Here is a 60948-nt window from a genome sequence, read left to right as displayed (position 1 = left end):
GAGTTGCTACTTTAGTAGCCTCAAACATTATTCTGTATTATATTTGGTTTATCATGTGATATGAATCATCTTATTAGGAACAAAGGATGAGACATATTTAATCAAAGCAAAATTACATGTAGGTAATATAAAGAAAAAAAAATTACAAATACATGAAGGTGCAAGTGAGTTTGTGATGAGGTGTAAATGAAAGGTTTTGGGGGTGCAAAGTGTCACTTATACCTCTCATGTGTTGGTAATATTTTTTTTTTCTTTCTCTCACCTGCATATAATTCTCTCTTTAATCAATTCAATTATAACCAATGAAATAGCATATTAAATATAGTATATAAATGGCGTAACAAGTTTTTTTTTTTTTCCTGTAACTTTTTCAAAATACTCATAATTATTAGATTACATGAGAACCTTGATATCATGATCCAAACCTGTCTCTGTAGGTTAATGTCATAACCGGCCAGTAATCATAAGATTATCTAAGGCCTCAGAAAAAACCAAACATACATTATAATGGTAAAGGGGCCAAAACGGAAGCAGTCTTAAAATTTTTGTCCATTGAGCTGTGCTTACATGGCATACCAAAAACATTTCCATTTATTAATAACCCACACCATGAACCAAAATAAGCATCTTGTGCGTCCAAGATCATACAAACATATGGCCAACCAAATAGAAGATTTATATACATAGGTGATCCAACGGATCCACCAAGATAGCAAAAAAGTAAAACAAAAGGACAAAAGCGGAGTCTCATGGGTGAGGCATCCGGGCTTACTCCACAAAACTTGGACTTTTCTTACAAGCTTTACTGAGGCTGGGGTTGGACATTTCTTTGTTCACCCACATACACATAAATAAGATTAAGTGAGAGTCCAGTGAAAAATACCAAAGTAAAGAGGTTATACGAATAAAATTCTCTAATAAGTGATATCCTTGTCAATCACATCAAACGGCCTTAGACCCATTCATATTTCTATCAAATGTATCAAACGGCCTCAGGCCTAAGCATATCAAACGGCCTCAGGCCCAATTTATTCTTAACAAACGGCCTCGGGCCCATTTCATTCTTATCAAACGGCCTTGGGTCCAATTCATTCAATTTTCAATCTTCTTGGTTTTCCAGAATTGAGTTTTGTGTTCCAAAACATGAATTTCAACTCAAAAGCTTGCATGACTAATGAAAACATTATGAAACTTTTTATAAAAACATGGATACTTGATAATTATCAAACCATAATCCAAAATCTCTTTCAGATTTTCCAAAACAAAGCTCAAAACTCTTCAATCTTGCCATACATGTAATGAATTCCATCCTTTTCCTTTCAAAACATGATCATATGAGAAGATAAGTGTAAAATCATGAAGAACCCTCAAAGATAGCAAGTATAACTTCATGCATGAAGAGGTTTTGTTGAAACCAAGCTCAAGAATGATGAATTGTGCGTGCATGCATGTCCCAATTTAACTCATGTATACTAATTTCAAAGTGATTCGAGCATTGCCTTCTCTAATTCATGCAAATGATCCTACCAACTTCACGAACTCAACACCTACATGGATTATTTACAAGGATTATAGTTAAATTTCATACCTAGAGCTTGGATTGAACGTTTGATAGCTTAATTCCCTCAAATCTTTCTTCTTCTCTTTTTGAAGTAGTTGTCCTTCTTCTTCTCTCTCTAATTTTTCAGCCCAAGGATGATGAGAAATGAACTTATTAAGCTTATATCACCTATATATAAGCTAGATTAGATTAGGCTTAATTAAGTAGGATTAAGACTAATTAATCTAACTTAAGTCTAATTAATTCCAATCAATTCTAATTATTTTGATCTGAATCAAATTTTAATCGAACTTACCATATGGTTCTAAATATTCCTATTAACCTATTAAACTAGTCAATTTTGGTTTCTGAATCCATTCAGGCTTTCAATTTATAATTCAAAGTCGGTACTCTAACAGATATTCTATAAACAAACAAATAATGTCATGACCCAAATCTACCCCTAAAAGTTTGGATCATAACCGGCCAGTAATCAGTTGATTACCTTCGGCCTCATACAAACATACGGAATAATTATAATAATGGGGCCATAAGTGGAACCCATGGTCGAACTAGAGTTGAGTGTTCTGCCAGCTCAAGCGACTAAGGGTTCCGCATGAGCGAACCATGAGCCAGGCCAGGGGTTTTATTTCTGCACGTTCGAGCAGCTCACACTTCCGCATGAGCGGAGCATGACCGCTCGAGCGATTGGACCTGTCGCACGGGCTGCTAGCAAAAAAAGAAATTTTGCTCTCTTGTATTGAGCTCCTCAACCTTCTGAACGTATTCTCAACCTTAATTAAACCTTTTTGGGAGTGAAATGATGATTAGAACCCATTAAATCAAAGTTGTGAATCACTAAAAGAAAAATGTACGCAATGAACAGATTATTTATCGAATATGTGTGTGGCATGTTTGTATAAGTCATGTACCGGAGGAAACACCACAAGATGCAACGCACTATGAGTAATAGTAATTTCAAGATATGATCTTAACTGATTACTTGAGCCTTGAAAGGCAATTTGCACCGATATTACGTTTTGATCGAAATGAATGAAGTTCATAAATGTTATATGACAAGTATAATATGGACCTAAGGTTGTTTCGTTTATGCTATAATATGTTTGGGCTCGAGGCCGTTCTGTATCATATGTGGGTCTGAGGTCGTTCTGTATCATATGTGGGTCCGAGGTCGTTCTGTTAATGACATGATAATATGTGATTGAACCTAAGGTTGTTTTGAACAACTATTACTATGTGGGCTCGAGGCCGTTCTGTACTTATGTGGGCCTGAGGCCACTCTAATATTGATGGGCCTAAGGCCGTTATGTTCATATGTAATGGGCCTGAGGCCGTTCTATTTAGGTAATGGGCCCAAGGCCATTCTGTTTATACGATGGGCCCAAGGTTGTTCCATGTTATATTGGGCCTGAGGCCATTCCGTATTATGATTATGGATATTGTGAGAACCATATGATCATCTATTTACACTGCTTTACTGTATAATTACTCATTGTGCTTCGCTCACCCAATATTATATGTGCACATGTAGGTGATCCATAGCATGGAGCCCATTCTTAGAGTCAGCTTCAGGAGCTATTTTTGTGACCCTGTCGAGTCATGCCTCCGAGATAGAGTTTTGTTTTTGACTTACATCATACTTTGACTTTATTTTGTTTTTGCTATTATGGTCATGCGTTTGTAAACGATATGTATAAATTTCCTATGGTACTTGCATTTTTGTATAGGCATGTAATTACGTGAATGTGTTATGATGTACGTTTATATGATTTTGCTTATGTTAGCACCGCTCAATGGACTTCTTCATTGTTGTATACTTCCGCTTATGCCCCATTATTATAATTATTTCGTATGTTTGTATGAGGCTGAAGGTAATCAAGTGATTACTGGCCGGTTATGATCGAGAATCCATACATCCCTTAACAGTGTATGGATAGCTATCTCTCGAGCACAGGTTTAGGTTCGGCCTCAATGGGAAAAAAATAGAGCACCTAACAACGCATCTTCACAAACCAAGAACTACAAGATCACCCCTCTCATTTTGGGGTGACGGAGGGATCGTACCATTTGAGCCTCTTTTTTTTTCATGCTTTTCCCGGAGGCCTGGAAAAAGCTGCAATCAATAGGATTTTGCTAATCAATAAAATATCAATAGCTATCATTATCCGATCAACGTGATTTTTTATAAACATATGGTATTCAACGAGTTCTACTTATTTAACGGTTCAGATTATCGAAACGGAACCCGTGGTGGGCCCCTACGGGCCCAACAGTACCCTCTAGTCCAATGAAGGACTAGAGGGAAGCCTCATTCTATATATATATATATATATATATATTCTAAAGCATGCCTGCGCACCATCTCATTTCAAAGCAATCCGTACTGGTTCCTTCAATCATCACTGTCAGTATGCATAAGATATAGGGATAATACGATAATTTTGTTATTTTATACAATATTTTAATATATATTTTTTCGTAAAAAGTCAAAAAATTATCCCAAACATTCATCTTTTTTTCCTCTACTTTTTTATTCAAAAAGTCAAAACTTATATAGTTCATCTCAAACAACCCCTAAATATAATCACTAATCTATATAAAAACATGAAATTAGCTATTTGTTCATCATTTCAAACATATCCAATTTATTCATTTAATAAATATTTTTCAATTCTTAAATTAACAAATATTAAAAAAAAGTTAAAAAATACTAAGTTTTTAAAAATAATGAGTTAGAATTAAGATTATATATAATAAGAGTTTACAAACTTAATTATAAAGATAATAATGTTAATTAATTAAGATTAATAATTTATTATATTTATTAATATCATTATATTATTAGGTTATATATATTATAAATGCAATATATGTTGAAACAGTCGGTTTCAATTTAATTCGGTACAGAAGGTTTTTGAACTGATATCAAATCGAAAATAAAAAAATCAAATTTAAAAATTACACAAAACGATTCTTGTTAAAAAATAAATCAAATGTAATTGATTTGATCCAGTTCAATTAGTTTAATTATTTTTTTTTTTTTTTTCACATCCCTAAGTGGTAGTGTTGTGGTGCTGGTGTGGCTCTCGCGGGTTGGAAGGCGTCAAGCTAAGGAATTGTTTGGGGTGTCCTAAATAAGTGTATTTTTTTGTCTTTTTAGACTAAAAAATTGAAGAAAAAAATATAAATATTTGGATTAATTTTTTGACTTTTTATGAAAAAATGTGTAATAAAAAATTATAAAAATTGATTTGTAGGGAAAAATTAGAATTGGGAGTTATGCAGTCGTAATTGTTGACTTTTGATGAATAATATTAACTTTTTAATTTTTTAAGTAATTTTTTAACTTTTTAAATTTTTTACAATATGTCAAACTTGACCTATGGGTTGTGATGTTGGGAAGGGAGGATGACATCATAAAGAGAGCCAGCGAGGTGGGATGATATTGCACTTGGTGGGAAAGGACCGAGATGGAGGCAAAAGGTGGAGAGCACAGGAATGGAAAGAAAGACAGAAAGAGAGAGAAAAAAATTGGGGGAAAAAAAAAAAAAAAAAAATTCTTTGACCAATTCAATAAATCAAGGATAAAGTGGATAAAGTAACAAATTCAAAGGAAAAATAAATGACGTCATAATATTTTGTTGTGTTTTGAGAAATTCGTAAAAAGTTAATTTTATAAATTTTTTAATCTATGTTATCTTTTCATAAGTAAAAACAGCAGTGCTTCATACCGTCAGTAGGGTGACCCCAGCACCCCCACATACACGTGGGGGACAGTGAGAGGAAGACCCAAAAGAAAAAATTTCAGACAATCAAAAATCAGTGGGGGTGGTGGGGGTCACCCCACTGAAGGTCTAAGTCATTTTTCAAATACAAAGTGTGAAAGGTGATGTGATTCAAAATAAATATATAGTTAAAAATTAAGTATTTATTTTCTTTCCAAAAAAAATCCCTTTATCAATCTCTCCACCGAATCTCTAATGATGAGAGGGCAAGGGAAATGCAACTTAAATGTTAGGGACGTCAGGGTTGTTTTTCCATACTGATGGGACTAATTAGAATGGAAAATATTAATCACAAATGTTTTGCTAATATTTCTATTAAATATTTTATATGAATGTAAAATCTATCTCATGTGAATCTTGTATTTATATGAGATATTTAATAAAAATATTAATAAAATATTTGAAATTCCTTACATCACTCATTAGATTGTAAGCAATTATTGAAAGAGAACATGATATGTCCAAGAACGAAATTTAAATTCTATCATCGAACGCGGCAAAGGCAAATAATTTTTTTTATCATATATATAAATAGGGAAATTTAGCTATAAATCCCTTTTACTTTACTTTTTTTTCATAGTTAAAAGGACTAAGAAAAAAATTATACTTTCTAAACTCCCTTATAATTATAAAGTCTTGCATAAAGGACAAAATTTATTATTTAAATATTTTATATGACTATTATACCCTCAGCTTCTGCATATATAATCAGCTTCGTCATCAACTGTATCATAATCACCATAGTTGTGTCTTCGAAGCTTCAGCAAAAGGTCGGCGGCACCATAGTCGCGTCTTCCAAGCTTCAGCAAATCAAATTCATTGAAACAATAACACTAACAGGTCATCAGAATCAATTAGACAAAGAATATAGCAGTTTTGATTACCAGAAATAGTTCGACATTGAATGACCTAATCCTCATCTTCCAAGCAATTGTGAGGCAACAGTTCACAAGAAGTATCGTGTTTTCTTCTTCATTTGACGAGATAACTTCCTGGATCTCTTTTGGCTTCGCTACTTGATACAAATGAAATTCGTAAAAAACGTAAAAGACGCGATCCATAAGTTTTCGTTGTAATGTTACATAATATTTTCCTCCATTTTCTCAGCACACAAACGGAATCGATTTATAATATTTGTGTGTATGAATGTTGTAATATTATATATATATTTGTGTGTATGAGTGTTGTTGAACACATGTATTCTTTTCATTGAAATTTGTGATTGTTGATCGAGTTTTAGACGTTTTTCTTCTCAATTAGATATGTAGATTAATTTGTTTTGTTTTTTTTTGTTTGTTTTTTTTTTTTTTTTGATTTATTTTTGTTGTTTTTTATCTAATTTCATTTGATAGAACCAAAGTGAAATTTTACTCTTGTTTTATTGCTCTGTTTTTTGTTTCAGATAATGAGAGTAAAATTTTATTCTGGTTCTATTGCTCTGTTTTTTGTTTGAGAGAATTAGAGTAAAATTTTACTCTGGTGTTAGAATGACAGTAAAATTTTACTGTCAAGAGGTGGTCATTGCCAAACACTTCAGCCGCCACAAACACTGTCTTCGCTTTTTTACTTTTGTACAGAGTAACATTTTACTTTTAGCTTCAGAGTCTCACAGTTTACTTGTTTTTCAGAGTAAAATTTTACTTTTATACAGAGTAAAATTTTATTTTTGTGTAGAGTCTAACATTTTACTAGTTTTTCAGAGTAAAATTTTACTTTTAGCTTCAGAGTCTCACAGTTTACTCGTTTTTCAGAGTAAAATTTTACTTTTATACAAAGTAAAATTTACTTATGTGTAGAGTCTAACATTTTACTAGTTTTTCAGAGTAAAATTTTACTTTTATACAAAGTAAAATTTTACTTTTAGTTTCAGAGTGCAATATTTTACTCTTATTCAGAGTAAAATTTTACTTTTATACAGAGTAAAATTTTACTCTGAAATACACAGTGAAGATGGCTTAATAGGAGAGCTGATAGATATGATGGTAATATAATAAAAGAAACAAGTGTTAAAATATTATGGAGTTTTGAAAGTACTTATATAATTCTTGTCATTTTGAAAGACAAATTAAATAGTGAGGGGGCTATCACCAAATCCTCCATATAAATACACATGTATATATAATATGATATATAAATTATATATACGTATAAAAAAATATTCAAATACCGTAGAAATAGTCTCATTTCGGATAAAGAAATTTTTTTGGTTAAAAAATAAAAGAGAATGTAGGACGATAAAAGAATGAGATACATATCTTTTATATTGAAAGGTTATTTTATTATTTATAAAATAAGATATATATTTTAAAAGTGCTATGATAAACAGAATTTTTCACAAAAATAAGAGGTTATGACCCCTCTAATCTTTTTCTAATTCCATCCTTAGATGTGTCCATAATAATAATAATAATAATATTATTATTATTATTATTATTATTATTATTTTATTTTATTTTTTTTGTACATAGAAGCCGTAGCATGGAAGAAAGAGAGTCTAGCTTATAAAAAGACTTAGGGTTGTTTGGGGTGTCCTAAATAAATGTACTTTTTGTCTTTTTGAATTAAAAAGTTGAGAAAAAAATATGGATGTTTGGGTTAATTTTTTGACTTTTTATGAAAAAATATGTATTAAAAAATTGTATAAAGAAGTGTGTATAAGAAGATTAGAGATTTGTGGGCCACAGCCGTACAATCTGCACAGCCGAAATGGGAGTAAGAAATTATTGGCTACTTTTCGAGCATTGCACTGAACGGTTTTGTTTGGCTCGTGGGGGTCATCACGGGTCTCATTTTGATAATCTGAACGTCAATGTATAGAACTCGTCGAGTACTATATGTTTATAAAAAATCACGTTGATCGAATATCGATAGCTATCTGATCATATTTGTTTTTTTTAATCGTTAATTATAACACCATCCATTTTTTATACAAAACTGATTTGATCATGTAGTTATCGATATCCGAGCAATGTGATTTTTTATAGACATATAGTACTCGGCGAATTCTATACATTGAACGGCTCAGATTATCAAAACGGGACACGTGATGGGCCCCCATGGGCCGAACAGCAGTGTGTGAAAATTGCACCCAAACTGTGCAATTTTTGTTAACAAACGCAGTACAGCAACTGAACATACATGATATCAAAGTTGTCCTTTGTGTAGAAAATTAATTTTTTAATTTTTTTTAGTGAATAGTGATAACTTTTTAACTTTTGGAGCAACTTTTTAACTTTTTAGAGAGATGCCAAACTTGGCCTCCTTTACTGCAAAAACTATTTACCATAAACAAATTCTTTTTATCCAAAATAGTTAAATTTTTTGAATTAATTACACTATTGATCCCTAAAAATGCATTGTGTCAATTTAATCCTCATTCTTTCAATTTTCTTAATTTGATGCCCATAATTTCTAGTTGGAGTCTAAATGGTCTTAATTAAGCTAACATATACTGATCATTTTGTAGATTTCAACTTTTACCACTCATCTCTTCAACCAATAGTCATCCTCTCCTTTTTTAGGCCCCACGCCCCTTCTTTCCCATTCTCAATTTCATCCGCAACCTCCCACTTCTCTTTCCTATCACAATCAAGATGATTATTCAACATTCTTGTGAAATATGGACACGTAGTGTTCCATAATATTTTGATTGATAGAAAAAGGTAAGAACTCACGATTTATGTTGAGAATGAAAGTTTTGATTGGTAAAAAAAGATAAGAACCCACGATTTATATTAGAAATAGAAGAACAACATAAAAGATAAGTAATTAATAATTAGCTTAAAATATGGCCACATAATGTTTCAAAATTATTAAATAATTTTTCTACAATGATTACTCTTTTCTCATGTTCAACTCCCCACCAACGGGTTGTCACCGCCAACGGCTTGTAGCCCAACGGACTCTAAAAGAACAATTTTCATTTCGCCAAGAGACACTACAAAAGTGGAGTTCCCTAAACTTTAGAGCTAACATTGAAATAACTATAATTATAGTTATAAAATTTTGTAGCCATAGTACGATCCTGTTTCTAGAACCTTGAGACTTATTTGCTTCTTTTTTTTATTACCGAATGAGTTAAAAGAAAATTAATTTTTTTTTTTATCATATACACAAAACACACATGTACATATATATGATATATAAATTATATATACATAAAAAAAAAATTAAATACTATAGAAACAATTTCTAATAAAATGAATAAGTTTTTTTTATTTAAAATAAAAAGAGAATTCAAAATAAAAAAAGAATGACATTTTTTATACCGTGGGCCATTTTGTATATAAAATGATATATATATATATATATATATATATATTTAAAGTTCTATGACAAACAATAATGTTTACAGAAACAGAAAAGCCATAACCCCCCATAATTTTCTCCTAGTTCCATCCCTGTTCATATTCAACAATCAAAATCGGCTCAAAAAAAATTTCTTATTATTCGTTTTACATATACATGTAAATGTATATATCTATATAAAAAAAAACCAACTACTATTTTTCTCCAAACGTCCTCTAATTTATGCTTGTCATTTTTCTTTAATAATTTTAAAATTATTTAATATATATTATCATTATCAATAATTTTTTATTTTATTTGATATTGAAGGTAAAAATCTTATAATCCTCATCCAATTCGATGATGAATCCCTTTCAACGACTTCACCTAAGATCCCGATTTAACAAGAAATTATTACACACCTGTTAATCCTATCTATTTATTGGGGCCAAACCAAATAAAAATAAATTTACTAGGGGGGGCCAAACCAAGGAAACTGTTCATCGATTAACACCTAAAAAGAAGACCATCCCATGCCAGCTGAAATCCCAAAGAAAACGACCTATCAAGCGCGTTTGTCTACTTTTTTGTATCTTTATTATTGTCCTCATGCTCTGTCACTCAATCTATAATCTGAAACATAACAGTTGAAAAAAACGGTTGACTTTCATTGAGAAATGGCCCAACCACCCTAAGAATCATAAACCACAGGAGTAACCCTATCACACAATGAAAATAAATTTGTTCACACTTTCAAAGCGTGTGAATAATACACATTTTATTTTAATTGATACCAAAAAATATAGACCTTATTTTTCACCAATTAAAAAGTGTGTATTATTCACACACTATCGATTGTGTGAGAGACACAATCGAACTCTATACCGTGGGAGACGCATGTGATCTTTTTCCCCTAGCCCCGGGCAACAACTACTCTACATTTTCCATCGGCCTCTATTTGATTGATGTAGCTTTATGCTTTCATTGCCCTCCACCCCATAATTTTCGGACTTCAGGGCTTACAAGCAATGACAGTGCATCATCTCACAAATACGATACATGGATTTACCAACACCACAACCCATAGCAGGGCAAGGACAAGAAGAATCCGGTTGTGGTCAAATTCCTCAACTATCAACATCTTGGTGCATTGACCTGAGGAAAAACCAACCTTCAAATATGACATTAGATAATTTCAACCACTCTTGACCCTCTAGAGCCCTACCACAAACAGTGTCCGGGGAAAGCAGCACCTTTCACCAGATCACCTTTCCCAAAAACAAAAAACAAAAAGCAAAAAAAGTTGTTCCTCATCAAAAGGGTTGGTCCATCATCATCTAATTTCCTCCTAATTTCCTGTTTCATGTTTCATTCAATCAAACAAAGAAATTTGAAGGAAATAATGTCAACATTCAAGTCTTCTTTGTGGTATAGTGATGCAGCAATGCATTTCTCCAACAAACACCAACCTGTTCAGCATAGAGGCCATCATTTCCAGTCATCCCGACTGCATTCATAACATTCAGTACAGTAAATAGGTTCCTGCTCATTTTCCTGGGATCAAGAACCCCTTATTATTACCTTTAGCTTATGATTAAGTTACTATTTACCATTTCTATAATTGTTGTGGTGTTTATATTTATCTTGAACATCGTTCCACTTGTAACGGACTTCAGCAGCATGCTTACCACTGAGGCATACTAATTTAAAGCTCCAGAGATGTGCAAATCCAAATAACCAGGTTACTAAAACAAAGCTCCAGTTAAGGTTCAGAATCACTCAGCCATAACAAAGCCACCCAATTTGGATATTTTGTTTTGGACAACTTGACTGCATAAACCATGAACCTCTACAAGGGAAGGCACACAACAATGGATCAGAATAATACCAAACAGACCAATTACTTTGGCAGAAATTGTAACTTACCATAGTCAAGGCTGCTTCTTTCCAGAAAAATACCACCCAACAATTACCCCGCAATTCATTCATAGTCATCTTCAAGTCCAGAAAGGGTAAAAGATCTAGCAATAGAGTTACAGGATCTTCAAGGTTTTCAGTAATAATTTGAGATTTACCTAACCTTTCATGTATCTGCAGGAAACATCAGCTTACTTAGCTCCAACATAAATCACTCCCAATGTCGTTCGTTGTATAGTTTAAGAAATTCTAAAGCAACGGCACCAATAGCCAATCATTGGAAGCATCATTTGTAGTATTTCAGAGAACTTTTAGGCACTAAAGCACCTATTCATGAGAAACCACAAACCAACCAGGAATGCAATGAAGCAGTGAGTAATTAGCATAGAAAGGACCCAAACCTACTGACATTGTTTAGTATCTCTTTAATGGCTCCAGAACTTGTGAATGAATTTCCCCATGTCGTATGCCTGTTCTGTAGTCTGTCAGACCTGGCAAGTATTATCATATAAAGCTGCAAATACTACAGATAAACTTAAGGTGTTCCCGATCCAAAAAATTTACAACATCCAACTTCATCAAAATGACCATAGGATATATAAAGTACCAACATAATTTATTGCAGTAAAGAACTTGCTAACATTGGACCGAGACCCTTCAGCTAACTCCCAGAAATGGGCAAAAAAAAAGGAACCAGCAGTTTGACCTTTAGGAAGAATTGGCAACCCTGGTACCAGAAGAACCACTACAGACCACATTACATTGGCTACATATTCCTAGATGCTGAACCATATGTAGGAAGGTACGATTACGCAAAAATTAAGTCACCATTGGGTATCACTTACATAACTTATGCTCCATGTAAAACAGCAACCAGCACTACGTTCAATGCAAACCGAAACATCCACAAGGAGGATACAGATAATCTAAACTATTCCCACTTGTTGATCCCTCTCTTTGCTTAGACATCCTTAATCCTGCTCGTAACTGCAACAACTGATTACAAACAACATGCACCGAGTTCGAAGGCAAATAAAAAAGAAAAAGGTCCCTGCAAAGGATGCAGATGTCCACAACTATTTACACCTGCTGGTCCCATTCCAACTAAAACAACAAATCCAGTTTCAGGTTCATAGAGCAGCCACAAAGACCAGGTCAAAATCTTCTTCTTTTCCCTCGGGAGCTGTCATCAAACCCATCATCATGCCACACCTGCCCAGCATGCCTGTAGTTTCCTTCTTGCTCTTCAATGCTTCTTGTCCTCCTAGATGCATTTACAGATCTATTCTTAATCCGCCCATCAAACTCCCTTTCCCTCAAATTACTTCTTTCAATGAATTCTGAATCAGCTTCTGGACAGAACCTAAAAGGCCTCGGACCATCATCATCTACACGAAAGCGAAAATTCTCAGCATCTGCACCTTTGTAAGGGGGCCTAAAAGAACGAACAGGTCCCCGTCTCTCACCACAATTTCTCCTCTCATCACCATTTCCATCGCCATCAAGCTCATGAAATCTACCAGAATGCATGGGCCCCCCAAAATATTCATCAGTATCTGTCCTTTCTCGAGGATCTAGAATATCAAATCTCCTATTGTTCCTAGGTAAAACCCTATCAGATGGGCTCCTCCTATTGGGCATAACAGACCTCAGATGACCATGATCTCGTCCAGATTCCATATCCCTCAAATCATTAGCAGGTCGGGAGATAAAAGGAGGAGAACCATGCCTTCTCGCCAATCTCTCTTCAGGGAAACAAGGGCGATCAGGAGATCTCATCCTTTCCATCCGGTAAATAGGTGGAGATCTCCTATGCATTAATTCAGGAAGTCCATTAAATCCATCTGGGGATCTTCTTCTAGGAGATGACCATGGGCCAGGGGAGCGAGTTCGGGATCGTATTGGAGATTTTGACCGAATTCTAGGAAGACCCCTTCGCTGGACAGAAGAAAAGTTTCTGCTCCCTCGGGCAAAGCGATTGTCCGCTCCATCATATGGAGGTTGGCGACGAGTAAATGCAGGATCCATAATATCTTCTGGCAAACCCCTCGCGAACTTTTGACCACGCCTGAGTCCAACCATATCAGATCCATCTTCACCAATGCATCTACTTGGGCTAATGTTTCTTGGAAATCTACGAACCATTTGCATGCCACGTGTTGCAGGCCCATCCCTACCTCCAGGAGAGCGCCTCCTCGAGGACAGATGACGAAATGAAGGCAATTCATCATTTAAAGGCTTCCTTCCTCCCCTACCTGTACCTATAATAGCACCATCTGGTGCAACAATATAACCATTACAATGAAGCTCTGCATCAGCAGCAGAATTAGAATCACGTTTATGCCTAGAAAACCGATAATCGGCCGGACCATTGTAAATCTCTGAAGCAAAATCACGATCAGAATCCCAATCACCGCGTAGAGTATCTAACCGGCTGGAACCCCTCCCTCTGCCACGCATAAAGTTCAGTCTAGAGTTTCTGAGTGGCTGATCTTGAATCCTCTCTCTCATAAATTTGCGGGGACCATCAATGTAGATCTCTTCTCTGAAATGCAAGGAAAAAAAAAATTCAAAATAGTGTACCTCTGTACTTAAAAGAACAAAAGACAGAATAGAACATGCTTGGTAACGTTTATGTTTATAGTTTTCCACCTATATTTGCAAAAAATTTGAAAAATGTAAACCAAATTTTGTTTGGTATCTATTTTCGTTTTTAAAATCTTGTAAGGAGTATACTAAATTTACTCAATTTTTATAACCACAAAAAGCTGGTTTGACTTGCTTTGAAAAAAAAAAAGTCTCTTTCATTCATTCCTCCTCCCACCCCATCTGGCCACCGACCACCGCTCATCACATCTGGACACCTCTTTCACTTGCTTTCAAAACAAGTTTTATCACTTGTGTGTACCAAGCATGATTTTCTTCGTTGTTTTTATCAAAAATGAACATACACATGTTTAATGTATTTTGCAAACAAAAAACAATAAACCGTAAGCGTTAGCAGACGACATCTACAAAAACAAGCAACAACTAGGCAGGAGTTTATCACCTATTCCCCCGTGGATGTACTTTGCCACCCTCAAAATCAACATATCTATCTCTTCCGCTTTGTGATGGCAACGACCTGCCTGGAATATAACTTGTTTTACTAGGAGACACGTTAGTAGCTCGAGGCAAATTTATAATCCGGCTCCGGTTGCCTCCAGTGTTTACATCTTTAGCACCATCATTACCATTTAGAAATGGATCAGTCTTGGGCATAGTTGAATCAGGCTTTTCAAGAGTGTCAGTTGTATTCCCATCTGCAGGCTGAACAACTGTTGTTACAGTACCTTGGATAACATTAGTGGCTCCAGCAGATGATATTTCTGTTTCATGACCCGTCTCAACATCTTTCCCTCCTGATCGATCAAGCAGTTTCCTTTGAGTGGCCTTTATAGACCTCTTTTCGTCAGATTCAGCTCCTGCCACTTCTACTGTCAATGGTTCTTGCAATGAACCATCTTTATCTACACCTTGTTCAGCTTTCTCATTAACAACTGCATCAACACACTCTTTGATATGATCATCACTTGTCTCAGGATGCTCTTCCAGTTTTCTTTCATTTTCATCGACTCCAGATTCTGTAATAATCCCTTCGCCAAGAGAACCTGAATCCACATTTTTTATATCACAATCACCAAAATTAACATTTTCTGCTTCTTTTTTCTCAACAACAGGGCCTTCGCTGGCAGTGTGCAATTGTTGTTCTCGGACCTCACCATCTTCATATTCATCATCTTCTTCACGAAATTGTCTATCATTTGCATCCTCCATAGTAACTACATCATGATTACCATCTGACTCACAATCAGAACTATAAGAATCTTCAAGCATGCCAGTCAATATGTTGAATTTGTCTTCATCACTTAAAGATCCCTCACCATTTCCACGTGAATCTGGAGGGAATTCATTCATCAATTTCAATCTGCATGTCTCAGGATCCTTAACATTTAAATCTTTTACACCGGAAGTTTCTATCATCCCATCACATATAGTTGATCCTTTACTTTGATTTTCCATGGATGTAAAAACTGTTTCTAAAGCAACCTGCTCAACATTATTGCACCTTTCATGAGGTGCCACATTATTAATGTGGACTTCTTTGGTACAACCAGAATATTCTGGTTGGTTTGACATATCCCCACTCATAGACAACTCAGTCGAACAAGTAGGCAACCCTGAAGGGCTTGGCTTCTGGGGTTTTACAGCCATCTCCATCATAGAGGAACAGTTATTCTCACATTGTACAACCTTCCCATCTGATTGGTGTGATGTCTCTTTAGTTGCTCTCTGTGTTTCCAGATTATCCTGGACTAGCTCAGACTTTACTGATTTAGGTTCAACTAACTCCTGGGGGCTAGTATTTGACAATTTAAGAGTTTCTAAACTGCACCTCTCAGCCACTTCATGCTTCGAAGTCCTAAAATCCAATGATCTTGTAGGATTCCCCCTTGCTTCATGCTTAGCATTCTCATCATATGGTTCTGATTTTACAGTCATACCACCAATAGAGCTCATGTTTCCAGTTGGTACTAACACTCCATGTAAGTTTGAAACTACTTTAGCAGATGAACCAGAATGTTCTCCACTGCAATTTGATGGAAGAAAACAAGGTGTACTAAGTTGCAGACCAAGGGAATCCTCATTTTTATATTGCTGGCTAGAGCTTAAGGATGATAAAAGGAAATTGGATCTCTTCTCACCCCCTCCAAGGAACTGTTTCCCCAAGTCAACACTACTCCCAAAAAATCCGGATGAAGATATAGAAGGCTTTACATCGTGTGTACCAGTACAACCCATTGCATTTGAACCATCAAAGCCAGCAGCAACTCCTTGACCTGTAGCAGTATCACCAATAGAACCCTCCCAAGCATCCATTGTAGTGTTGAGATCCCAATTAGATCTGTTAGCATGTAGACAGTCTCTATCATTATACAAATTAAGATCATCACTCCAGCATTTGGTGATGGCCTTTGCTTTGCCTAAAGACAAATAGAATGAAGGATCTACTTTCTCTGGAATCGTGCGTTCACTATTCTGACCCGCCAAATCTGGAATATGAGGTTCCTTCAGTCCTAATGACAATTCAGCATCCCCTGAAACTGTAGAAAGTTCAAGTTTGCAATCCCTTTCAGCTTTTTGTTCGTTAGGTTTTCCCTTTCCATCATTGACTGGTAGTGTTTCACTAGCTGCTAAATGCAGCTCGGTATTTTCCAAAATCTTCAGGCACGTAGATTTCTCAGTCAGCACAAGCTTCTTTTTGTTGTCCATATTATCCATGGAACCCAAACAACTTGTGAAACTTGGTTCCTCAAGTTTAACTGTAGAGAGGTTAACTGAGTAAACATTTGAATCAGCAGGGCCCTCCTTTCTCCACTCTGGAAAAGAACTCTTGTTCGCATCGGATAAGCCAGGGGAATTTGTTATAACGCTAGCATCAGAAAGTGAAGACTCTTGACTTGGATTAGATTGTTCTTTATGTAGCGAGTCATTATCTGCACGAAGAGTAGATGGTTCCTGAGGAGGAGGTGAAAGAGGCCTAACCAATGGAAACCTCCTTTTCTTGATAGGAACACCTGCAGAACAATTACTAGACTGCCGGGCAAGGACCCCAGTCTGCCAACAGAAGATTAATTAATCAATTGAGAAATAACAAAACTTTACATTAATCTAATCCTATTTATTTAGCAATAACATAGAAATCAAATCAACACCTCTTCGTTTCCTGAAACCGGCATGACTTGAAGATTTTCCAATTGCAGAGATCCTAGCACACTCCTATATAAATAAATTTCAACCTGTACTCTGAAAATTGGGAAGTTGCTTTCAAACACTCATTTAGACGATGTTCAAATTATGCCATCTCTGTCCTCTCTAAAAGACTAGGCAATTCACAGCAGTCTTCAAACTTGGAACCTTAAAGCAGTTGAACAATTTTGCATCAACTGTAAGCACCCTGCAGGCAGAAAAGGAAGAACAACAAACCAACCAAAAAACCACATCACAAATTCATTCCCAATGAAAAGTAAAAACAAACCCATTACACAAGCACAAAGTTGGGGGGAAAAGGGTACAGAACAAAAGTTTTGATGAACACCTTAACAACATCGAGCAAATTTACTTACCCAAAAAAACATCAAGGAGATTGCCAGTGGCCAAAAGAGTCAAGTAAGAATTTCACTATCAGTAGTAGCCAAAAGATCATGCTATGTATGTGATAATATCATATTACTATCAGTACGCACAAATCAGAGATATACAAACTTATTTGGGATAACTCTCTTGAAATATCCCTAAAAAGCTAGATGATTGATGTTTAAGTAGATCCCCAGAAAAAAAAAAAAAAAAAAATGATCAGTAAATGAGGCAGCCTATAATTTACATTTAAGACAGATCGAGAGCAAGCTCACCTTTACTTTATGTTCACGACAAGTCATTCTCCACAAACATATACATTTGCAAAAGGAATAAACTCCCACTGACATCAATCTCCAACAAAAGCAACTTCCCTAACCCTAAAGATCCATTTCCTTAGACCACAAAATTGCCGTGAAGCTCAAGAAAATTCTCGATTCCTCTTTAAAGAAATTAAAAAAAAAAAAGAGTAAAGATCATCGCTTTACACAAGAAAAGATCCAATCTTTAATCTTTTCTGGGGAAAAATTTTATTCCCACAAAAGAAAAAGATCCAAAACGAAACAGAAGCTTGAAATTTGATTACAAGACTCTGCTTTTTCCTGTAACACATAATCAAGCACCGACACCGACAAATTCAAGAGATATATACATATACGCGTGTATATAGAAGCAAAAGATGTAAAATTTCATGCATTTTCTAGCTAAAGAGCACAGATCATATCAGAAAAAAAAATTTAAAAAAAATTTAAAAAAAAAAATCCCAGTCATGCAGCATCTGAGCAGATGATGAAGAAATTACCTGAGAACAGAGATATAGATAGAGAGATTGGGGAATTGTAGTTTGGTCTGCAAGTATAGATAGAGAGAAAGAGAGAGAAAGAGAGAGAGGGGGGGGGGGGGGGTGTTGATTAGGGTTTGGAGGTGGGATCTCAATTATTAGGGTCTATAAATTTCAATTATTAGGGTCTATAAAATAAAGTAGTAGTTGCTTTTTCTTGACTTTTTAATGGGGGTCGTGGCGGTCTTGGCACGCTAAGTCAGGTATGGTGGTGAAGTAATGTGATGACACGTGTATTTTGATCCTCGAAATGCGTGAGACGTACTCAACTACTGGCCGGCGTCGCTGGCCTATTCCCACCCAATTGTCAATAAAGATTGAAGACCACCCACCTACCAAGATGGGATTAGATTCCAATTTCTACGAGGGCCAAGATATTTTAAAGAGAATGGATTCGCTACGGTTGGTTTGGCGGTTTAGGGATTACAATAGATGGAAGTTTTTCAAATTTGGACGGTAAATTTTTAATTCAAACTTTGGTTTTATTTATCCAAACTTAAAAAAATTAAAAAATTATTATCGTATTTAAATCATATCATCTTATTTAAATCACATCACCTCTCTATCACATCACTTTAAATTTAATCCATATTTCATAAAAAGTCAAAAAGTACACTTATTTAAGGACACTTTGGAAAATTTGGTAAAAGTCAACTTTTTAGCTTTTTTAGCCAAAAAAGTCAATTTTTTTACCCAAAATAACCCAATTTTTTGCTAAAAAAAAATCACAAAAAAGGTCAAAAAATTAAAAAAACTAGCTTTTTACTAACTTCCCAAAACACCACTTAGATCATCTCAAACCACCCCTTTTAAGATTCGTTTGGAAAGTAGGTTGACTTTTGACTTTTTTAGTTATTTTAGTCTGGAACTAAAAAGTTTCATTTGGGAAGGACTTTTGGTTTTTTTGATTTTTTTGAGTTTTTTGTGAGAGAAAAATGTATTGATTATGAGTTGGACGTGATATTTTATCTTATTTCACTAAAAAATTTATTTTATTTTTTGTGATTATTTTAACCAAAAAAGTCTAACTTTTTTTTCTTCCCAAACGGAGCTTTAGTAACATAATTTTATACGAAAGTTTAAATTTTCTTAACTTTTTAATTTATCCAACTTTATTAATGTTCTCTTAAATACTTTTTATTAAAAAGTTGAAATAAATACAATTGGATGGGATAATTTTGTTAAACTTTGGCTAATTTATAGGGTTTTATTCTAAATTTATTTTGATAATTCAAATTATTCATTTTATAAAACTCATTAAATATGCTATATATGTTAAAAATTAAATTGATCGAATATCAATAATTAATTGATTAGATCACATTTGTTTAAAAAAATAATTACTAAGAATAGTTAATAAGCTTTAAAAATCCGTTTACTTTTTTAGACAAATATAATCCAATCAAACGATTAACAATGTTCGATCAACCTAATGTTTTACATAGATAATTTACTCAATGTATCTTACGAAATGAATAATTTGAATCTTTGAGATAAACCTACAACCCTTGCGATTTGCGTAAAATACGAATTGTCCTCTGTGATTTGAAAAATTATAAATATTCCCTTGTCAAAAAAATCTATTTAACAAAATTAATTGAAAAAATAAATTCTTAACTACTCTCCTATACAATGATAAAATTACCTAAATTATTAATTGAAATAAATTTATCATATCATTAAAAATTGTTAATTGACTTTTTAATTTATTAATAAAATGAATCATTTTTTATGAAATTAAAAATTTTAAAGGCATGATATAATTTTAAAATCACAAGAGACAAATTATATTTTAAGAAAATCATAAAGAGTGCTTTTGTAATTTACCTTTTTTGTTTTTAGCATTATGTATCACTTATGTACAATTGGAGTGGGGCCTTAAGTTGGGATTTGGGTGTACTTTCTCCAAATTTCATATTTAATACTCATTAGTTGCAATAAGTTTCTTGAGCTAATTCATATAGGGTGTTTGCTTTGATTTTAAATGAGACCCCTACAAATAAGCGGTGGGATTAGTCTTGCTTGATTAGTTGAAATACGCGTAAACTAATCTTGATACTTAGGGCTGGTTTGGCATCTATGAAAAAAGATAAAAAGACAAAAAGTCACATCATCTTATTTAAGTCACATCACATCTCTACCACATCACTTCAAACCCAACCCATATCCAACCCATATTTCATAAAAATTCAAAAAGTGCACTTATTTAGATCATCCCAAACTACCCCTTAATTATCCAAAAAAAAATGTTATAAGAGTATGGTATGTCTTTAATTTTATTATTTTAAAATTATATAAATTATATTGCCCTCTTTTAAATTTTTATAAAAATATAATTAATTTTACAATTTTAATATAATTATGGTAATGTTCCATACTTTAATAGCAAAGTTAATGAAACTAACTGTTGTTATAAAATTACATTTTTAGCATTTTATATTGTAATGAAATGACCAGTCATAGAAGACATGAGACAGTGGAAAGCACTATGAAGAAGAATAAGGGTAGGTCCATGAGGTATTGATCGAGAGAATTAGAACTGTAAAGCGTAGGTATTTGATTGTGCTGTAGTGGTGGTGGTCAGGGACGGAATTAGAAATAGGTTGTAAGAATTATGATTTTTTTGATTTTGTGAAAATTATTATTTGTCACAAAATTTTAAAAATATGTATATTATTTTATACATAAAATGTTCCTCAGTATAAAATATATATATATATATATATTGAGAGGGAGATTAATGATATGGAATTTGGGCCGGACAGAGTTGGGCCGAACAGATTTGGGCCGGACAAAGTTGTGCCAGACAAATTTGGGCCGAACAGGTGTTGGGCCAAGTTGTATGGCCCGGCCTTGAAAGTGTTGGAAATGGTTATAAAATTCTGGATAAAACCAGAATTTTGGTTATAAAATTCTGGATAAAACCAGAATTTTTTCCTAAGTTCGGTCTATTTTTTAGGTGGACCCCGAGTGTCGATTTACTCGGGTCAAAGTGGTAACGCGTTCTATGCCGCGTTGTGATTCACGTGGTATATTTGGTTGCTCAAAACCATTACCGAGTGAATGGAAAATTGAAGCCAAAGTGTGCTCCATGGAAATGGAGTTTTGGTGGAAATTCCTTAAGGTTGTAAATTGGCTTGTCCCACATTGATTTGGTGGAAAGTTTTGAAAGGGTTTATAAGGCTTAGGGTGAGATACTTGGGGTGTGCCCCAAGGGGTACCCAAGTGTTTTAGAGGGAGAGGTTATGGGCAAAATGAGCTAGACCCATTGGACCCAAAAATCACCATACACGCGCGCCGCCGTCCGTCCGGTCGGTCAGGCAGGCTAGGCTTGGGCGCGGGTGCATGGTGTGTGGTTGGGTTGGGCTTCTAATCTTTTTGGGCCAAAAACATTTGAATTTAATTTTATTTTTTATTAAAATAAAATCCAAAATTCAAATTAAATTGGTTTGGATTTTTTGTTCATCCAAACAGGGCCCTTCCCGTTTTCAAACAGAAATAAACTGTTTTGGAATTAGTGCACACCCAAACAGGGCCCTTCCCGTAATTGCTATCTGTTTGAATTGTTGAATCTGTTTGAAATTCAAAACCCAACAGGTATCATACCTGTTCAATTCAAAACCAAGAGCCACATACCTGTTCAATTCAAAACCAAGAGCCACCTTCACATCTATAAATAGGACCACCCTCATTTGATATTTTCCATTCAGAAATTTCGTATTTCACTTCTGCTATTTATATTCTTCATCTTGCTGCATTTTATTTCCGAAAGAAAGAGTGTAAACACTTAGTGTGTTCATAAGGCAAACAATTAGTAATGCTGCTATTGTTTGTGGTAGATCATTTCATCTTGGGAGATAGACGTCCGAATTCTGAAAGCACCGTGGAGAGGACGAATCTGTCTTAAGGACACAGTGTCAAACACTGGACTTGATCAGAAAATAATTCAAAGAAATTAAATCAAGTAAGTTATTTAATTTATTTTCAGTGTTGTTTTTATTATTTAAATCAGATTTTAATTTTGTTTTTGTAACAAAATAAAATCTGTGTTTATTTATTTATTTTTATTTCGAGTTTAATTTTTGTAATCAAACAAATTCTCTCATTTTTCTTTATTTCTTTAAATTCTATTTGTTGTTGTGTACACAATAGAATTAAATCTTTTAAATACAGTGAAGATTGTCCAACAGAAAGAAGCTGCTCGGTTAAGGTAGCGCGTTGATTGACCGAGCTGCAAGGATCTGTGGTTACGAAGCTGGTCAGGTGAAAAGTCCAGTGCCAGGAAAGGCAAGGTTGGACCGAGGTACCTGTTTGCTCGACAAGTAGGTCGACCGCAAACAAGTGTAAGTAGTCCCGAGCTCGGCTTTGCCGAGATGCCGCCGAGTCCGGTCCTCATCTGAGTTTAGCTGTTGGAGTACTTGGGCATGAAGCGCAGCATGGCAGACGATGGCCGAGATGGAACTGCCCGGCTGCCGAGCTCCCAAGAGAATGAGCAGGCAGTTGGGTTAGGTGGTGCTCAGCAAGGTTTATGCTGACAGATGGGATAGCAGTGCCACGTGTTGAGAGATCACTGGGAGTAGATTTGGGGCGCAGAAGGTATATAAGTACGTCTGCGCCCCCCATACGCGGACAGATGAACATTTGGTGAGACATACACTAAACACTAAACACTCTCCCTTCTCTTTATCTATCCCCTGGTGTGTGTTCTAACTTGACCGTCGGAGGGGTTTTCCGGCCACACACCGCCAGGTAGCTCACCACCTTTGTGTACGCAGGTGATCGGATAGAAGCGGAGCTTGGAAGAAAGGAGTACGGGCTTGCCTGAATATTTGCTCCCCGTACATATATATATGTCATTCTTCTTTCATCTTTAATTCTCTTTTTATTTTACACTAAAAAAATTTATTCGTCTTATTATAAATTGCTTCTATGGTATTTAATTTTTTTTATGCATTTATAATTTCTATATATTATACACACGTGTGTGTTTTGTTTATATGGTAAAAAAATTTATTTTTCTTTTGGTCCATCCGATAATGAAATCTTGGTTTTGTCCCTGATGGTGGTATTTGTGAAAAGAAAGTGACGATCGTAACAAGTGAATGAGAGGGTGATGTCGTGAGGAGATCAATAGGAACGCATTGTCAAAGTGGAGTAAAATTTAGGAAATTGGGGGAAAAAAGGTGGTGGTGGTGGTGGCGGCGGTGGTGGTGGTGATAGCAGTAGCCGTGGGTGATGCCATGAGAAGAAAGGTTGCGGAATGGATAGATAAAGAAAAGGCGAAAGGGTAATGAAAAGTGAAACAATCGTTAGTTAAATATGTTAAGTAATTCGGTAAGCAAAGCACTAGCGGGGGTCAAAAGAATGGAAGGAAAGTGAATAAAAGAGGGTGGCGTCATGAGTATAATGACTATGGTGGACAAGGACGAAATTAGGATTTAAATTTGATGGAAGCCAAATTAATAAAACATTTACATTTCTAAAAAAATATAGACATATTTTATAAGTTTAATCAAGAGTAATATATTAAAATTATAGACTAAGTTTCTTCATAATAATAATATAAAAAAAAGAAAAAAGAATAAGCATTCAACCTTGACAAAAATAAGAAAAAAGAAGTTTAACTTCACTTTTCAACTCGACCAACTATCATATTGACAATGCATCAGATTAACAAAACTTTAATTTTTTTATAACTAAAAATAAAGATTGCTACTAATCCCCAAAAAACATATCATTGTTAAGAAATGATTTTAATTATATACAAACAAATGCAAAATTATTTACCAAATAAAAATCAAGTCAAATACCCAGTCAATGCATCATATTAACAAAATCTAAATTCTTTTATCTCTAAAGAATAAAAATTGTTACTAAATTAAAATCAATCATTCAACCCCCAAAAATACACAATTGTTAAAAGATGATTTAATTGCACACAAAGTCAACAACTTCATTGAATCACAGGACCTTGAGAGAATTTTATAGACAACACATAATTTAATTTACTTCAAATTAAAATGATTCAAAACAAAACCATAAAAATATAAATAATAAATTCTATCCAATATTATATATAGTACCTTACAAATTGTAACTTGTAATGGAGAGAAGGGAATTGAAAAAAGTATAAATACACTGTGTACAGTTTGTGTAATGGTTGAATCGAATCGATTTTTTAGATAAGTCGATGTCACGACTCAAACCCGCCCCTATGGGTTTAGCACCGTAACTGGCCAGTAATCCGAGATTATCGAAGGCCTGCTTAACAGTAAGACAGTAATATAGAGTACAGGGGCATGGTAGAAGCCAAAACAGTAAATAAATAATGTCCAATGAGCTGTGAGTCTGTATGCAAAAAGATTTTTCATACGTATATACATGAATAGTACAGAACAGTATGTACAACATTTACAGTCGATCAGAACAGGGACCTAATCCCTGTTAAACAGTACAGTACAGTGCTATCAGTCTATACAACATTACAAAACAGATACAGAGACAGACGGGGGAAATTAAAACACCCCTAAGCCATAGCTTGGCAGGCTCGGAACCTCGCAGTGAGGCATAATGGTTAGCTTGACAAAAAGGGAGTCTAACCAACGCTCCTAGCTCCGGTCTGGTGCCTGTACACCTACATATATATATGAGCAGTGAGTTAAAGCCCAGTGAATAACATAATGCGTAAAGAGGTTACGAATGAATGTCCTTACAGTATTGAAAACAATCATTTCAATCAGCATGTCAGTTATTCAGTCATTACAGTCATATGTGGTACATCCAGTAGCAAAACAGTACAGTAGGTCTTATCAGACCGAACAGTCAGTTGATGGCCATCATATCAGTAAACAGTAGTGGTTTCAACATGGGAACCGACAGAGATCTCTGTAACAGTAGCAGTAACAGTAACAGTAACAGTAGTTGCTAAGGATGCCACAAATACAGTTCACAATTAGGACATCATTCATTCAGTAACAGTATCATTTCAGAAAACAGTATAGTTCAATTGTTCGGAAGATAATCATATTTGAACATATCTTTACACAATTGTTACTCACAGAGTTCTGGGCTACAGTTAAGCTAGAGCGCGTCCTCAGATGCCAACCCTACACAGTTTACAGGATGAACACACACTAAGTTCACATTCAGGAAACAAAGACTTAGTCCCTACTTAGACTCGGTGTGGTTCTACATCTATATCCTTATTAAGATGCTTTAAACTAAGCCTAAGAATGCCTAGGATGAAATGAGGATGCAAAGATGCACTTTAAAAGTATTTTCAGAATTTTCAGAATTTTCAGAAAACAGGGGTCCCGCTCGAGTGGAGGTTACTCCGCTCGAGCGGACATGCAGACAAAGGTTTTCCGCTTGAGCGTATACTTACTCGCTCGAGCGTACTGAAAACAGTCAAAAGTGCTGGATAGGTGAAATTCACGCTCGATTGGGCGCTCGACACCCGCTTGAGCGTAATACACAAGGTCCCGCTCGAGCGTATATTACCCCGCTCGAGCTGACTACAAAACAGAACAAAATGCTGGGAGCACGATTTCCACGCTCGAGTGCCAGTCACCCCGCTCGAGCGTGAGTTCAAAATCTGGAATTCTCAGATTTGAACCTCAAGCTCAAATTCAACTACAAATGAATCAAATTCGACTACAAATGAATCAAATTCGATTCCTTTAGGCCCATTTCCTGGAAAACACTTGTAAATACATAGTATGACATGATTTAAAGCTCAATTTGTAAAATCAAGGCCCAAAGGTGAGGGAATTAAACCCAATTTCAAACCAATTTTCAAGAACATGATTTCAATTGAACATGCAAGACGTTAAACAACTTTCAAGCTTCAAATAATTGTTCTAGTGAGCCAATCTTTACAAAACATGATAAATTCATGCACTAGAACTCTAATATGAACATGCAAGTAACAATCTTCCATGAAAACAACTTCAAACTCATCAATATACACATGCATGCATGGAATGAGCTTCAATTCAACATTATAAGGCTCAATCTAGGCTTAGATCACTAAGGACACAAGAACCATGCATGAATCAATTCAAAAACAAGCTCAAGAAGGTGGATGTTCTACCTTAAGTCTTGTATTCAAGTGTAGAAACTCAATTTGCACAAACCCTCTACAAATTCTTCAAGTTTCCAAGCAAAATTCAAGATGAACAACTCAATTCTCTCACTCCCATCTCTAAGTCGGCTATGCTCTCAAGGAATGGCTAAAGAAAATGCTTTTGTCTAAGTGTGATAAGGCTCCAAACAATGTGTAGTTAATGGCCCACTATAATGGCAAAGTTGTAGATAAGGCAACTTGTGGGGTTAAGCTTAGTTTAATCTAATTAAATCATGCCAAATCACATTCCATATAAATATACCATAAAATCACATTAATTCTAATTATCATAAATTATCAATCAATTTCAGATTCGGCCGCCAATAAGGCCTTCAATTTGCAGTTTAAACATAAAACATGAACAAATAATTAAATAGTCAAACAGATAGACATGCATTTAAACTAGTACATTCAATCAATCAGTTCAGTATTTCAGTCAGTTCAATTACTAATCATGTTCAGTCTCAGTTTAACAGTAATCAGTAGCGTTATCAATGATCAATGGTGAGGGTTATTATAGTCGATGAGAAGAACACTATGCTCTGCAGATAGGGCTTTTTGATTTCAAGAACTAAAAGACTAAACTAAAGACAAAAAAGTGAGGTACTTTTGCAATTTGTGTAAATTACAAAGACTAAAATCGAAATGTGAGTGCGTTTTTATTTGAAACTTAGCTAGGCCTACTTTGACACATCTTTGTTTGGTGTACATAAATTATTTTTTAATAGGTGGGTGCCACTTGACATGCGTATATTTTTAAGAAAAATATATGTATATAATTTTTTTTTAATTTAAAAAAAAAAGGGCATAGCCATGGCCATGGCTAGTCCTATTTTGCCCTTGATGGTGGAGATGTGGTTGGGGTTGAGAGTGAAATTTAGGCAATTGAAGGAAAAAAGGTGGTGGTGGTGGTGGTGGTGGCGGCGGCGACAATGGTGGGTGATGCCATAAGAAGAAGGGTTGCGAAATGGATAGATAAAGAAAAGGCGAAAGGGTGATGAAAAGTGAAACAATCATGAATTAAATATGTTAAGTAATTGGGTAAGCAAAGCACTAGCGAGGGTCAAAAGAATGGAAGGAAAGTGAATAAAAGAGGGTGGCGTCGTGAGTATAACGACTATGGTGGACAGGGACGAAACTAGGATTTAAATTTGATGGAAGCCAAATTAATAAAACATTTACATTTCTAAAAAAATATAGACATATTTTATAAGTTTAATCAAGAGAAATATATTAAAATTATAGACTAAGTTTCTTCATAATAATAATATTAAAAAAAAAAAGAAAAAAAAAAAAGAATAAGCATTCAACCTTAACAAAAATAAGAACAAAAGAAGTTTAACTTTACTTTTCAACTCGACCAACTATCATATTGACAATGCATCAGATTGACAAAATTTCAATTTTTTTATTACTAAAAATAAAGATTGCCACTAATTCCCCAAAAAACACATCATTGTTAAGAGATGATTTTAATTATATACAAACAAATGCAAAATTATTTACCAAATAAAAATCAAATCAAATACCCGGTCAATGCATCATATTAACAAAATCTAAATTCTTTTATCACTAAAGAATAAAAATTGTTACTAGTGTAATTTAAAATCAACCATTCAACCCCCAAAAAATACACAATTGTTAAAAGATGATTTAATTGCACACAAAGTCAACAATTTCATTGAATCACATGAGCTTGAGAGAATTTTATAAAAAAATACATAATTTAATTTATTTCAAATTTAAAAAAAAAGTGACTCAAAACAAAACCATAAAAATATGAATAATAAATTCTTTCCAATATTATATATAGTACCTTGCAAATTATAACTTGTAATGGAGAGAGGAGAATTGAAAATAGTATAAATACACCGTGTACAATTTGTGTAATGGTTGAATCGCGAGCTAATTTTTTAGATAAGTCGGTGGGAAGAACACTCTGCTCTACAGATAGGACTTTTTGATTTCAAGAACTAAAAGACTTAAGGGGTTGTTTGGGGTGTCTTAAATAAGTGTACTTTTGTCTTTTTGAACTAAAAAATTGAGGAAAAAAATATGAATGTTTGGGTTAATTTTTTGATTTTTTATGAAAAAATGTGTATTAAAAAATTGTATAAATTAGTGTGTAGGGAAAAATTAGGATTGAGAGTCGTGCAGTCGTAATTTTTGACTTTTGGTGAATAGTGATAACTCTTTAACTTTTTGAGTAACTTTTTGACTTTTTAACTTTTTTTTAACTTGTCAAACTTGACCTAAACTAAAGACAAAAAGGTGAGGTACTTTTGCAATTTGTGTAAATTACAAAGACTAAAATTGAGACGTGGGTGAGTTTTTGTTTGAAACTTAGCTAGGCCTACATTGACATATCTTTGTTAGGTGTATACAAATTATTTTTTAATGGATGGGGCTACTTGACATGTGTATACTTTTAAGAAAAATATATGTATATAATTGTTTTTAATTTAAAAAAATGGGGGCATGGCCATGGACAGTCCTTCTATTTTGCCCCTGATGGTGGAGATGTGGTTGGGGGGTGAAAGTGAAATTTAGGAAATTGAACGAAAAAAGGTGGTGGTGGTGGTGGTGGTAGTTGTGGTAGCGGTGGGTGATGCCATGAGAAGAAAGGTTGCGGAATGGATAGATAAAGAAAAGACGAAAGGGTGATGAAAAGTGAAACAATCATGAGTTAAATATGTTTAAGTAACTAGCAAGGGTCAAAAGAATGGAAGAAAAGTGAATAAAAGAGAGTGGTGTCGTGAGTATAACGACTATGGTGGAGAGAGACGAAACTAGGATTTAAATTTGATGGAGGCAAAATTAATAAAACATTTACATTTCTAAAAAAATATAGACATATTTTATAAGTTTAATCAAGAGAAATATATTAAAATTATAGACTAAAGTTTCTTCATAATAATAATATTTAAAAAAAGAAGAAGAAAAGAATAAGCATTCAACCTTAACAAAAATAAGAACAAAAGACCAACTATCATATTGACAATGCATCAGATTGGCAAAATTCCAATTTTTTTATTACTAAAAATAAAGATTGCTACTAATCCCCAAAAAAACACATCATTGTTAAGAGATGATTTCAATTATATACAAACAAATGCAAAATTATTTACCAAATAAAAATCAAATCAAATACCCAGTCAATGCATCATATTAACAAAATCTAAATTCTTTTATCACTAAAGAAAAAAAATTGTTACTAATGTAATTTAAAATCAATCATTCAACCCCCAAAAAATACACAATTGTTAAAAGATGATTTAATTGCACACAAAGTCAACAATTTCATTGAATTGTGTATAGTACCAATTGAGAGAATTTTATAGACAATACATAATTTAATTTATTTCAAATTTTTTTAAAAAAATGATGCAAAACAAAATCATAAAAATATGAATAATAAATTCTTTCCAATATTATGTATAGTACCATACAAATTGTAACTTGTAATGGAGAGAGGAGAATTGAAAATAGTATAAATACACTGTGTACAGTTTGTGTAATTGTTGAATCGAATCGATTTTTTAGATAAGTCGGTGAGAAGAACACTCTGATCTGTAGAGAGGGAATTTTGATTTCAAGAACCAAAAGACTAAACTAAAGACAAAAAAGTGAGGTAGTTTTGCAATTTGTGTAAATTAAAATTGAGATGTGGGTGAGTTTTTGTTTGAAACTTAGCTAGGCCTACTTTGACAAATCTTTATTAGGTGTATATAAATTATTTTTTAATGGGTGGGGGCCACTTGACTTGTGTATATTTTTAAGAAAAATATATGTATATAATTTTTTTTGAATTTAAAAAGCAACCGTGCTACGTAGCTCGAAATCAAAGTTTTCAAATCCCTCGAATTTAAAACGACGTCATTTCGTTGTTTTGATTTTTTTTTTTTTTAATAACGCAGAAGAAGAGGGCAAAGAAGAAGAAGAGGAAGAAGAAGAAAGAAAGAAGAAGAAAGGAAAGGAGTAGAGCAGAGAAAGAGAGAGAGAGATGTCACGACCCAAACCCGGCCCCATGGGTTTAGCACCGTAACCGGCCAGTATTCCGAGATTACCGAAGGCCTGCTTAACAGTAGAACAGTAAAACAGAGTACAGGGCCTGGCGGAAGCCAATACAGTAATTGAACAATGCCCAATGAGCTGTGACAGTCTATATGCAAAAGACTTTCCAACATATTTACATTCAGTGGAAAAGTATACATAATATATACAATCATTCAGAATAGGGACTCAATCCCTATATAACAGTACAGTAAACATTCGGTCTATATAATCCATTCGGTTATTACAGAACAGCAAGACAGTACAGAAGGGGGAGTCCTAAAACACCCCTAGCCTTAGCATGATAGGCTCGGAACCTCGCAGTGAGACACGGTAGTTGGCTTGACAAAACTGGAGTAACCCTGACGCTCCTAGCCGCGGTTTGGTGCCTGTACACCTATATATATATATGAGTGTAGACGTCCCCGAACGCCCCGGGAGGAACGAACTCCCGTTTCGTTCATTTGGGGTCACTACAGCTCAGGACTCTCAAATGTCACGGTTCTAAGTCTGAACCAAAGAGTCCAAATCCGGCAAATCGTTTTGAGAAAACAGATTTTTGAAAGAAGTGCCAAACATGGACTGCTTTGCCAGATACAGAGTCGCCACCTAAATGTTTTTTTAATGGGAACCCTGACTCGGTGCCAAAGGCCACGTGTCCGTCATCACCAAAGTTGCCTCGGCTCGGGAACTTGGGTACGATTGAGGAAGGTCACTTCGTGAGCACCCCCGCTCGCCCGGTCAGAGACCGGCCTCTACTAACCATGATATCTATTTTTGAAAACATTGTATGTTCTTATTCCGGTTATTAGCCTAGGTTACTATGTGATGCGCACAGCATACAAGTATAGACTGAGTCGCCTGAATTGGAACAAAACATTTCATGTTTGTTTGTTTGAAAATGGTTTGATGGTGCTACCCGCAGGTAGGCTAAGACATGGATTTGCCACCATCGGGTGGGCTTAGAAAACAATGGTTTTGCCACTATCTAGTGGGCTTAAAACAAACATTTGATGAATTGTTCCAATCCAAATAACCCAACCTTCACCCACAGGCATTCAGGCAGTTATATCACATAAGCAAAATAGCCTCATGGCAAGCATGCTATTCATAGCAGTCACTCACACGCATGCAAGGATGCTAAAGCATAAAAACTCACCGAGTACTCCAAGCCAAAACAGAAACTACATTAGAAATCATGCATGATCCTAAGTATACAGAAATGCCTAATGCAACACATGCAAAAATGCAAACTATAGCAGGCTCGACTATTCTAAACATGGCATATGGAATGCTACAGCTAACATGTATTCAATTTGAAATTGAAAATACAATACAGTTAGTATGATGCGCCGAGCCCGGTGCATGCAAAACAGATGAATGAATGCAAACATGCTATCATACTGTATGCTAATTGAAATATGCCCTAATCTAACCATCATAAGCAGGTAAATAAAAGGGAAGAAAGACGTGGGATTGGAAGACATACATCACACTCACCCACACTTATTACAATTATGCCCTCGCACAGAGGGTCCGAATAATACAGTCCCAAATGAAAGAATAGTACAGTCCAAATATTACAGTCCAAATAATGTACAAATTCCTAATTAATTTACAAATTAACTAAGAAAGTTGTAAACTGGCATGCAAGCTGGGGACTGCCTTGATTCTGATGAATGATGTATGTTTAGGCTGCCTTGCGCGGAAATCCACTGGGATACCCCAATTAGCCTCTGTTTGCACCTATTCTTGAAATGCGTGCCAAGCTCCGAAAAGTTATTGATTCTTTATTTTGCTGCAACAGAGAGCAGGAAAGGGGCATGGCAATGTATTTTCACAGATATATGCATACCTCGATCCTCGTGCCACCAATTACGCATATCGATGCATGATGGCCGAGGGGTCGAATTGTGCAATTCAATGTAGAATGAATGCACATATAAACACAACAAGAACCTAACTCCATCATGAATAATCCGGAGTGTCGGTGACTGGGAATTGAGACACGTTCCGTCACTCGGAGTACGAAACGTACCTCGTTTCCCGTGCCCGGGCTAACTCCTATCCCGAACACGATGCAATATGCATGACATGCATGAAATGCAACTAAGATACAATCCTAACATACACAATGTTATGGAATGGCATACACAATGCAATAAGGTAATACACAACCGAGCATACACAATGCTATGGATGAAATGGCATACGCAATACAATAATGGGCTTACACCAACATGAGAGAGCTTCAGCCACACTCACATAGGAGGCCATCGGATGAAAACGAGACAACTCGAAATGCGTGCACGTGTGCATGCAAACCGAGGACCGACCCTCAGGCACCGAAATGCCACTCTAATGAGACATGGCAAAGACATGGAATATGGCATATGATAATGCCAAAACCAGAGGTAAAATGAGATGCAAAACAGCCCTGAAACCCGGTAAAATGAAACCCGATGCATGGAACGAGCCCCGAAACATAGATTTTGGCGCATGAAATGGCCTATAGCTATGCAATGCATGCATAATTTGTACATGAGATGAAAAGACAGAAGCAAGGAAGCCCCTAGACAAGCACTTTTACAGTTCAAAACATGGCCAAATAGTAAACACAAATATGGCAAAAATAGCACGCAAAAAATGGCCCTAAATGCAAGATAAAGAAGCAACTCACAGCTGCCGACCCCAAACAGATTAGAGGCCTTCTACAATATTGAAGAGGGGCCAAAAATATGATATTTTACAGTTGATGTCCAAGCCTAAATCAGTATACAAGCATGCTCAAAATGCCATGCAAGATAGGGCCCAAAAGAGGTCAAAACACAAAGTATACAAAACATTCATCAAACAGCCAAAGACCCTGAATGAAACATGAATATGGGGTCAAAATAAGACTGTTTTCAGTTCTGTAAAATGACCAAAAACAGAAGCATAATAGGCTAATAGATCATGCAAAAATGGGGACTAAAGAGGGATATAATGACAAGTGGCACATGGAGATCCCAAACAGTAATGAGCCCTTCTTCAATGTTGAATAGGGGCTCAAAATGAGCTCATTTACAGTTTACATCATGCTCCAAAACAGATCACACATAGGCTAAAAATACTATGCAAGATAACGGTATATAAGAAGGATAATGAAGCAAGTGTAAGATAGGGACCTCAAATGCCAAAATTCCCTTAATGAAACATGAAATAGAGCTCAAATAAAGGATACTTTCAGTTTTGGTCGGAGCTCAAATCAGCAAGCAAAATAGCTAAACAAATGTTGCAAAATTAAGCTCAAAAAGAGGGAATTGGTACTCACCCTTGAAGACCAAACTTTGATAGCTTCTTGGCTTGAGTTTGTGGCTCCTTAGGCTTTGAAGAACAGCCTCCAGCTGCTGGAATGAAGGAGGGAAGGGTGGGGCTTGGTGGTGTAGTGTAAAATGGTGTAGGGTTGGAAGTATGGAAGCTTGGAGATGGAGAGGGAGAGAGATCCAATGCAAAGGGCTTGAGGGAATTTTTTCTAACCCTTTTTTCAGAGCTGGAGGCCAGGTATATAGCCCAAAATGGGGGGAAAATGGAGGGAAAAAGTGGGGGGAAAATGGATCAAGTTTCCCCCCAAAAGGGTTGTCCCCCGGATACAGATTTTTGGGGGGAAAAAAAGTGCAGTTCTGAACTAAGCAGGGGGCAAGGGTCAAGGCCGGCCAGTTATCTCAGCTGCAGGTGGCCGGCCGGCCAAGGGTCAAAAAGGTCAATGAGAATTAGTAGCCGACCATATGATATTGGTGTCCTCCCATGTGTGTACAACACAACCATGTGGTCAAACACTGGAAAAAGTGACCAAGAGAGAGAACAACCCACTTTTAGGAAGGGTTCAAAAGGGTTAAGCAACATTAGTGGCCGGCCACCAACTTTTAGGGTCCTCCCATGTGTGTACATCACAAATATGTGGTTAAAAGTTCAAGAAAATGGCCCAAGGGTGTTCAACATTGGCTCGGAAGTGAGAAAAACGGGCGTCGGAGGATATATAGCTGGTTTCTGAAATAATTGCTGGCCTCCCACCCTTCTACGGCCTCCCTAGGGATGAAACAGAGGTACCTGCCAAAAATGAACGAAAACTGATGCAAAACGAATGTTCGGGGGCTAGAACACGCAGTTCGGGGCCCTGAAAACTGCCTGTTAAGCACCGAAAGTGGCATTCGGCCACGAAGTGGGTCTCTCAGACCTCAGTGACCCTCAAAAGGGAGAAAATAAGAAGTACACCAAAAATCGGAGCAATAGGTGATGGTTAAGCGGTCCCGAACCGAGGCACACGGCCTACGGTTCCGAAAATCGGGAACCGGGCTCCGAATTGGGCAAAATGGCCTACAGCCACAAAATGTAGCCCACGGCCACTGAGAGATGGTCTACGGGACCTCTCCCTCCCCTCAGGAAAAGAAACAGAGAAAATCGAGTCTGGTTCGCAAACCGAGGCAAGGCACAGAAGAGGGTTCAGAAATCCGGAGGCAGGGCTCACGGCCGCGACTCTGAGACTTCTAAACGAGCATAATATGTAGTATCACCGAGCGCTCAACTGGTGACGTTTGAGTCTTAAGGTCGGTGAAAAATGGGGTGTCTACAGTTGCCCCTCTTTGACAGAACTCGAAAGTCATAAGTGACGGGAGTGAATGTCAAAGCCTAGAGACGACCCATTTTTGACAAGGCCGAAGACTTAGACTAACATACAAAATAAACAGAGATGTGCCCGCAGGCAGGGGCAAAATGCAAATGATACTGCAAGAAGCCGAATATAACTTATGATCATGCAAAGAAACATGGGGACGTATCCCGGTGTTTAGGGACGTATCCCAAGATTTAGGGATGTATCCCAAGGTTTAGGGACGTATCCCAAGGTTAGAAAAGAAGGAGAAACATAGGGACGTATCCCGGTGTTCCACGAGGAATGAGAAACATAGGGACGTATCCCGGAGTTCCGCAAGGAATGAGAAACATAGGCACGTATCCCGGTATTCCGCAAGGAATGTGAAACATAGGGACGTATCCCGTCGTTTTAGAATGGTGTAAGCATTGGAACGTATTCTGAACACTTTTAACCGAAGCGGGAGAAACATAGGGACGTATCCCAGTGTTTCAGAATGGTGTGAGCATTGGAACGTATTCCGAACGCTTTTAACCGAAGGGGGAGAAACATAGGGACGTATCCCGGTGTTTCAGAATGGTGTGAGCATTGGAACGTATTCCGAACACTTTTAACCGAAGAGGGAGAAATATAGGGACGTATCCCGGCGTTTCAGAATGGTGTGAGCATTGGAACGTATTCCAAACACTTTTAACCGAAGAGGGAGAAACATAGGGACGTATCCCGGCGTTTCAGAATGGTGTGAGCATTGGAACGTATTCCAAATGCTTTTAACTGAAGAGGGAGAAACATAGGGACGTATCCCGGCGTTTCAGTATGGTGTGAGCATTGGAACGTATTCCGAACACTTTTAACCGAAGGGGGAGAAACATAGGGACGTATCTCGGTGTTTCAGAATGGTGTGAGCATTGGAACGTATTCCAAATGCTTTTAACCGAAGAGGGAGAAACATAGGGATGTATCCCGGCGTTTCAGAATGGTGTGAGCATTGGAACGTATTCCAAATGCTTTTAACCGAAGAGGGTCTAACCCGTCACACGCGCGAGGAGAAAGAATGATGATTGCAAGTGAATTGGTGCATAAAAATGCAAGCAATGAGCATAACAATGCGAGATAGATGTGCATAATCAATGCAATGAATGGGTATAACAATGCTAGTGAAGTGGGCGCATAACAATGCAATTGGAACGTGCATCACAATGCAAGCATGAGAAGTGCATAACAATGCGGGTGGAAGGATGCATAGCAATGCAAGTGGAATGTGCGTGACAACGCATATTTGAAACAAAATGCTGAATAAGGGAATACAAGCCTTAAGTAGACCAATTTCCAAACGTAACCTCCGATTTACCTCTCGGAGGGGTCACGATACATTCCAAAAAGGATACACCTCGTGCATGTCGACCGACGATGAGCTACACATCGAAGACATGAGTTGAAAATTCCGCAGAAACATTTTGAGCTGAAAAAGAGTGGGTTCCTCTTGCACTTTCTCGATTGTACTCCTAAACCGTGGTTACTACCTTTCCTTCCTGGCCATGTTCACAACTTTCCCTATTCTCCAACGGGGTGACAGACTATGTTGACTCAGTATCCAGAATCGAGGCGCATTCACATGCTATCTCAATCTATGGGGTTGCCATACAGATTTCAAGCCGAGGATAGACCCCTGGGTATTTAAACCAGACTTTAGTCTCGGAAATTCCGAACCTTTGCGTTCTAGGCAATAGCCGTCCGAACTCTAGTTTCCACCGTCGCAGTTGGTCTCCTAGGAACTTATGGTAAACACAGCCAAGATGCATCTGGCGGGGGCTGGTTTTCTGAGGGAGCACTTTGATTACCATTCTGGCACTGAAGTAGGCTGGAGTTTGAGCTTGAAGTAGAGGCGCACTCATACTTCGGAGCATTGGCAAGACTTGAAGGGGTACACACGGAATGTAGTCTCGGAATTTACTGAAGTTGAAACAAACTCAGGTACCCGACATTTCCTCTTTTGCTTTTGCTTTGTAGTCTGGAACCCATATAGCTTCAAATAGGTCCTAGTTTTGCTGTTCTGACATGACCTGGGTTGAACCCTGCGGTTTTATGAAAGAACGAATCTTGTTTTGCACAGATGTGGAGAACGGCACGGCACTCGGAGCGCAAAACGATTTTATTTTGGAATTGATAAATGAGCTTTTGACCGGGTATCGAGCCTACGACTGAACACAGCAAGACAACTCAACACGAAAATAAAAGGCCTACGACCTAAACACCACTCAACAAAGGAAAAACAAAGTAAAACAACCTAAACACATCGAGACACGCTCGGAACGACTCAAAGCAAAAATCGAGACAAACAAAACAAAAGACGCGACACACAGACGTGCACAGGGAGCCTGTTTCACCGGGTATTGTTCTCCACCCCTCTCTCATTTGTGATCCTCACATCACTCGGCCCTCAAGCTCTATTTTTCTGAAAAAGCCATTTTCTCACTTTTTCTCTCATCGCACATCTCTCTATTCTTCAATCTCTCATTTTTCATCCCTCTCCCGGGTGGTTGATGGACGAACAGCAAATTGTGGGCTCGTGCCCCTAGCATTCTGCTAGATTCTTCTTTTCCTACGCACAGCTAGTGAGTTCCTCTCTCAGAGGGGTTGTGCTACAACAGGATGTGTAGCAAATCTGCAGCTAACATCGGTTGATGATGCTCTGTCCGGGAGTTTGGACGTGATAAGATCTGTCCAGATGATGGAGTGTAATATCTTGCCCTATTCTAGTTCGTGCTTCGCACTTTGCTTGATACTTCGTTGCTTGGAGGATGTGAGAGCTTTCTACCCTTTGTTGTCCCTTTTTCTGGCGAATACGGTGCCCTTTCCGACAAGTAGAGTGCCCTTTCTGGCAAGTATTTTGACAAAGGGGAAAAGACAGAACACCTGACTCAACTGTGCCCCTAGTTCATCATTTTGACCATTTTCTTGTTTTAGTTTTCTCTTAAAAAATTTTGACCAAAATGAGAGTTAGATTAACATGCTTGTTCGATTTTCTGATTTAAAATCATGCAAGTTAGGCTGTGAGCACTGAGAGTTTTCCTTTTTTGGGTCCGAGAAATTGTCCAGTTTTGAAAAAAATGGAGTACTTTTCAAGAAGATTAGTCAACCCCAGTAGAAATTCTCAAAAACTATTTCGCAAACGGTCACTGCTGAATGAGCACGGACCTACCCTTGAGATGCACAACCTCGGATCCATGGCAATGGAAAATTGCCCCTTGTCTGAAGGACACTGCATGGCAACGGAAAGTTGCCCCTTGTTTGAACGGCACCGCGGCGCATTGAATGGCAACGGAAAGTTGCCCCTTGTTTGGACGGCACCGCAGCGTTTTGTAGGCAGTCCTCAGAGCAGCGAACACAACCGAATCCTCAGATACAGAGAAGACAAAGATGACCAAAACCATCGCATGGACACAATCGAATTTGAAGTGTTTTACGGCTGGACTTCAGAATGAAGTTGCCTACGTATCCCAAAGATGGGAATCAAGCCTTACGTAGTTCGGGGTTAAGGTACACTCGACCTTGCGAGCTTTGTTCTTTTTGTTTCAATTTCTTTTTTTCTTCCTTTTTTTGCATTTTTTTTTCTTTTTTTTCTTTTCTTTTGCATTTTTTGCTTCTTTTTTTTTTGTATTTTTTTTGTATTTTTCTCTTGTTCTAACTTTTGCCTGGGTCGCCCTTCCGGGTTTTCGGCCCAGCGAGCCTCTCAAAGGGTAAAAGTGTAACAAGTCCATGCCAAATGGTTTTAGGATCTCGAAGCCATCCGTATCCAAGAGAGTGGCTGTTGTATTGATTTGCAGAAGGATCCATCTTCGGTTCTTCGAGCATATCGGACATTTTTGCCCCTAGTTCGAGGGGTGCTTTTGTTCTAGCTTCGCAAGCCTTTTCTGATGAAATCTGATCTTCTTGATCTGACTTTGGTGCCTCTTGTTCGAGGGCTGCTTCAAAATGGCCACATAGGCCTCACATAGTAGTTGACTGTTGAACCTTCTGAATTCAAGTTCAAGGTTTGGAAGCGAAGGGGTTAAGTCTCGAGGCTGAGAGCGATCCTAGGCTGCACAATCTCAAGAGCGATTCCACACAGGTCTTCGCAGGACCGCGCAAAACATTTTGTTTTTGAAAGTTTTTAAGAAAGCGACTAGTCGCTCGCGCTGAAGACAGTGTAGAACCAATCTGGATCAAGCCAGGATCCTTCTCAGTACTCACGCTAACAAGCATGATTTCATTCATTAAAGGCTTAGCACGCCTCTCTTTCTCTCAAATGATCAAAGTTTTGAAAATCCCGAGGAATTCCTTCCTCTTCGTTTTCACCGCAGTGTTTAAAAGAGTTTTGAAAAACTTAGGTCGATGCAATGATTTTGGGGTGCAGAAGAGTAGGCGAAAAGTACTACCGTTTCATTCAAACTTTCTAGCACAATTGGCACATGGCCGAGGCAAACACAAGAGCGTGAAAAACCACTGCTGTTTCATTCAAATCTATCGGCACAATTGGCTCCCTGGCAGAAACAGACTCAAAACAAAACGAAAAGACAAGCATAAAACAAAATGGTGACGCCCGAGGTAACACTCCCCGGAATCACCCGACTCCTATACAACAGGACTGACTCGATACAACAAGACAGACCCAAAACAAAAAGAGACTGACTCAAAACAAAAAGACAGACTCAAAACAAAACAACAAGACTGACCCAATACCCCGGTCAGAAAGTACAAAACTAGCATTCACAAATGCTCAAAATAGTGCGTGCCATACACCACATCTGGAGTAAACTGAGTGCCGCCCGCAGGTGGTTCATCCCTCGATCACATCACATTATCCCCCCACAAGTTCACTTATCAAGTGCCGATAGACTTTGCAGGACCTGGTGCGGGGATGACCCCGTTGTCAATCAAATTTTGTATCTCGTGGCGGAGACGGGCGCAATAGTCGGTGTCATGACCGGTTTGTTGATGGAAAGCACAGTACTTAGTCGGGTCATGCTTTGCAGGGAGAGGATCAGGTAGAGGCCGTTGCTCTAACAGTTTCAGATGTCTTTTCTTGAGTAGGACCCCCAGGGCTTTAGACAAAGACATATAGAGTGGGGTGAAAACCCTCTTGCCTTAGGGTAGATAGTCTGAAGTTCGGGGGTTTGAAGTAGATGCACCAACAAAGGGGGTGGCTGCTCTTGGTGTGGTGGTGGCGACCATGCCCACTTCGGAAGATCTTGCAGCTGCGTCACCGCTGGTGGTCGCATTCGAACTGCGGGTAAACGCCCTCCTGGGCTGTTCCTTCTCCTGGTCAAAGAGGCCGTGCTTCATAGCATCCTCGATCTACACTCCCATCTCATGCAAGTCTGGAAAGGTAGGGAAGGGGATCACGATCATTTTCTGCATTAGCTTGGGCTGGAGATTGCGCACAATCATCCGAATTTGATCTTTGTCAGTGGGCCTAAGGGTCATCATTGAAGCCTTGGCCCTCCAGCGGGCTACGAATTCTGAGAAGCTCTCCTTCGGCTCCTGCCTTATCGTCTCAAGATCACGGGTCGTAATCTCGATTTGGGTATTATATGAATATTGTGCGACGAAGGCCTCGGCCATCTCCTCCCAGCTTCGTTTCACTGAATCCTCCAATTTGGCATACCAGGTGACCACAATACCCGACAGGGTCCTGCCAAAAAGGGAGAGCTTCTGTAATCTTGTCAAGCCCATCGGGCGCAGAACATCTGAAAACAAACTCAGGTGGACCATGGGATCTCCTGACCCATCAAAACGGTCGATGTGAGGCATCTTGAACCTGTCCGGCAAAGTTACAGCTACGTCGATGTACCCGTCCTCCATGCCCGGGATGGACCTTACCCCCTGGGATTTCTTGAACAACTTTTCAAGCTTGCTCAACTTCAACGTTGTGGGGTCGACCTCGAACTCGAAGGGAGAGTTCGGTAGATTGGTAGGTGTTTTGGATAGTTGGGGTAAAATTGGGGGCGGAGCCGGCCCTACCGGAATGTCCGTACCTCCCTGGACATTTGGCATCTCCCCAGGTGCTGGAGCTCCTGCTGGGGGAGGAACTTGTTGTGAAGCGGACGCGCCGCTTTGCTGTTGCAGCTTGATGATGAGCTCGGCCTGCTGAGCCATGATCGCAGCCTGCTGTTTGGCAAATCCCTCCTGACGGGCAGCATCCTGCTGCATGAGTTTCATACTTTCTTGCATCTGGCGCATCATTGCCTCCATCCCTGACGTGTTCTGCTGATCCATCTGACTGATTGGTATCTATTCCTGCAGTAGAAACTGAGACCTCAGCCTGACTGTTCACTGGTGGGGTGGATAAGGGCCACTGATCTGGTATCTGCTGAACTGGTGATTTGTGCCCGACTAGCCCTTTTATCCTGCCCCTGGCAAAGGAACACTGATTGCCCTTGAACTGAATCTCTGACCTGACAAAGTCTATCAGCACAAGTTCGATGAACCTCGGGGGATATCGGAGCCTTCTGAAGCTATGGTTCCAAGACTATCCTAGCAAAAGAGAAAACAGACAGCATCTCAGCCTGATTCCATCTGAACAGATACGAGCATAGTTGAATGAGTGTGGCCTCTACTGAATTTTGCCCCAAAATTTGGCCTCAAAATCTGAGTCTGATATCCACAGGTAAAGCTGACTCCCAAATACTGAACTGGTGCCCGCAGGCCTGATGCCCAAACTTGTAAATCGATACATGCATTCTTGTAAAGACGCACTCTAAAGCATATAACAGATAAGTGAGAGCCAAAACACCCCTATGTTGGGGTAGGGTTTCCCTGTCCTATTTTGTCAGGAGCTAGGGTTTCACTATGCACATAGCGGTTTCAAACAACCTATAAACGGGTAAGCAACCTGTCCTAGTTTGGAATGGTCATTATGGATCCGAATATGCACTAGGTTGAATGGTCAAAAAAGGGTGCCCCGGTAAAACCGGGGTTTGTGTTCCCATACTAGCAGAGCCCACAACCGGTCAGCCTTATGGTCATGCCTTGACAAGACAAGCCTCCGGCAAACCGTTCAGGAATAGCAGATGGCAAACACGGTGTCCTAGGCGCACCAATGCAAATGCAATGCAAAGAAACACACAAGTGTAGTCAAAAACAGATATCATGAGTTCGAGTCAAGTCCTCTAAATCCCCAGCGGAGTCGCCAGAAACTGTAGACGTCCCCGAACGCCCCGGGAGGAACGAGCTCCCGTTCCGTTCATTTGGGGTCACTACAGCTCAGGACTCTCAAATGTCACGGTTCTAAGTCTGAACCAAAGAGTCCAAATCCGGCAAATCGTTTTGAGAAAACAGATTTTTGAAAGAAGTGCCAAACATGGACTGCTTTGCCAGATACAGAGTCGCCACCTAAATGTTTTTTTAATGGGAAATTTAGGAAACCCTAACTCGGTGCCAAAGGCCACGTGTCCGTCATCACCAAAGTTGTATCGGCTCGGGAACTTGGGTACGATTGGGGAAGGTCACTTCGTGAGCACCCCCGCTCGCCCGGTCAGAGACCGGCCTCTACTAACCATGATATCTATTTTTGAAAACATTGTATGTTCTTATTCCGATTATTAGCCTAGGTTACTATGTGATGCGCACAGCATACAAGTATAGACTGAGTCGCCTGAATTGGAACAAAACATTTCATGTTTGTTTGTTTGAAAATGGTTTGATGGTGCTACCCGCAGGTAGGCTAAGACGTGGATTTGCCACCCTCGGGTGGGCTTAGAAAACAATGGTTTTGCCACTATCTAGTGGGCTTAAAACAAACATTTGATGAATTGTTCCAATCCAAATAACCCAACCTTCACCCACAGGTATTCAGGCAGTTATATCACATAAGCAAAATAGCCTCATGGCAAGCATGCTATTCATAGCAGTCACTCACACGCATGCAAGGATGCTAAAGCATAAAAACTCACCGAGTACTCCAAGCCAAAACAGAAACTACATTAGAAATCATGCATGATCCTAAGTATACAGAAATGCCTAATGCAACACATGCAAAAATGCAAACTATAGCAGGCTCGACTATTCTAAACATGGCATATGGAATGCTACAGCTAACATGTATTCAATTTGAAATTGAAAATACAATACAGTTAGTATGATGCGCCGAGCCCGGTGCATGCAAAACAGATGAATGAATGCAAACATGCTATCATACTGTATGCTAATTGAAATATGCCCTAATCTAACCATCATAAGCAGGTAAATAAAAGGGAAGAAAGACGTGGGATTGGAAGACATACATCACACTCACCCACACTTATTACAATTATGCCCTCGCACAGAGGGTCCGAATAATACAGTCCCAAATGAAAGAATAGTACAATCCAAATATTACAGTCCAAATAATGTACAAATTCCTAATTAATTTACAAATTAACTAAGAAAGTTGTAAACTGGCATGCAAGCCGGGGACTGCCTTGATTCTGATGAATGATGTATGTTTAGGCTGCCTTGCGCGGTGTAGACACCCCATTTTTGACCGACCTTGAGACTCAGACGTCACCAGTTGAGCACTTAGTGATATTGCATAATGTGCTCGTTCAGAAGTTTCAGAGTCTTGGCTGCGAGCCCTGCTTTCGGACTTCCGAACCCTCTTCTGTGCTTTGCCTCGGTTTGCGAACCAGACTCAGTTTTCTCTGTTTCTTTTCCTAAGGGGAGGGAGAGGTCCCGTAGGCCATCTCTCAGTGGCCGTAGGCCATTTTTCCCATTTCGGAGTCCGGTTTCCGGTTTTCGGAGCCGTCAGGCCGTGTGCCTCGGTTCGGGACCGCTTAACCATCTCCGTTTACTCTAAATTTTGGCATACATCTTATTTTCCCCCTTTTGAGGGACACTGGGGTATGAGAAACCCACTTCGTGGCCGAATGCCACTTTCGATGCTTAGCAGCCCATTTTCGGGACCCCGAACTGCGTGTTTTGGCCCCCGAGCATTTGTTTTGCATCGGTTTTTGTTCATTTTTGGCAGGAATCTCTGTTTTATCACTGGGAAGACCGTAGAAGGATGGGAGGCCAGCAATTGTCTCAACAACCAGTTTTTACTTCTCCGACGCCCTCCGATGCCCGTTTTTCACACTTCCGAGCCAATGTTGAACACCTTGGAGCCATTTTCTTCAAACCCAAACCACATATTTGTGATGTACACACACGGGAGGACCCTAAAAGTTCATGGCCGGCCACTAATGTTTCTTGACCCTTTTGAACCCCTCCGTCCGGGCCAATGTTGAACACCCTTGGGCCACTTTCTTGAACTTTGAACCACATATTTGTGTTGTACACACATGGAAGGACCCTAAAAGTTGGTGGCCGGCCATTAATTCCATTTGAACCTTTTGAACCCCTCCTCAAAATGGCTTGTTCTCTCTCCTGTTTTAGAGTTTCAAAATTCGAACCACAGGGTTGTAAAGAGGAGACCTGGGAGGCCACCTTTTTTTGGTGGCCGGCCACTAATTATTCTTGACCTTTTTGACCCCTAGCCGGCCGGCTAGGGGTGGTGGCCGGCCGGCCGGCCACCTGCAGCAAAAGTAATGGGCCGGCCATGTTCCTCTCTCCTTCCACTTTACAGCTGTGCAGCTTTTCCCCCAAAAAATATCTATATCCGGGGGATATTTTGTGGGGAAATAAGGGGCTTCATTTTGGCTCCACTTTGGGCTAGACTCCTCTCTCTCTCTCTTGGATATTGCTGGCCTCCCAACTCAAGAAAAGGGGTTACAAGAGTTTCTTGGAGGAGATACATGCATAGCACCCCATTTCCTTCAAGTTTTGGGCTCCATTTCTTCATCATCTTCAAGCTCTACCATCACCCCTCCATTCCAGCAGCAAGGGGAAGAATTCCAGCAGCTTAGAGTCACCAAATCTGGTCCAAGAAGCAACAAAAGTGTTGGTCTTCAAAGCAAAATGAAGAATCAGCAACTTTTCGGGGCTTGGCACGCTTTCCAAGAATAACTGCTAAACAGAGGCTAATTGGGGCATCCCAGTGGATTTCCGCGCAAGGCAGCCCAAACATACATCATTCATCAAGAGCAAGGCAGTCCCTGGCTTGCACGCCAGCTTTACAGCTTTCTTAGTTAATTTGTTAATTAATTAGGAATTTGTATATTATTCGGACTGTAATATTTGGACTGTAATATTCTTTTATTTGGGACTGTATTATTTATTCGGACCCTCTGCGCGAGGGCATAACTGTAATAAGTGTGTGTGTGTGTGTTGTATATCTTCCAACCCCACGTCTTTCTCCCTTTTATTTATCCGCTTATGATGGTTAGATTAGGGCATATTTCAATTAACATACAGTATGATAGCATGTTTGCATTCATTCATCTGTATTGCATGCACCGGGCTCGGCGCATCATACTAACTGCATTGTACTTTCAATTCCAAATTGAATACATGATAGTTGTAGCATTTCATATGCCATCTTAGAATAGCCGAGCCTGCCATAGTTGCATTTTTGCATGTGTTGCATTAGGCATTTCTGTATAATTAGGATCATGCATGGATTTCTAATAAGCTTCTTTTTTGGCTTGGAGTACTCGGTGAGTTTTATGCTTTAGCATCCTTGCATGCGTGTGAGTGACTGCCATGAATAGCATGCTTACCATGAGGCTATTTGCTTATGTGATATAACTGCCTGAATGCCTGTGGGTGAAGGTTGGGTTATTTGGATTGGAATAAATCATCAAATGTGTGTTTTAAGCCCACTAGATAGTGGCAAAAATCATGTTTTCTAAGCCCACCTGAGGGTGGCAAATCCACGTCTTAGCCTACTTGCGAGTAGCACCATCAAACCATTTTCAAAAACAAACATGAAATGTTTTGTTCCAATTCAGGCGATCTAGTCTATACTTGTATGCTGTGCGCATCACATAGTAACCTAGGCTAATAACCGGAATAAGAACACACAATGTTTTCAAAAATAGATATCATGGTTAGTAGAGGCCGGTCTATGACCGGGCGAGCGGGGGTGCTCACGAAGTGACCTTCCCCAATCGTACCCAAGTTCCCGAGCCGAGGCAACTTTGGTGATGACGGACACGTGGCCTTTGGCACCGAGTCAGGGTTTCCTAAATTTCCCATTAAAAAACATTTAGGTGGCGACTCTGTATCTGGCAAAGCAGTCCATGTTTGGCACTTCTTTCAAAATCTGTTTTCTCAAAACGATTTGCCGGATTTGGACTCTTTGGTTCAGACTTAGAACTGTGACAATTCGAGAGTCCTGAGCTGTAGTGACCCCAAATATGAACGGAACGGGAGCCCGTTCCTCCCGGGGCGTTCGGGGACGTCTACACGCGGAAATCCACTGGGATACCCCAATTAGCCTCTGTTTGCACCTATTCTTGAAATGCGTGCCAAGCTCCGAAAGTTGCTGATTCTTCATTTTGCTGCAACAGAGAGCAGGAAAGGGGCATGGCAATGTATTTTCACAGATATATGCATGCCTCGATCCTCGTGCCACCAATCACGCATATCGATGCATGATGGCCGAGGGGTCGAATTGTGCAATTCAATGTAGAATGAATGCACATATAAACACAACAAGAACCTAACTCCATCATGAATAATCCGGAGTGTCGGTGACTGGGAATTGAGACACGTTCCGTCACTCGGAGTACGAAACGTACCTCGTTTCCCGTGCCCGGGCTAACTCCTATCCCGAACACGACGCAATATGCATGACATGCATGAAATGCAACTAAGATACAATCCTAACATACACAATGTTATGGAATGGCATACACAATGCAATAAGGTAATACACAACCGAGCATACACAATGCTATGGATGAAATGGCATACGCAATGCAATAATGGGCTTACACCAACATGAGAGAGCCTCAGCCACACTCACATAGGAGGCCATCGGATGAAAACAAGACAACTCGAAATGCGTGCACGCGTGCACGCAAACCGAGGACCGACCCTCAGGCACCGAAATGCCACTCTAATGAGACATGGCAAAGACATGGAATATGGCATATGATAATGCAAAAACCAGAGGTAAAATGAGATGCAAAACAGCCCCGAAACCCGGTAAAATGAAACCCGATGCATGGAACGAGCCCCGAAACATGGATTTTGGCGCATGAAATGGCCTATAGCTATGCAATGCATGCATAATTTGTACATGAGATGAAAAGACAGAAGCAAGGCAGCCCCTAGACAAGCACTTTTACAGTTCAAAACATGGCCAAATAGTAAACACAAATATGGAAAAATAGCACGCAAAAAATGGCCCTAAATGCAAGATAAAGAAGCAACTCACAGCTGCCGACCCCAAACAGATTAGGAACCTTCTAAAATATTGAAGAGAGGCCAAAAATATGATATTTTACAGTTGATGTCCAAGCATAAATCAATATACAAGTATGCTCAAAATGCCATGCAAGATAGGGCCCAAAAGAGGTCAAAACACAAAGTATACAAAACATTCATCAAACAGCCAAAGACCCTTAATGAAACATGAATATGGGGTCAAAATAAGATTGTTTTCAGTTCTGTAAAATGACCAAAAACAGAAGCATAATAGGCTAATAGATCATGCAAAAATGGGGACCAAAGAGGGATATAATGACAAGTGGCACATGGAGGTCCCAAAAAGTAATGAGCCCTTCTTCAATGTTGAAGAGGGGCTCAAAATGAGCTCATTTACAGTTCACATGATACTCCAAAACAGATCACACATAGGCTAAAAATACTATGCAAGATAACGGTATATAAGAAGGATAATGAAGCAAGTGTAAGATAGGGACCTCAAATGCCAAAATTCCCTTAATGAAACATGAAATAGAGCTCAAATAAAGGATACTTTCAGTTTTGGTCGGAGCTCAAAACAACAAGAAAAATAGCTAAACAAATGTTGCAAAATTAAGCTCAAAAAGAGGGAATTGGTACTCACCCTTGAAGACCAAACTTTGATAGCTTCTTGGCTTGATTTTGTGGCTCCTTAGGCTTTGAAGAACAGCCTCCAGCTGCTGGAATGAAGGAGGGAAGGGTGGGGCTTGGTGGTGTAGTGTAAAATGGTGTAAGGTTGGAAGTATGGAAGCTTGGAGATGGAGAGGGAGAGAGATCCAATGCAAAGGTCTTGAGGGAATTTTTCTAACCCTTTTTTCAGAGCTGGAGGCCAGGTATATAGCCCAAAATGGGGGGAAAATGGAGGGAAAAAGTGGGGGGAAAATGGATCAAGTTTCCCCCCAAAAGGGTTGTCCCCCGGATACAGATTTTTGGGGGGGAAAAAAGTGCAGTTCTGAACTAAGCAGGGGGCAAGGGTCAAGGCCGGCCAGTTATCTCAGCTGCAGGTGGCCGGCCGGCCAAGGGTCAAAAAGGTCAATGAGAATTAGTAGCCGACCATATGATATTGGTGTCCTCCCATGTGTGTACAACACAACCATGTGGTCAAACATTGGAAAAAGTGACCCAAGAGAGAGAACAACCCACTTTTAGGAGGGGTTCAAAAGGGTCAAGCAACATTAGTGGCCGGCCACCAACTTTTAGGGTCCTCTCATGTGTGTACATCACAAATATGTGGTTAAAAGTTCAAGAAAATGGCCCAAGGGTGTTCAACATTGGCTCGGAAGTGAGAAAAATGGGCGTCGGAGGGCGTCGGAGGATATATAACTGGTTGCTGAAATAATTGCTGGCCTCCCACCCTTCTACGGCCTCCCTGGGGATGAAACAGAGGTACCTGCCAAAAATGAACGAAAATCGATTTAAAACGAATGTTCGGGGGCCAGAACACGCAGTTCGGGGCCCCGAAAACTGCCTGTTAAGCACCGAAAGTGGCATTCGGCCACGAAGTGGGTCTCTCAGATCTCAGTGTCCCTCAAAAGGGAGCAAATAAGAAGTACGCCAAAAACCGGAGCAATAGGTGATGGTTAAGCGGTCCCGAACTGAGGCACACGGCCTACGGTTCCGAAAACCGGGAACCGGGCTCTGAATTGGGCAAAATGGCCTACAGCCACAAAATGTAGCCCACGGCCACTGAGAGATGGTCTACGGGACCTCTCCCTCATCTCAGGAAAAGAAACAGAGAAAACCGAGTCTGGTTCGCAAACCGAGGCAAGGCACAGAAGAGGGTTCGGAAATCCGGAGGTAGGGCTCACGGCCGCGACTCTGAGACTTCTAAACGAGCATAATATGTAGTATCACCGAGCGCTCAACTGGTGACGTCTGAGTCTTAAGGTCGGTCAAAAATGGGGTGTCTACAATGAGCAGTGAGCTAAAGCCCAGTGAATAACATAATGCGTAAAGAGGTTAAGAATAAATGTCCTTACAGTATGAAAACAGTTCATGAAAACAGTATTTCAGTCGTTCAGTCAGTACAGTCATATGTGGTACACCCATTAGCATAACAGTACAGTAAACAGTAGGTCTTAAAAGACCGAACAGTAATGATGGCCATCAGTCAGTAAACAGTAGTGGTTCTAACGAGGAAACCGACAGAGATTTCTGTCACAGTAACAGTAAACAGTAGGTGCTAAGGATGCCACAATACAGTTCAGAATATAGGACATACATTCATTCAGTTAACAGTAATCAGTTCAGAAAGCAGTACAGTTCAATTGTTCAGAAGATAATCATTTTGAACATATCTTTACACAATCGTTACTCACAGAATTTGGGCTACAGTATGCTAGAGCGTGCCTCTCCAGTCGCCAACCCTACACAGTTAACAGATTGAACACACTAAGCTACACAGCTGGGAAAGATAATAACTTAACCCCTAATTTGCCTCGGTGTGTGCTACATCTATATCCTCATTAAGATGTCTTAAACTAGGTCTAAGAATGCCTAGAATGGGATGATGATGCAAAGATGTACTTTTAAAAGCATTTTCAGACTTTTCAGAAAACAGGGGTCACGCTTGAGCGTAAGTTACTCCGCTCGAGCGGACATGCAGACAAAGGTTTCCGCTCGAGCGCAGACTTACCCGCTCGAGCGTTATGCAAAACAGTCAAGAATGCTGGATAGGTAAAATCTCCGCTCGACGGACGCTCAACGCCCGCTCGAGCCTGAGACACATGACTCCGCTCGAGCGCCCTATCCTCCGCTCGAGCGGACTGTAAAACAGTGCAGAGATACAGGATGCTCGGATTCCACGCTCGAGCGTCACTTTCCCCGCTCGAGCGGGAGTGCAAAATCTGGAAATCCCAGCTTGCACCTCCAAGCTCAAACTCAAGTTTAAATGCATCAAAACTGATCCTCTTGGGCCCATTTTCTAGAAAACTCATATAAACTCATAGTTAAACATGATTCAAAACTCAATTTGAGAAACCAAAGCCCAAGGGTGTTTAATTCGAACCCAATTTCAAACCAATTTCATGAACAATATTTCAACATGACATGCATGATTTCAAACCAATCCAAAGCTTCAATTTGATGCTCTAAGGAGCCAAATCTTTCAAAAACATGATGAGTTCATGGACTTAAACATGATTGTGAGCATGCATGTAACATTTTGCCATGAAAACAACTCAACATCTACAATACAAACATGCATGCAAGGAATGAGCTTTAATTCACCATGTAAGAGCCATAACTTGGCTCAAGGCTACAATTTGCTATAAATCATGCAAGAATCACTTAAACTCAAGAACAAAAGGGCAGTTACTCTACCTTAGGTCTTCAATGCAAGACTAGAAGCTCAAATTAGCAACCTATACTTCAATTCTTCAAGCAATTCTACCAATGAACTCAAGATCCACTCAATTCTCTCTCACTCTCTATCTTGGTCGGTTGAGTCTAAGGAATGAGCTGATGAAATGTGTATGTATGAGTGTAATGAGGCTCAAAGATGATTCAAGTAGTGGGCCACTTAAGTGGCATTAAGGTAATTAAGTCAAATTATACAATCTATCAATATTTAATCTAATTCAATCATACCTAATCAGTTTTCAGATAAATATGTTATGAAATCACATAAATTACGATGATCATAAAACACTAATCAATTTCTGGTTCGGCCGCCGATAGGGCCTTCAATTAACAGTTAAAAGCATAAAACGCGAACAGATCAATTAACAATCAACAGATAGCAAATGCATTTAAATAGATACAGTCAATCCATCAGTTTCAGATTTCGGTCAATCAGTTCAGTATTTTAATCGGTTCAATTATCAGTCGTAATTAGTTCAGTTTAACGGTAATTAATGTTTATCGGTAAGCAATGGTGAGGGTTATTACAAGAGATCATCTTCATCATCAACCATCAACCAGAAATCAAACCCACCCCAACACATCATCATCAACCAAAAATCAAGCCCACCAAATCATCAACCAAAAATCAACAACGAAATCAAACCCACCCCATTCATCATCAACAACAACATGTTCATCAACATCACCATCATCATCATCAACACTAGCCAACATTCATTTCAGATCTAGAAAAAAAAAAAAAAAATCGTGCTGGGCTGCGACGATCAGAGGTGGAGGCGGAGGTGGAGGCGGAGGCGGAGGCGGAGGCGGAGGCGACGGCGGCGGCGGCGGCGGCGATCGGCAAACTGAGCTAGGCTGCGACGATCGCCGACCCCCTCTCTCCATCCATTCCCTCTTCCCCTCTCTTCTTTCTCTCTTTCTCTCTTCTCTTCTTCTTCTCTCTTCTCTCTACTCTCTCTTTGTTTTCAAACATAAGGAAAAAAAAAAAAAAAAAGGCCCAAAACGACGTCGTTTTGGGCGGTCGGGGGTTTCGGGGGAGGGAGATTCGAGCTACGAAGGGCATGGCCATGGCTAGTCCTTCTATTTATCCCTTGATGGTGGAGATGTGGTTGGGGGGTGAGAGTGAAGGAAATGAATGAGAAATAATGGAGAAATGTTTACACATCGAGTTACTCAACTAGCGTAGTTTCTTTAATGAAATGGCAAAATGGGCATATTAGATTTTAATTTTGATGATGTCAACAATTTGGATCTAATGATAAACGGATGAGTAACATAATGCAATTAATTAAAATGTGATTGTAAATGGTAGGGGAACACACTGCAATTATATTAAAATTATGTGGTTAATTGTATTTTTTTCAAAACTCCATCTACCAATAGGCGGATGAGTGTCAAAATATTGTTAATTAAAATGAGATTATAAATGTTAAGGGAACATACACTCACCTGTTCTAAGTTTTACAAAAAGTATAATTAGTCTTACACTTTTGACATAATTATACTGGTCTCCCTTAAAGTTTTAATTTACATAATAATTAGGCTATTTTTCATCAATAATACGTTAGTCAATAAGAAAATGCTATTGTCATATTTTTTTCTACTATCATGTATATTTATTTTTATTTATTTCAGTATATACTCAACATCGGTATTTGTTTCAGTCACTTTAACCTTACTAAAAAGGAGGTTTGTGTAATTATGTTAAAAATGTAGAATTGATTGTATTTTTTGTTAAATTTTATGGAAGGTGAGTATAATTTACCCTCATATTGAAATTGTGGGGCTAATTGTATTTTTTTCTAAACTCTATTTATTAAATAGATGAGTGATTGAATGAGGTTAATTAAAATGATATTATAAAGGAGATGTAATGGCCCAACTTATATTACTCGGATATATTTACCACTTTCCTTATTAAGGTTCCGTTATGACTATGGCAACACATTTTTAGGTTGTCCACATGGCCTAGGTGGTTAGCCGAGTTACCATGTGGGTGGCTTGGTGTAGACGTCCCGAACATCCCGGGACGGAATCCCCTCCCTCCCCGTTTTGTTCATTGGGTTCACTACAGTTCAGGACTCGATGTCACGGTCCTGTATCTAATCTCGCAGAGTGCAATGCAAGACCGATGAATCATCAAAGAGTCCAAATCCGAAAAATCGTTTTTGAAAACAGATTTTTTGAAAGAAGTGCCAAACATGGATTTGTTTGCCAGATACAGAGTCGCCACCTAAATGTTTTGTTTTGGGAAATTTAGGAAACCCTGACTCGTTGCCTAAGGCCATGTGTCCGTCATCACCAAAGTTGCCTCGGCTCAGGAACTTGGGTACGATTGGGGAAGGTCACTTCGTGAGCACCCCCGCTCGCCCGATCAAAGATCGGCCTCTACTAACCATAATATCTAATTTTGAAAACATTATGTGTTCTTATTCCGGTTATTAGCCTAGATTTACTATGTGATGCGCACAGCATACAAATATAGACTGGATCGCCTGAATTGGAACAAAACATTTCATGTTTGTTTATTTGAAAATGGTTTGATGGTGCTACCCGCAAGTAGGCTAAAATGTGGATTTGCCACCCTCAGGTGAGCTTAGAAGACAAGATGATTTTGCCATTATCTAGTGGGCTTAAAACTCACAATTTGATGAATTGTTCCAATCCAAATAACCCAACCTTCACCCACAGGCATCAGGCAGGTATATCATATAAGCACATAGCCTCATGGTAAGCATGCTATCATGGCAGTCACTCACACACATGCAAGGATGCTAAAGCATAAGTACTTACCAAGTACTCCAAGCCAAAACAGAAGCTATATTAGAAATCCATGCATGATCCTAACTATACAGAAATGCCTAATGCAACACATGCAAAATGCAACTATAGTAGGCTCGGCTATTCTAAGGATGGCATGTGAAATGCTACAACTAACAAGTATTCAATTCGGAATTGAAATACAAATGCAGTTAGTATGATGCGCCGAGCCCGGTGCATGCAAGACAGATGACTGAATGCAAACATGCAATCAAACTGTATGCTAATTGAAACATGCCCTAGTCTAACCATCATAAGTTGGTAAATAAAAGGGAGAAAGACGTGGGGTTGGAAGACATACATCACACTCACGCACACTTATTACAACATTGCTCTCGCTCGGAGGGTCCAAAAGAATAATACAGTCTGAATAAATAATACAGTCCGAATAAATAGTTAAATATTAAAAAACCCTAATTAATTAACAAATTAATCTAGGAAAACGAGTAAATCAGCATGCAAGCCTATGGACTGCCTCAGCTCTGTTCCGAATGGTGGAATGATGCATGCTTGAATTGCCTGGCGCGGAAATCCATTGCGATGCCCCGGTTTGCCTCTATTTGCAATTGTTTTCGGAAGATTGCGCAACACTCCAGAAGGCCGCTGATTTTTTATTTACTGCAACAAAGAGCAACAAAGGGGCATGGCAAAGTATTTCACATATGTATGCATGACTACTCTTCAGGGAGTGTAGTCCTCGATCCTCGTGTCACCAATCACGCATATCGATGCATGATGGCCGAGGAGTCGAATTGCACGACTCAATATGAGATGAATGCACATGAAAACACAACAAGACCTAAACTCCATCATGGGTAATCCGGAGTGTTGGTGACAGGGAATTGAGACACGTTCCGTCACTCGGAGTACGAAACGTACCTCGTTTCCCGTGCTTGGGCTAACTCCTATCCCAAACACAATGCAAATGAGATGGCATACACAATGCGACTAACATACAACCTAGCATACGCAATGCTATGAAATGGCATACACAATGCTCGATGTAACATGACATACACAATGCTCTAACATGCAACTCAGCATATACAATGCTATGGACCGAAAAGGCATACACAATGCATAATGGACTTACACCAATCATGAGTGGACCTCAGCCACACTCACATCAGCAGCCATTAGATGAAAATGAGATGACCGAAATGCGTGCACCCATGCACGCAAACTGAGGACCGATCCTAAGGCACTGAATGCCACTCTACCAAAACATGGCAAGGATGCAGCATGGCATTCAAACATGTAAATTCCAGCACTAAAATATGATGCTAAACGATCCCGAATCATGCAAACATGGCATCCGATGCATGGAGTAAGCCCCGAAACTCAAAACTAGGCACATGTATTGACTTGTAGCTATACAAAGCATGCATTATTTGACCATGAAGCATAAAGACAGAGCCAAGGCAGTCCCAAAACATGAGCATTTCTAGTTCAAAGCATGACCAAAAGATGCTAGCATGATGGACTAAAATAGCATGCAACTTTGACTAGCAAACATGCTTTACATGGCATGCATATGAAGCATATGAAATCTCATCAAACCAGCAAAAATCAGTGAATAAAACATGCCAAAATACGTCTAAATAATCACTGAAATGCAGCCAACATGTGCAAAAATGAGGGGCTTCTTTGGAAGGGCATACAAGGGGTAATTAAGCGCATGCATCAGGGACACTTAGCATGGCACAAGCAACTCTGGAAATCAAATATGACAACCCTGAAACTCACCAAATTGACCTTGAAATTGGTCTAGGAAACATGCAAAGAAAGGCCTCTTTGAAGGGCCTTGAATGGGATTGTTCTACACATGCATTGTAGGTATAAAATATGATCAAAAGGGCCTTGGACAGACCTAAGGAAGACCCTAAAACTCACAGAATGAGGCCTGAAATCAGACTTCGATGCATGCAAAATAGGGTCCCTTTGGAAGGCCCAAAAGATCCCCAAACAAAACAAGGAGAGAGGGGGTCACCCCCCTCTAATTTTGGCCATCAAAAATGCATAAAAGCCACTGAAAATCTACTAGATTTCAGTGGCTAAGAGGCCAAGCCATGGCCAATGCAAGTGCTCTAATGCATGGCCCTAATCATGAAGGAATGAAGCATGCATAGGGGAAAATGACCCCAAACAGAGAATAGACCTTAATCAAACATAAAGATGATATCAAAACAAGATTTTTTTTAGTTCAGGCCGAAGCCCAAAATGGCTCACAAATAAGGCTAATGTATTATGCAAAAACAGCCCTAAAAGAGAGATTGAACAAACAGGGAAGCAAAAGGCCTCAAACAGCAAAGAGTCCTTCAACAAAGTTAGAGAGGGGCTCAAAAAAAGATACTTTATAGATTATAGCAAATCTTGAATATGCTCACAAATAAGGCTAAAATATGATGAAAAAATAGCCCTAAAAGAGAGATAAAGGGAAAGGGGCAGTAGATGGTCTCAAACAGTGAAGATCCCTTCAACAAAGTTAAAGAGGGGCTCAAAACAAGATACTTTACAGTTTGGCTCGAAGCCCAAAAATGCTCAAAAATGGGGCTAATATATCATGCAAAATAAGCCCCAAAAGAGGGATAAAGCACAAAGGGGGAGTAGAAGACTTTAAACAGAGAAAAGTCCTTAATAAAACATGAAGATGAGCTCAAAATAAGACTTTTTTAGTTTAGGCCGAAGCCCAAAAATGTAAGCAAAAGGGGCTAAGATATAGAACAAAATAGTGCAAAAATGGGAAGAATAAGAGCTTACCCTTGTAGCCTAACTTTCCAGTAGCCTTTGGTCCAAGAAAATGAGCTTTCAACCTCTGCAAATGACTTCCAAGGGGCTGGAATGGTTGATGGCAGTGTGGTGCTATGGGTTGTAGTGTAAATGGACCAAGGAAGTTAGGGTTTTGGAGCTTGGAATAGTAGCAATGGAGGGAGAGGTGTATATGCCTTAAGCAAAAGTGTCTAACCTCTAGATACAAAGAAGAGGGCCTCTCTTATAGAGAAGAGAGGCCAAAGCTTCTCTTGGAAGCTTCAAAGATCCTCCATACATGTATGGAGGATGCACCAAATGATCTCTAGCTGGCATAGCTGGATTACACTCAAAGAGAGGAAAAACAATAAGCAGGCCGGCCAGTTAAAGTGGCCGGCCGGCCACTCCTCCTGGTTGGCCGACCAGGGGTCAAAAGGTTCAAGAACAATTGCTGGTCGGCCTACCCAGAAAGGTGGCCTCCCAGATGAGTAGAACACTGCCCTGTGGAGAAAAACCAGAAAAAGTGACCGAGGAGAGAGAAAAGCTAGCTTTTAAACAAGGTTCAAAAGGGTCAAGGTGAACTACTAGTCGGCTTACCTATATTGGTGGCCTCCCAGATGAGTAGATCACAATGGTGGTATGAAAAGCCAGAAAATGTGGCGAAAATGTGGGAAAAGCCAGCTTTCTGTCAGAAAAATCGGCTTTTGGAGAGAGAAAATGAGAAAACTGGCTTTTCAGGGGAATAGGTGGCCGGCCACCATTCTACCACCTCCCTAACAGTGAAAATAGGGTCCCTACCAAAAATGGACCAAAACGGATGTAAAACGAAGGTTCGGGGGCCAAAACGCGCAGTTCGGGGCCCCAAAAACAGGCTGTTGGGCACCGAAAGTGGCGTATGACCACGAAAGTGGTCTCCCGGGCCACAGTGTCCCTCTAAAGAGAGGAAATAAGATGTGTGCCAAAAATCGGAGCAAACAGAGGTAGTTAAGTGGTCCCGAATTGAGGCACACGGCCGACGGCTTCGAAAATCGAAAACCAGGCTCCAAACAGGAAAAAAAAGGGCTACGATCACAAAACGTAGCCTACGGCCACTGAGAGATGATCTACGAGACCTCTCCCTCCCTTCGGGAAGAGAAAGCAGAGAAAATAGGACCCGGTTTGCAAACCGAGGTAAGGTACAAAAGAGCTCCGAAGTCCGGAGGCAAGGCTCGCAGCCGAGACTCTGAAACCTCAAAATGAGCACAACATGCAACATCACCGAGCGCTCAACTGGTGACGTCTAAGTCTTAAGGTCGGTCAAAAATGGGGTGTCTACAGTTGCCCCTCTTTGAAAGAACTCCGAAGTCACACGTGACGGGAGTGAATGTCAAAGCCTAGAGACGTCCCATTTTTGACGAGGCCAAAGACTTAGACAAACATACAAGATAACAAAGATGTGCCCGCAGGCAGGGGCAAAATGCAAAATGATGTGCACAAAGCCGGATATAACTCATGATCATGCAAAGCAGCAAGCTGTAATGAAGCAAATATACGCAATAAATGCAACAGTTTTAAGCAAGAATACAAAGCAAACTACATTACATGCAGAAAGGATATAAGAAGATTATGCAATCTTAGTGAGCATGTGCGATAGATACACAAAAGTGGATGAGGTGTGATAGATACACAGAGTGAGTAAGCATATGCGATAGACATACAAAGCGAGTGTAATGATAGATACACTAAAGTGAACATGTGATGGATACACAGAGCGTGCGTGTGATGGATACACAAAGCGAATGTGTGTGATGAATACACGAAGTGAACGTGTGATAGATACACAAAGTGAGCATGTGTGATGGACACACGAAGTGAACTTGTGACAGATACACAAAGTGTGATAGATGCACTAAGTGAACAAGTATGATAGATATACTGAAGGTGAACACAAAGTGTGATAGATGCACTAAGTGAACAAGTGTGATAGATACACTAAAGGTGAACACAAAGTGTGATAGATGCACTTAGTGAACAGAGTATGATTAATATACTAAACGTGAACACGAAGTGTGATAGATGCACTAAGTGAACAGAGTATGATTGATATACTAAATGTGAACACGAAGTGTGATAGATGCACTAAGTGAACAGAGTATGATTGATATACTAAATGTGAACACGAAGTGTGATAGATGCACTAAGTGAACAGAGAGTGATTGATATACTAAATGTGAACACGAAGTGTGATAGATGTATTAAGTGAATAGAGTATGATTGATATACTAAATGTGAACACGAAGTGTGATAGATGCACTAAGTGAACAGAGAGTGTGATTGATACACTAAAAAAATGAAGCGTGATTGATACACTAAGCGAACGAAGAAAGTGTGATAGATACACTAAGGGAACGAAGAAAGTGTGATAGATACACTAAGGGTGAATGAGGTGTGATTGATACACTAAAGAAATGAAGTGTGATTGATACACTAACTGAATGAAGTGTGATTGATACACTAAATAAAGGATCTCAAACAAACTTCTTTGAATGAACCGTACATACAATATCGTGCATGAATGAGAAAGAAACTTGATAGGTACAATACAATACAATGCATGATGTTTAAGGAACGCAATAAACAAGCGTAGCGGCGCTTTCGAAAGCACCTCATGAGGTGAGTGGTGGTGAACTGCTTTTCTCCGACGGGGATCTCCCCTTGTGCTCTTCGAACACTTACCTTCAACTCACAGTACAAAGGCTCTGAAATACTGACAAGGGTTCTTCACGTAGAACACTTTGGATGTTGCCTTTCTTCTTGATCATATTCACAACTTTCCCTATTCTCCAACGGGGTGACAGACTAGGTTGGTTCAGTATCCAGAATTGAGGTGTATTCACGCTATCTCAACCTATGGGGCTTCCATACAGATTTCAAGCCGAGGACACGCCTCTGGGTATTTAAACCAGACTTTAGTCTCGAAAATCCCGAACCTTTGCATTCTAGGTAACAGCCATTCGAACTCTAGTTTCCACCGTCGCAGTTGGTCTCCTAGGAACTCATTGCAAACATGGCCACGATACCTCTGGCAGGGAATGGTACTCAGGGAGAGCACTTTTGATCGCCATTCTAGTTTAAAGTAGACTTGATCTTGAGCTTGAGGTAGAGGCACACTCGTACTTCGGAGCATTGGCAAGACCTGAAAAGGTACACACAGAATGCAATCTCGGAACTTACTGAAGTTGAAACAAACTCAGATACTCGACATTTTCCCTTTTTTTTTTCTTGCGTTGTAGTCTGGAACCCATATAGCTTCAAATAGGTCTTGGCTTTACTGTTCTGACATGACCTAGGTTGAACCCTGCGGTTTTATGAAAGAACGAATTCTGTTTTGCACAAATGTAGAGAATGGCACAACACTCTAAGCACAAAACGAATTTTTTGAAAGTGAGAGGAGTTCTCAATTGGGTATCGAGCCTACAACTGACCACAGTCAAAACGACTCAACAACGAAAAACAAAAGGTAAACAACCTAAACACAAACACAGATACTTGAGATGACTCAAAACAAGAATCGAAACAAACAAAAAACAAGAGACACGACACACAGACATGTTACAAAGATGAGAGAACTCTCAGTTCACGAGGAGCTAGTTTCTCCGGGTATTGCTTCCCACCCTTTCTCATTTGTGATTCTCACATCACTCTGGCACTCAATCTCTATTTTTCTGAAAAAGCCATTTTCTCACTTTTTCTCTCATTGCACATCTCTCTATTCTTCAATCTCTCATTTTTCATCCCTCCCCTGGGTGGTTGATGGATGAACAGGAAGTTACGGGCTCATGCCCCTAGCATTCTGCTAGATCCTCTTTCTTCTGCTCACAACAGTGAGTTTCTTCCACAGAGGGTTTGTGCTACAACAGGATGTGTAGCAAATCTACAGCTAACATCGGTTGATGATGCTCTGTCGGGGAGTTTGGACGTGGTTAGACCTGTCCAGATGAGGGAGTGGGATATCTCGATCCATTCCAGTTCGTGCTTCGCACTTGGCTTGATACCTCGTTGCTTGGAGGATGTGAGAGCTTTCTGCCCTTTTGTGGTCAGCTTCAGTGGTCCCCCTTTCTGGCAGGTAGAATGCCCTTTCTGGCAGATAGAGTGCCCTTTCCAGCAAGTGTGTTGACAATGGGGAAAAGACAGAACACCTGACTCAACTGTGCCCCTAGTTCATCATTTTGACCATTTTTTGTTTTTGGCTTTCTGTTAAAACAATTTTGACCAAAATGAGAGTTAGATTAACACGCTTGTTCAATTTTTTGATTCAAGATCATGCAAGTCAGGCTATGAGCACTGAAAATT

General features: G+C 39.0%; 1 protein-coding gene across 2 annotated transcripts; it reads right to left on the bottom strand.

The window, feature by feature from the left end:
• Positions 1-12145: 12145 nt before the first annotated feature.
• On the bottom strand, positions 12146-18705 carry LOC114262189 (uncharacterized). Of its 2 annotated transcripts, XM_082883051.1 has the most exons (5): positions 18530-18668; positions 18003-18169; positions 17307-17548; positions 14600-17208; positions 12146-14095 (listed from the first exon to the last, which is right to left on the bottom strand). In XM_082883051.1, exons 3-5 carry the CDS (start codon positions 17328-17330, stop codon positions 12706-12708), a joined length of 4023 nt encoding a protein of 1340 aa, XP_082739177.1. In that variant the 5' UTR covers positions 17331-17548; positions 18003-18169; positions 18530-18668; the 3' UTR covers positions 12146-12705. The 2 variants fall into 2 exon arrangements, with proteins under 2 accessions (XP_082739177.1, XP_028058343.2); XM_028202542.2 differs by lacking the exon at positions 18003-18169 and having other exon boundaries at positions 18530-18705.
• Between the last annotated feature and the right edge of the window lie 42243 nt (positions 18706-60948).

The sequence above is a fragment of the Camellia sinensis genome, chromosome 8, assembly GCF_055761805.1.
Source record: "Camellia sinensis isolate YWXY chromosome 8, ASM5576180v1, whole genome shotgun sequence".
Classification (NCBI taxonomy): Eukaryota; Viridiplantae; Streptophyta; class Magnoliopsida; order Ericales; family Theaceae; genus Camellia; species Camellia sinensis.
Note: the sequence above shows the minus strand (reverse complement) of the source record. Positions and strands in the feature narration are given on the sequence as shown.

Excerpts from the sequence above, each read along its gene's own strand:
- LOC114262189 (XM_028202542.2), bottom strand. The coding sequence starts at position 17,330 with ATGCCGGTTTCAGGAAACGAAGAG. Across the intron at positions 17,209-17,306 it reads CGGTTTCAGGAAACGAAGAG|ACTGGGGTCCTTGCCCGGCA; the intron begins GTGTTGATTTGA and ends TTCTGTTGGCAG. Across the intron at positions 14,096-14,599 it reads GTACATCCACGGGGGAATAG|AGAAGAGATCTACATTGATG; the intron begins GTGATAAACTCC and ends CTTGCATTTCAG.